The sequence below is a fragment of the Buteo buteo genome, chromosome 13 (genome assembly GCF_964188355.1).
Source record: "Buteo buteo chromosome 13, bButBut1.hap1.1, whole genome shotgun sequence".
NCBI lineage: Eukaryota > Metazoa > Chordata > Aves > Accipitriformes > Accipitridae > Buteo > Buteo buteo.
Genome location: NC_134183.1, coordinates 12,703,219 through 12,773,916, shown reverse-complemented (window position 1 = coordinate 12,773,916; position 70,698 = coordinate 12,703,219). Strand labels below are relative to the sequence as shown.

At 43.7% G+C, this 70,698-nt stretch overlaps 1 protein-coding gene across 1 annotated transcript; it reads right to left on the bottom strand.

Annotated features, from left to right (window-relative positions):
* Positions 1–13,599: 13,599 nt before the first annotated feature.
* On the bottom strand, positions 13,600–23,137 carry DHRS7C (dehydrogenase/reductase 7C). Its single transcript, XM_075044808.1, has 7 exons — positions 22,991–23,137; positions 22,370–22,525; positions 17,613–17,725; positions 15,994–16,204; positions 15,332–15,424; positions 14,429–14,584; positions 13,600–13,922 (listed from the first exon to the last, which is right to left on the bottom strand). Exons 2-7 carry the CDS (start codon positions 22,521–22,523, stop codon positions 13,714–13,716), a joined length of 936 nt encoding a protein of 311 aa, XP_074900909.1. The 5' UTR covers positions 22,524–22,525; positions 22,991–23,137; the 3' UTR covers positions 13,600–13,713.
* Positions 23,138–70,698: the final 47,561 nt, after the last annotated feature.

The window sequence follows — 70,698 nt, the reverse complement described above, 5'->3', positions numbered from 1 at the left end:
GAATTTATTAAGAAAATGAGCTGTTCAGAGGATTTTTGCTATAGAGAGGTGTCTTTGAAAATCCATCAAATCTGATCAGTAGCAAGAATTTGAACGTTCAGGTGTTGGAAACTGCTATTTCCACAACTGTGACTGGGAAAAAGAGTAGGAACAGCTGTATTGGGTTAAATCAAAAGTCAGTCAGGACCAATATTTTGGGTCAGTAGAGCAGAGCTTAGGCTGTTTGTCTCCTTCATACGCGCTGTGACAGCAGAGATCACAGCTCATTGTCACTCATTCTTGTTGCTCTTTCTACTTTTATTGTACCGTTATTGAACAAGAGCTTATAGCTGTATGCAGCCTTTACAATGCAGACTCACTAGGGACTTTTGCAGTGAAATAAGGGTTTCTTCTGTCTTTTGTTCTGTTACTTTTCACCTTCCTAATAACTCAAATCTCATCTGAAGGTCACTGTACATTGCTCTGCATCTTTCCAGGAGCCTGTTTCCCAAGCAGATGCAGTGTGTTTGAAGCTATTGTTATATGTGTATAAATGGAGATGTTTCTCTAGTGCTTTCAGAGCACTGAAGGATGGGCCTGGTCAGTACTCCCAAGCTGAAGATTAGCCAAATCATGACAAATGGTGTATCTTATCCTGTTTGTCCAGCAGATTATGTGGTCCACTTGCTCAAAGTGGAAAGGGTGACTCGCCTTCTGTCAGGAAGAACTGGTCTGAGAAGGTCCAATACCAAGTATCCAGACAACACCCTGGACAATGTCCAAGGGCTACTTGGATACCCTCAACAGGTATCACAGGAGCTGTGCAGGATCTTCAAATAGTGCCTTCTTCCCTCCTTTCAGACTTAGATACATTTTGCTTCTTTGACTCTCACTGCTTCCATTCATTCTTGGTTTTGTTCTTGCAATAATAATTTTGTTTCCCTGGTTTGGGGCTCTGATCACATTTCTGGGAGGTTTCCCCATTTCTTTCATGAATTAGATTAGGCCTGTTTTTACTCTAAAATCAGTAAGAAGAGTGGTCAGTGGAAAAGAGGGGAAGTGTTCCTTTGTTACTTCCCTCTTCCTATGGCAGTGGAAACAGAAAACTGGTACTGAGGAGTCTGTTCCGTCCTTTCCATCTCACTGGGAGGACAAGAAAAACACCCAAATCACTGTCACCATTGCTATTACTGACACAACTCCATTGATGCCGCTATCGCCACTATCATCATGTTCATTACTGATGTCATCACTGCTGCCACTACAGCTAGCCTTCTCCTGAGCACCTAGACTTTCACCATATGGCATGCGCTCAGGAATTGAGGATTTCATGGCTGCCCTCTAACAATTCAGTGCAGCCTGGGACACTGAATGCCCAATGAAATGCTTGTACCAACACAAGACTTTCCAAGCCATCAGTGCCTGCATGCAGGAAGATATTGGGGAGGGTGGTTTGTGTGGTGCCTTTTTCTAATCAATTGTATGCTCCATTTTTCTTTCAAGATTCACTTTCTTCTTTCCTTTTCTCAGCCTAAATGGCAGCTATGTCTCCCAGTTTGATAGTAATCTAAAAATAAAGCAAGCCATGCTTACAGGTGCCTCACCCTCTCCTCCCATCTGCCTCCCTTTGTTTCTTTCCTCTAATCTCCTTTCATATATAATGTTGTCTTTATTCTGGTAATCTATATCTGCACCTCCCTTCCTCTTGTATGAAACCTAATTTCAGCCTCTCTTAGCTGCTCTCCCATTGCCTGCATGCGAGAAGCTCATCTGATGGTAAGAGAGGAAGGATGCTGAAGCTATGTGTCTTTTACAAGAGGAAAAAGAACAGATGCCAAAAAAGGGGCATTAATTATTATAACTGACACTCCCTTTCTAACTACCTCAGCACCCACTTGTGGCCAACAATGTCACCAAGACCATGACAGGGGCATAGGCAGGCAGAGACACAGGCAAAGAGTCTGCTACCTTTTCATGGGGACTTATAATTGTCTCCTTAGCAGTCAAACAAAGAATTGGGCCCATGGCAGCAGCTTTTCATCGCAGTCACCAGACCTAGTAGGGCAGCTATTCCTGCAAGAACTACTGAGCATCTGTCATGGACCTTCTACTTGCCACATTTCCCCCTCTGTCCTCACATCCAGCTGCTGTGGCCAGGGTTTCTCTTCCACCTGGTCCAGGAAGCATTAGACCTTTATTCTTCCTTTTCAGTGCTGGAATTGCTTATGATGGGTAGAGTCACTCTATGATATCCCTGAACATCTCCTCAGTAAATCCCTCCATATTTCTCTTTTCTTCAGCAGTTTTCCTGGAGGTTGAAAGATGTTTCTATGATTGGTGAATGTCTCACTCCTTGTGTTTCTCAGATTGAGGCATTCTCACATCAAGAGACAACATTTTCTCTCTAAAGACCTGCCCTGTACTAAATTCCCATGAGACACCTCATATGGGAGACTTCATGGAGTAAAAGGAAAACCCGTAATCCAGCTGAGCTTCTACCAGCATTTCTTTTATGCAGATGAATGACTGGTTGCTTTAGTTTGCTTCCTTGTTGAGTTGACCTGTTTGATTTCTCCTTTTGCCATTTGCCTCTGGGCAGAATTCAGATCAAATCCTCTCCTTCCCGAAGCTGAATTTCCACTGCAGCCAAACTGCCCTTTATCGTCTGGCTCTCTCAATGGCAAGACTTTGTTCACTTCCTTCCTCAGTTCTCACTAGTCAGATGGGGGACTCCCCGTTTTTTCCAAATTGTTTATGGAAAAGCAAAATTTCTGGCAAAAACTTTGAAGAATCACACTGTTATCTTTCTTGTATTGTCAAAGGAAACCATTTATTTCTGTCCTTTGTTTTTTCTCTTTTAACACAGTATTGGTCTACAAGAGAATCTGCTCATAAGAGATTAATTTATTTCAGTCTTTGCTAAGAAGCCTTTATAGAAGCTTACTTGAAATCAGTTTCTTACTCTTATGTCATCAAGTCCTTCAAAGGGCTTCAACACATGGATTAGGAAAAGCACCTTCAACAAAAGCTGTGCTTCATAGTATCAGTTCTATCAATTTGTCTACTAATGCTACTGTACTTCAGTTATTCAGCCAAAAATGCCCATTATGTGGGTCAGGACTACTGCAGACCTGCCACTTCTATCTCATTCCAGAGGCTTAATCTTCAATTCTTCTCTACCATAGTTGGCTTCATCCACAGGTTACATACCACCATAAATAGGCCTGCTGTCCCATTCATGCTCCGTTCACATGGTGAGGTAAATCTATCTCTTTCTGGTGATTTTCCACTATTCTTGCTATTGCTTTGTTATAAGAGCTCTTCTGTGGCTCCCCACATCTGAGAGTTAGTCAGAGTGTAGTTTGACTGACTTCAGGAGCAAAGATAGCTTAAGCTGCTCCCCTTCTTCCCGCTTCTAGGAGCCCTTCACATCTATGTGTCATACTCCACCACACTCAAATTCTGTTAACACATCTGATTGTCTGATCACCCTGGAAACCAATCCTGGCTGAAAATAATGCTAAAAAAAAAAAAAAAAAAAAGAGGAGTTATTTAAAAACCTAAACGAGTTTGTTGAACTACAGCAAGAATGTGAGAACAAACAGCACTGAGGCAGAGGAGAGATAAGCAGGAGTTTCTTAAACTGATTTCTCCACCAAAGCACATGTTTCATTAGATAATTATGACCTCGCCATGTTAAGAAAAGCTCTGATGATAAGTTCCTCCACTGTGAACTCCAATTCATTCCACTGTGGCCATATTTTTACATGCTACTTTTACATCTCCAGCGTGTATTACTCACCCAGCAGTCTGGAATTTTCACACATTTTTAGCAAATTGTACCTCAATATAATTTTTTAGTTCTGTCTTCTTATGGTTTTACTTCTAATATTTCAGAGTTTATGTCCTTTTCTCTGTTTAGTCATGACCTGTATTTTCTCAGGAATGCATTTCAGTGCTCTAAGCCTGCTTTAGTCAGCTATTTAATTGTGCCTTCTCTTTTCTTTTTAAACCTTTTGGATAACTGGCACAATTTTTCTTAGTGTCACCTGTGAGATTTGTAGCCTCAATAACTGCACCTTTTAATTTTTTATGCATCCTCATTTTTTTATAGTTCCTCCTTCTGATATTAAGCTCTAAGTAGAGTAAACAGAGAAATTGAAGGTAGGGTTTCATTAAACCAGAACATTAAATATGAATATTATAACCTATATGTAGAGGTCAACTACATAAGTAAGGTATATAGATGGTCATTAACTAAGAATCTTTCTTCCTTTCCCACCATGCTCCTCTTTCCCTAATATACACTAATACAATCATATGTATGCAGTATTTTCAAAAATAAAATTGAAGGACCTGGATATGAAAATGTTCTGCTAATTTCTGATAAACCTTTTTGTTTATAGCCTCGCATGGGCTTCCTTCGCTTGCTGTATGGCTGCAGCTGTCACTACTATTAACAAATATACAAAAACTATTTTGGAATTCAAGCACAAAAGAAAAATGCTGGAAAGGCGTTTAAAGATTAAATACAAGTTTCCTGATCATACAGCTCCAGAGAAAGCTTGCAATGTGTATGTGAACTCTTTTCACAACAGTACAGAGGACCCTGCGCACCCAATAAAAGGCTTGCGTCACCTGGCCACTATTTCAGTTCTGTAAATTTGAATCGTATCTCAAGACATTCTGTAAACCATAATACTAGATTAGAATGAAACAGTATTAATAAAAATGTATATTTGTGTAGCATTAGTTATTTTTCTTAATTAAAAAGTGACATTTCCATGGATGTTTCAAGGAAGTCTTAGTATTGGAAAAGTAGATTCAGGTGTCTCGGTTCAGAAAAAGACAATGACACAGGTCCTCCACTGCTCTGATTTTTAAGCAGTCTCTAATACTAATATAAAGTATGTGAGTCTGTTAGAATTTCAGAGCATTATGGATTTCCACCCTAATTCTTTATAGAAAAGACTGTAAAAAATCCCATCCCAAAACCAAAACCCACACAGAGTAGGGCAGAAAATATGGCAGCCCACATGTAGTGTATGGCTTGAATAATTTGTTTGTTATTAAAAGTACAATCTCTCCAGGAAAATCTGTGTATTACAGCTTATGATTCAAGAATTTCACCATATGCATAGTGGTAGGATTTGCTGTGAAGGAAAGGCTAATAGAGGGAAGAGGCTTTCAATGTAAATACTACTCATTTAAAATGGCTAGCAAGGCAAACAGAAATCTGGAAGATACATGGTTGTAGACAACATACAACTCACCTATGAAATTCTCTATGTATCATTCTGACAACAGTATCAGAAAGAATCAAAATTTGATTTGTGATTATTATACATGAAGAATAATCTACAATCACATTAAAGATTGGACACTAGAAGTGATTACGATCCTCATAGATTAGGAATACACAGCTGCTCCACTCTGAGGATCAACGTGGAGCTTTCCCATGGAACTGAGCTATGTGTGCCTACTTTGTTGGACACCAGTTTTTCTTCATTTTTGTATGAATGCTTCTGTTAATGAGCCTGCTAGGAAACACACTTGTGAATGCTGGGTGGCAGAGGCCTTACACAGTATACTGAGCAGCTCTGGGCTTTAGAGAAATCACTGTATGCTTTTTTCAAGCAAAACAATCCTAACATAAATGTAGTCTGAATTTGTTATGCCAGCAGCGTCCATAGTAGGTCAGTTTATGGCCAGTGATAAGGTCAAGCTGATAATAGAGTAGCACAATTAAAAAACAATTAGCTCAGAAGGAAACTATGGGCCATTAGTGGCAAGAGAGGAAAATTGAGAGAAAATGAGGTGAGATAACAAAGCAACACATAAGCCAGTCTCCTCAGAAGGGAGGTGGTGGGAAGCCAACCAAGGGGTGGCAGGCACCTGTGCCCAGTCTCCATCTGCTGTGTAAACTGGCTCTTGGAGTGCTGTGACCTCGGAACAGGCAGTTTGTGGGCAGGATGCAGGCAAGCACCTCAGACACTGCTTGGACTGTTTGTTGCTGGCTGCTGCTGCCTGTAGTTTGTGCAGCTGTTCTGGGCTCTGCTTCTAGCTCTTCTGGGAGCAAATTCAAGGCTCTTCAGATCCAGGTTGCAAGTGGGAAAAGCTGACTCCCAATCAGGGAGTTTCAGGTTACTCTTGCAACTAGTGCTAGGGAGAGAGCTATATGACTGCTGGACTGCAAGCTTAGGGCCCAGACCATTGCTCTTCAAAGCAGCAGAAACTCTGCTGAAGGCAGTGTGTGAGCATTCAGCATTTGTGGTGACAAGTCAGTGAGCATTGCCCCCAACACCAACTGGAGCAACTGTCCCAGGCACAGCAGAGGTCTTGGCCAAGACTGGGCTCCTGAGGAAGGATGCAAGTCTCTGGGTCTGGGGCTGCAGGAAGTGCCTGGGGCCACTTGCTGAAGCTGGAGCAGGTGAAGGCAGTATCCTTACCTGTAGAAGGTATGCTGTGGCTGAGAAGCTCTACTGAAGTTAAGGAACTGTGGGAAGTGAGAAGGCTGCATAGCACAAGGAATGATGAAAAAGAAATTGACAAGCTCTTCACAGAAAAACTGCAAAGATGAGAGCATGAACCCCTATAATGAACAGAAGGAAGAGCAGCCAGAGACTGTGCTCACTGGAGACTCTCAGGACCAGGAACACTGGATGTTGTGGCTTCTGGCAAGAGGAGGACAACTCTTTCTCCATTGGCAGATCTGCAAATGCAGAATAATTTTGATCTCTGGCAGCAGGCAAGAGGCTACAAGCTTTGTCTGGGGACCATTCAGAGCCAACTGAGCCTGAAACATGCATCAGAACCAGGGGAGCATGGCAAGTGACAGTAGTGGGAGACTATGTCCTTCAGGGATTAGAGGCCACTATATGGTGACCTGACTTGCTATCCAGGGATGTTTGCTGTCTGTTGGGGCCTTAGATCTGAGGTGTTTCAGGGAGACTGCTGGAGCCTAGACAGCCGTCAGACTATGATTCCATGCTGATTATCCATGTGGACACAAATGATACTATCACGGAGACCCTGAGCATGTCAAGAGGGGTGAAGGTGTAGGACATGAGGCCCCAGGTGGTGTTCTCATTGATCCTGCAAGGACAAGGCTTGGGAGTAGGGCATGGATCCTGTGTGTCAACACCTGATTGTACACAGATGGTCCTGGTGATAGGGGTTTGGCTTTGACAACTGTAGGTATCTCTCAGAGGATGAGGAGCTGCTGGAAAGAAACAGGGTCCACTCAACAAAGCTGGACAAAAGCACCTTTGTGATCAGGCTGGCCAGCCTGTTGAGAAATACTTTAAACTAGGAATAATGGAGGAGGGAGATGTTGTCATTAGGTAGAAGCCAACAGTGATGGAAAGCAAAAGGTGCAAGGCCATAGGAAAAAATGACACCTCAGGAATGACAAAACAGGGTAAAGAAAAAACCACCTCAAGTGTATGTAGACAAATGCAAACAGCCTGAGAAACAAGTGGGAGGAACTAGATCTCCACATGCAGTCAATGAGCTGCAATATCATCGGAATAAAAGATGTGGTTGCACAATTGGGCTGCTATGATTGCTGAAGATTAACTGTGGAGAAGGGCTTGAGGATACTGTTGCACTGAGACCACAGCAAGCTGAAAATGTGCCTGGCAGAAAGAAAGCCAAGAGCATCTTTGTCTGTATTAACAGGAACATACCCAGTAGATCCAGGGAAGTGATTATTCCTTGCCACTTAGCATTCATTAGATAACATATAGAATACTGTGTCCAGTTTTAGGCTCCACAACACAGGAAACACAGGAACAAAGTGGATTAAGTTCAGCAGATGGCCACCAAGATGATGAGGGGGCTGGAGCACATGTGATATGAGAAGCTGAGGTTTTTTTCTGCCTGCAGAGGAGACTTCAGAGGGACCTGAAGCTCTCCAATATCTACAATGTCTAGCAGTCATCCAGTTTCTACAAGAAGGTTATTTATTACAGGGAGCCAGGCTTTTCACACTGGTGGATTGTAGGAGAGAGACACTGAGCATAGGTTCACATAAGAGAGGCTTGGACTTGAGAGGTTTTCAAGACTTGACTAGGTAAAGCCCTAAGCAACCTGGTCTTACCTCATAGCTGATAGGAGGGTGGACAAAAGACCTCCTGAGGTACCTTCCCACCTGAGTTTTCCTACAGTTCTTTCCCTGCTGCCTCCCAAAAATTGAATCTAATATTTGGAAATATTTGGAACCTCTTTTTTCTACTTTCTTCAGTACCGATTGCATCTTTCTTTATACTTCAAATACTAAATGAACCTTTATTTTCAAGGTTCAAGTTTTGCCCCTCTACCCAATAGCAGAGATTCCTTTCATTAGCCTATATTTTCCTACAATCAATTGTTGGCTCCTGTCCTATAACAGCATCTGACTGTGTACAATTTAAAATTAGCATCATAATTTCTTCATGCTTTTCACATCCTGTGGAAATAAAATAAATTATATGCAGTCCACTAGATTTATAATTGATTAATTTGTGGTCATTGTGCACCATCACTTACCTCACATGAACTTCAGAAAGAATAATTGCTATAGTATTCTCCTTATTAATTTAGCATTTAAACTATTTCCAGCTTCTAAACACTCATTAATAACTTAAAAAAAAAAAAAAACCAACAAGCAAACAAACAAATGTAAAGCAGCATCTTTGAATAGTGACTAGAGTAGACTGTGTCCTGCCAGCTGACACCTTATTGCATAGAGCACTGTAGGACTCACTAAAGGATGTCATTTAGGTATTTATACCCAAAGTCATCTCCTGGTACCTTTAGCAGGGTTTGTTTGATTATGTGTTTTACTCTGCATAACTTGTCTGCAGTTTCATCAATTTTCAGCATTTTCAGCATTTGGTATTCATCTAAATTTTCCCATCCACTGGAAAAACTGACAAAATCACATTCTCTGGCTGGGGGAATATCAAAATTATCTTGGCTGGAGACCAACTGCAAAACTCATCTATACCTGTAGAGTCACACAGAATAATTTAAGTTAGAAGGTACCTCTGGGGGTTTCTGGCCCAGCCTCCCTTCTCAAAGCCAGACCAATTAGATGATGTTGCTCAGAGCCTTAAGCAATTGAGTTTTGAATATATGCAAGAAGTAAGATTTCCTGACTTCAATTTCCTGACCTCATTGGCAACCTGTCCCAATGCTTGACTACTGTAATTGTGGAAAAAAATAGTTCCTAATATCTAATCAGAACTTCATGTGTTCTGATTTGTGTCCATTACCTTTTTTTTCTTCCACTGTGCAGATCTGAGAAGAGTCTGGCTGAATCTTCTCTACATCATCCCACTAGGTAGCTGTAGACAGCAATAAGATTTCCCCTTTCATCTTTAGAAAAGTCTGTATTTATTCATTACAGCATACCCAGTATTCTGAAACTGCCACCTTCAGTTCTGCAGATGAAAAAAGCAGTTCCTAGACAGTTTGATATCCACTCTAGTAGAAGTAGTCTCAATGCCTTGGCCAGAACACAAGATCTTGATTCCTTCCACTTGTTTCACATTATTTCTTTGTGGTAGAGTTGTTTCTAACGTCTTCACTGATAGAGGTATTGTTCCTGATTCCATCTGACTTTCTGCTTTTCTTACTTTATAATAACTGTGGTCTCTTAACAATAGATTTTTACCCAATCTCATGTTGTTCCTGGGTGTCACCAATGAATTTCCACCTCATCCAGGAACATACTTGGTTTATTCTTACCAGATCTTTAAAAGATCTAATTTAAGTTCCACGTTTTTTTTTTAGCCTGCAGTTTATAAACACAGACTGGTAGTCTCTACCCTATGCTCTTTCCTCAGGGTTCTCACAGTCATTTGCACTCATACAAAACACTGTATCTGGACAAGAGCTTTTAAATAACTGTGCAGTAGGACCCCCATCCTGATCAATACTTAAATCTCAGACAGTCTGGTTTTCTCACATGCTAACCATTCAAGGAGGTGTAAGTGTTTTGCTGGATGTTTTGTAAACAGATTCACCTGATGAAATGCAAGACTACTTATCCCTATTTGCAACCCATGATTTCACATTCTGGCCCGTATTTTGATTCCCAGTTTGTAGACATTGATAGTTCTGGGGTAAGTCCTTGAACAACATTATTTGAAAGTAGGCAAAAAAAAAAAAAAAGGGCAGCTTAGAAAATACCGTGGCACTTTTATTCCAGTTCATTTGACCCAATCAATCCTGATGAATGTGGCATCTCAGTAAACTTCAGCTGCCTGTGACACAGATACCCAGATCTACAGTTGCGCTGGTTACCTGGAGTCCAATGAAAGTTAATGAGAGAAATAGGCACTTCTAGGATGCAATTCATGTTATCCTAAGCTGTATGTTGGATAAATCACAGGTTAAAGGCACCTGTTTCTTTCCACTGCTTAAGAAGGGGATGTGGGAGGTTAGCTCTGAGTAGGCTCTAAGACAGATGTCTAAAATTAGACAAGAGTCTCCTCACTTCTAAGACTTTCCAGTCTTAGCACTCTTTTAAATTCTTCCTTACTTCAAGGGCACTTGTGTCCAGCAATGTCAACTTTCTTGGCCAACACCAAGAATAGTTGATTTCAGCACAAAACCCATAAATTTGAAACAGTGCAGCCAGCTGCAGCTCACATTAAAAGAAAATTATGTGCCCTTTAGGCATGTGAGAAGCTTAAAAAAAAAAATTAAAGGAGCTGTAGTTTAATATCTTTCTCCTATGACTTCTACAACTAAATCTGCAGGCCTAGTTTTGTCCTCATTTATAAAAGTTAGGAAACCACATAGATTAAAATATGGCTGAGTGAGGCTCATAGAGAATATCTCTTAATGAACTCATAATATTTCTTTTTATTGTCATAATATTTTTATATGCAACATATATTCACAGGTATTTAAACAGTAAGGCAGAGATGGACAAATGAAATAAATAGAAAACTTCAGATTAAATAATAGATTTCCCTGGAGGAAAAAACACTACTTCGGAAATACCAGTGGAGAATCCTTGTTCTCAAAATGAGAAAAGACCACAGAATTATAGAAAAGTGTGACCCATTTAAAAGGTCACCTAATCCTTCTTTTCCTTTAGGCAGGATAAACTAAAGCTACATTGCTTTTTTACAGATGTTTCATTAATCTCTTCTTTAAAGCTTCCAAAGACAGGCATTCTAAAATTTCTGTGGCAATTTATCCTTCATGCTTAACTATTCTTAGCAGAAAATTCTTTCCCTGTAAATCTCCTTTGCAGTAATTTTAGCACATTGTTCTACTACAGCAGAAATGGAGAACAGTTTAGTTCTATCCTCTTGGAGTACATTTTAGGTATTTGAAAATTGTTTAGATATGACTTTCTTCTACTTTCTAGATTAAAATACATCTGTTCTTTAAAAATTTCTTGATAGACCACAGGTGTTATTTTACTTTTGTTACTCTCATTTCTTCTCACTGTGATTTCTTGAACTGTTCCAAATTTTTAAAGTGAAATATTCAAAACCAATGAAGAATTCCTGCTGATATCTAGAAAGTGCAAAATGGAGCAGAAGGATTATTCAGCTTATTTGAACATGCAATCCATTTGTTTTTACAACAAAGCAAGATAATGTTGTTTCATGTTTAGCTGTGATGTCCTATGATTCTCTGATCCTTTTCTGATGATTTTGTGGAGCTGTGAAGGGCTTGGCTGTTGCTTAGGCACAGACACAAGTATAACTGAGACCACAGGTAAAGCACATTTGCTTGAGGGAGTAGAGTTCTGGTGAGGAGCAAGAAAATTTTTGGCAAAGTGGATGGTTGACTTCACAGTTAAGGTATAGTCATTCAAACAACAATAAAAGCCCAGTGCTACAACAGCAAATAGATGGAACTCCAGCAGGTACTGCAGGAACTGGCTACTTCTCACTAGTTGTGAACTAGACTTCCCTGAGTGAGGTAGATGCATGCATGTTTCTTGATTGCCAGAGCAAATGAATTAGAGATACAGGAACAGGTTAACGTCCCTGCAAGATGATAACAATGCACTAGTTCCTTTAATGTTTGGTGATTCTTACTGATAGAAAGACGTAGATAAGTGCAGCTGGTGTTGAAAGCTATATGAGCAACTGGACTTGTTGTAGCAGGAAGTGTAGTTTGGTTACATGCTTCTGAGTAGGTATTTCCTTTGTAGGTATTCTGCAAATAAGGCATTTTGGGAGTGTCTGCAAAAAAGCAGGTGGTCATGATCTCTGTGAGTACTGATGACAAAAGAAAGGCCAGAGGAGGATTTGGGAGACAGAATTCAAGCTCTTAGATGTAAAACTGAAGATCAGGACACCCTTGCATGAGCTTTATTTATATTCTGGTTCAGCTCACAGTATGAAACAAAAAAGGGGTAAGTTCACAGCATGAATGGAAAATGTGATAGGGAAGAGAAACTCAGAATATCTAGGAGTGAGAGGACTTCGGGAATTATATGGAATTTACACAATTGACATGAGTAATGGCCACGGTCATGTTGAATATAATGATTAATTACCACACATAGCAGAGTGGACAAGGGAACTCAGTGCTCAGTAGCAGTCAGAAAAATATCTCAAAACCAGGAATTTGCATAAGACATGCAGAAGAAGAAAAGAAGTGAAAAATGCAGGAAGCATCTGTCTGCTTGTCTGTGAGTCCAGATTGTTTATCTATCTTGAATGCTGCATGCAGCTGTGGCCTGTCCATCTTAAAAAAAAAAAAGTAAACCAAGAAAAGATATAAAGAAGAACAAGAATAATAATCTGGACTTCTCACATACAGAGAGTGAATAGATACCAGGGCTCTCCAACTCGGAAAACAGGTAACTGCATGGAAAGTATGATGGGCATGGATGACTGGGAGTGAATGAATTGAGTACCATTACTTTTTGTCTCTCACAGTAAAAGAAGTAGGAGATATCAGAGAATATTATCTGACAACAGGTTTAAAGTAAACATAATGAAGTCTTTTTTTAATATATGATTAGTTCCTTTCCTCAGGGATGGAATGTTTCAAACAGGAGTTTGAAAAATTTGTGTGAAAAATTGATAGTTTAACAAGACACAGAGACAGATTCTGTTTCAAACTGTGTAGCAGATTACCAGAACCTGGGAGAGTACAATACAGGGAGTGTCTCCATATTATTGTCCCACTCTCATAATCCATCTTTTAAGCATGTACTCCAGGGTCCTGTTGTGGATGAGATATTGAACTAGATAAGCTCTTATTTGCGCTAAACGTTTGCATATCCTGCAAGTACTTCCAAAAAGCACATCTGAGGAACACTCTGATTAAGGCTCCAACCCCATTTTCCACTGATTTTTACTGCTTTCTCTCCCACACCTCCTTACTTCCCCTTCCTTTTGTTCCTGTAAGTTCCCATCAGTCCTAGCACTGACAGACTATTCTGGTAAGTTGCTGCAGGTCCCCAAACTTTGATCTACCAATTTAGATTGGGCATCACTCTCTTAAAACAGTAATAGAGTTCCTAGTAGAGTTTTTCCCATACTGTTGCAATGCAAACAATGACGTCTTGTCATATTCACTAAATCCAGAAGAGTAGAAATCCCACAGATGAGCGTGTGACAATGGTAGTGAATCACTAAGTGAGACATTGGCTGGTTCATGTTTAATAAAGCCTCCTGCTTTATTCTACCCATAGTGAGAAGCAGAAATCATTGACATTTGAACCAAACTTTTTTTCAGGTCAAAAGCAGGGTAAAGAACTGAACAAAATCAATTTTCCTCTTCTGTCTTCAGCTTTTCCCTAATCCCTGAGGCAACAATGGCAAAAAACATCTCAGGGAAGAAGGTCCGAATGTAAACTGCTGCTCTGGGGATAGGGTTGGCAATAAGTACCTCCTGCTTCTTACTGCTTACTGTGCACAAGACTTCCTCTGCCACCTCCACTGGGTGCACACCATATGCCACCTTTCTGAAAAAGACTGTAAATCAAACAGAGAGGAGTGAGAGCGACAGACAGACAGACACATCTGAGGGAACGGTGGTGAAAAGATGCACAGCTAGTGCATCAGTAAAATTAGTTAAATTCATACACACTTTCAATCTCTTACCCCTTCCCTTTCTCTCATCACTATGTCCCTAAGATCTTTTTACAATTTTGAAGTAAAACCCTCACAGTCCCTAAGAGAAGGAGCAAACCTGAGTGGAGTGAAAGTCTCCCTTTGGACCTTTCATGCTCTGCTCTACCTCCATTTCCCATCCCCTAGTGTATTTATTTTATTACATACTGTTGTCTCTTTCCATGTTCCTTCTCTTTTCACTAGGCTCATCTGAACTCTCCAATCTTTCTTTTCTTTTGCTCCCCTAACCTGTTCATCCTTTTTGTCATTTCCATTCTTTTCCCTATGCTCCTGTCTTCTCCCTGGGAAACCCTCCATACTACTATATAGGCCTTATCTACCATCTCTCTTGATGCATCAAACCTTACATTTCCAAATAGATGCCTCCCAGTTGCCAGGTGCTGGTTGGCGATGGTATGAACAGATGAAGGTTGGATTCACAGTGCTGACAGAAATATCAAATTCTTCCATTTCAGCTCTAAGACAATCAAAAAAGCCTACAGCAGCATGCTTAGAAGCAGCATCTAAAAGAAAGAAAAAAAACCCCCACATATGCATGTTTGGATATATGAATGCATTGATATAGATGTATGGTATGATAGAGCTCCATAAAACATGAATGTTTGGAAAATTAAGCATGGAATGATTAGCCATCCTGTCACAATTACAAATATCTATTTACATCTATCCTATATTTTCTGTCCACTAACTTTGCGTTTTATTAATGCAAAGACTTTTCATCATAGTTCAGGATGGGTTAGTTTCATTAGGATCTTTGGATGAAAGACCATCTTGAAAATTTTCTGGAAAGCCAAGCAGAATACAATTACTACATCTCCTTTTAAACTCCCACACACAAATCCATTAAGTGCATGAATCTCACTTTACAAAGCAGTAGCTAGTATCTACCAGTATGTTACATTTGTACATTACTTCATTCTTTGTTATGGTTTCTATTAATATGCCCAGTACAGATGTTAGACCTACAAGCTTGCTGTTTCCTGAATGTCTCCTAAGATCATAAAAACCCCTTATTGTCACATTTTATATCCTCTTGTCCCCAATATCTTAGGCAGTAGTTATACTTCAAAGATACTATTTTAAATATTTCTTCTTGAGTTCCACTTCTTTGAAAATTTTTCAGCCAAATATGGTATTAAGAGTTTACTGAATTAGGACGCAAATTAGCACTTTTAATAATCTATTATCAGTGCCATAGAATACTCACAATTTATGCATTAGAATGCACATTTTTGCTATGTATAACTTACAAGCTGCACGAAATGGGATTCCTATTTTTCCTTGAATACTGTTAATTAGAACAATTTGGCCACTTCTTCTTGAGATCATGCTGGGAAGAATAGCTAAAAAAAAGAAATAAAAAGCCACATAAGCAAAATACCTCAATGTATTTAGTAAAAAGAAGTGACAGCTGAAGTGTAGATAGCACAACTTTAATGAAGGTTGTCTCAATACTGCAATCAAAAATATCACAAAATCCAGTAGCTGGAAATTGAGTGTCTTCTAGACTTCACTTGGATTCTATGTGCAGATTTGGGTGAAATATTATCACATTTAATTGTCAGCCTGTCTGTATCCTTGCAAGGGTTTTGAAAACAACTGTCTTTGTAACAGAGGTAGCAAGCACATAAATAAAGGAGTCACCATATACAAAATACAATAAGCAGACATTTTTAAAAAAAGTCTGTCTTTCAAACACCTGCTTATATATTTCTTGACCAGTCTATTTCCAAACCCAGGCACTCTGATTTTGATCATCTTCACCTCAATTTCAGTCCATTGATTTTCCCAGGATTGCATCTGATTCTAATGCAGAAGGCAAAAATAAGTGCAGATGAAACAGTGTAACACCAATGACTTGGATCTCAAGCTTTAAGTGGCAACAGGAAAACAGCAAAAGAAATTAAAATACCTTTGGTTAATGTTATAGGTCCAAAATAGTTGGCATCCATTATCTTTTTATCAAGTTCCAATGAAATGCTCTGCACTGCTCCTTTCACCTTCATGCTTGCATTGTTGATCAGTATATCCACACAGCCATAGCAATTCAGGATTTCCTTAGCTACATCTTGAATGCAGTTTACATCTGAGATATCCATAAGTATGAGCTTTGGTGCATATGTCTAATAAAGAAAAGACTTATTTCAAGGATACCTGTTGTATAAAAATGTGTTCCTATTTACTTGTCTTGTAAATTAATCTACCTTGATATCTGAAGAAAGTGCTTTTATCATTCTTACAAAAACTTTCATTTGTTTTTTTTAACCCACTCTAGAAAGAAGGTAGTTCAGCAACAGGTATTCATAGACTCTGAAATTCAGATGAATCAGAACACCATGGGAAGGGTAAGCCGGACTAGATCTACCCTATTGAGTTTTGTCTCTCTTGTAATTAGTGGAGACAGATAATAGACACAGGGTGACTCCTACCACTCCAAGTTATAGTCTTTGTGTAACCAGCCCTCTGGAGAACTTTGCTGACGACAGAGGCTAGGATATGGTGCTTTGATAGATAATTTATGTATACATGGGGGACAGTTGAAAGGTAAGAATGGTTTGTTCAGCTATAGGTTATTCAAACAGAGTTTTCATTTGTATGATTTCTGCAGAGATGTAGATTTTATCAGCTATGGGACAAAGGAATGAACTCTGACTATCTTCTCTTATTATATTACTATGGTGATGTAATGCAGATCCCTTAGTCATACTTAATATTTTTTTCCTAGCTGAATCTGCACAGACTAACATGAACATACTACTTTTATGTTTATTTATGCAGATGAATGAAGCTTACTGAAAAAAAGGGGTCAAATGCAAATGTTTGTTGGTCTGGTGAGCAATGGCTGTAGAACTTGTGTGATGCCTTCAGAACACCTGTGCCCCAAAATGAGTAAGATATCTGTTGGCCACAGACGGAAAGCTTTCCCATGAGCATCAAAGAAACTGGCAGCAGGGGCAGCCTTGCATGTCTACTTACATGGTGACCCAGCCAGTGTTAATGAGGAAAGGGTACTCTTATTCATATGGTCCCATGCCCTTCTAGATGGGACTTCTCCCAGAGCAGTGGAGAAACTCAAAATTATTTCAATATTTAGACCCATCTCTCGCTCCTCGAGCATTCTAATTATGTGAAAAATGGATGATACTTCCTGTGATTAAATGAAGCACTTTGGATCCCTTTCATCCAAATTAACAGGCAAATTCCTCTGCCTAGCATTTCTAGTTGGGTGGCTTGTTCAAAATGCAGGACCACTCAGCTGCTTTACAGTAATTGCCTTGAATTAGCTCAAGAGAGCAGGATTTCTGACTTATACTTTTGGCATCATGCTCTGAAGACATTCAGAGATGCTTCTCTCTCTCTCTCCCTCCCCTGGACTGTGCTAAGTGTGTTACCTGGGTGACCAAAATCACCATTAACAGTGAATCATGTTTCATGTACCTTGTTCTACTGGATTTAAAAGTGCTTTGTGTACCTGAACAAGGTGTTTACCTCAAGTTGTGAATTTTCAAAGCAGAGTGAGGAAATACTTACTATACTGGGGTCTGCCACACTAATTAAAGCATCGTACAAGGCTTCTAACTTTTCCCATGTCCTGCCACACAGCACAAGTCTTGCTCCTCCTGTATGAAACACCCGAGAACATTCTAGGAGAGAAATACATTCAAAATAAATAATAACAACAATTTGATTTTGTTTATTTTGGTTGAAATGGGATGCTGGTTTTGCTAATGATGTTGAATCTATGCTCTAAAATTCATTAATTTTGAAAGAATAAATATATATGAGAAAAAATAAAACATTAAATGGCAATAATATATATGTCAGTAACAAATTAAAATTTAATGTAATGGTATAATGCACAATTAATGGTACAGCACAATGGCACTCTTTAGTCATGGGATTTAAAAATTTAATTAAGAAAATAACAATATGCCAGTTAATGGATGATGGCTTTGAGTTAGAAAAATTGTTCTGATTACCTTCCTTAACTCTCTCCACCTACAGCCACACTTGCTATAAAGCAAAATATATTCAAAAAGACATACTTTAGGTTGTTACAATACAAACTGCATCTTCTGCAACTTCATGTCTACTGCAGTGTAAAGAAGAAACCAACCAACCCCAGTAAATAGTAAAACTAGCTCTGTATGCTACCTTCATGAAACTCTTGGCAACATGAAACTTACCTACAACTTTGAGAAAGAGCAATACAGAGAAATTTACCATCCACTGGCCCACCAACGGAGCATCAATGAGAGAGGCCTTTCTTCTACAGACTGTTCCCTCCATAGGCAATCCATCCCAAGACCTTTATCTCCTGAGTATTAGAACTTCCCAGTAGTCATCAGAGGCATCAGGGACCAGCCTGAACTACCTCTTGTTCAGCTACATTCCCTGAAGCCTTCCTGAGAAGGGCACTGAGAAGTTTCAGGGTATGCTGGGATGGCACTGCTTTTTTCTCCATATATTCAGGGTTATTCTGAGCTAGGGGTTCACCCCAGTTTAAGCTAGGTCTCTAGGGATGATTCTTCTCCCTTTTTTATGCAAGTGAACTATGATTGTGCTTTTCTGAAAGTGGGGACTCACGTAACAAGAGGAACTGGCAGTCAGTGTTACCCATCATACCACCTCCATTCTGGCTACAAGACTGTAGCCAACTCATTAGTTTAGGTGTTCATGGGAGTATGTGATCAACTCAATCCAGACTATGAAATACCAGGCTGGAGCTTCTTGACAGCATGTCTGGTCTATTTTCTTGTCTAGGTGGTGTTGAGGGAGAATATATTCCTCACTGTCCTGTCAGTTTGACCAAAGAAAGGTGTTTAAAAACATGGAGCATGGATATCTCATGGGCATCTTTTGGGAATTCATTGTCAGCTGTATGCCTCTGGCTGTTACAGGCTGCTACAGGGTGCACGTTCTAGATCTGCTGAACTGAAACTGTGGCTCTCAGTCCAGGAATCTGTCAAGGTTGTCCTCCTGACCAGGAAAAGTATACAATTTCCCATCTCTTCTTTCTTGTAATAGATAATGTCTTTCAGATAGGCCTGAGGATGCGACAGATGATGTGCCCACTGTGCCCCAAACCAGATGTCTGTGGGTTTGACAGTGGGTTATGTGTGCTGGTAGGATTGGAAATCAACAGTTATTTTTCCCCTCATGTGGTTTTTTTTTTTCCTGATTAGGTCTCCCAAAAAGCTTTCAGTCTTGGAGCCCTCATATTTGGTCCCTAGACCAAATCTGTATGACAGTTACATATTCAATATGGGTGGAATGGGAATGTGGTCTTAAAATTACTCTTAGACCTTTCCAGCATACTTGATTTGTCTTAGTTACTACGGCCTTTTTTGAATGGGAAAGAGTACAACCCTAGTGCTGTCTGTCCTCCAAAAAGCATTTTCTTTAGATTTCAATACCCACAGGGAAATCCAGTTATGCTAATATGCCCATCTTAGATTTCTTAAATGCCCATGCTAGACTCTTAATATCTGTATGGAAGCACTTCTGGATCCACTCTTCTATCTTTGTAAACCTGTGCAGCTGGAAACTTCTATTTATGTAATCTTTTTCATTATTTACAAGAGTAATTTTATGCGTGTCTTTCATTTTCTTTTTTCTAGCATAGAAAGATTTTTTATTTAAAGCCCCAAAGATTATTTGCCAGTACTAGGACAACTACACCACTATTTTTTGTATAAATATAACAGCTGGGGCAACTTTGTGAATAAAATGTGACTACTGTGTGAACAGCAATAAAAGGGGAAAAGGGAAATGAATTATGTTCTCCTCTAGAACTATCCTGGACTTTCCTGAGATATAGCACTGAGAAGAAACAGGAATCAGGTTAAATAACGATAAACCACTGCAAACAACTTCAATCGTCATAGTTTTTGTTTCTCTTTTTTAATGTTGATAAATGTTGTCTTTAGTCCGGAAATTATGGCATGTTGGAAAAGGAATTTGGCTGTTGCCTAAGAGCTCAAATATGCAGCAGCTGTCCAGACAGCTGGTATTTTAAAGCTCTGGATGAATGGCCATCACATATGCATGAGTGGACTGCACAGTGAATTCTGCATGATTTGGAATGATTCGAGCCTGCAAATAACTTCTCATTATCACCCTATGGGATACTGGCAGTAGATATGTTTAGGATAGTAAAATAAAATTGATTTGAGTTACCTCCTTTTTCTTCTCTGTGGGAAAGGGCAGGGGGGAGGGGGAGGTCATTGCCTTTGTAGCCTCAAGGGAGAGGCAGCAGCTAGTCACAAAATTTTTTTTAAAAAAATGAAGGTTAATAAGGAAATTGAACTTATGAAAATATTCCCCGGGTCGCATGCAGTGCTGGAGCAAGGTACCGAAGAGAAGAGAAAGAAGAGAGAAGAGGAGAAAGAAGAGAGAAGAGGAGAAAGAAGAGAGAAGAGGAGAAAGAAGAGAGAAGAGGAGAAAGAAGAGAGAAGAGGAGAAACAAGAGAGAAGAGGAGAAAGAAGAGAGAATAGAAAGAAGAAAGAAGAAAGAAGAGAGAAGAGAGAAGAGAAGAGAATGGGTTGGGTTGGAAGGGACCTTAAAGATCACCTAGTTCCAACTCCCTTGCCATAGGCAGGGACACCTTCCACTAGATAGGTTGCTTAAAGCTCCATCCAATGTGGCCTTGAACACTTCCAGGGATGGGGCATCCACAAATTCTCTCTGGGCAACCTATTCCAGTGTCTCACCACCCTCACAGTAAAGAATTTCTTCCTAATACCTATTCTAAACCTACTTTCTTTCAGTTTAAAACCATTAACCCTCATCCTATCACTACACTCCATGATAAAGAGTCCCTCCCTATCTTTTCTGTAGGCACCTTTAAGTACTGGAAGGCTTCTATTCCTTATCTACCGAGTGGTCCATCCATCAAATCCATGTCTTTCCAATTTAGAGACAAGGATGTCATGTGGGACAGTGTCAAATGTTTTGCACAAGTCCAGGTAGATGACGTCTGTTGCTCTTCCTTTTTCTTATGTTCAATAAATGTTCTGTACCCTTGCAGGTTTCCAATATTTGGCTTGAAGCCACAATGCACCAGATCTAGCACTGGTGATATTCCTGCTCCAAGCAGGACTTCTGTCTAGAAACCTCTACGTATCCTATGAGACACCCAATCTTAGCTGGAGAACTGCAAATCATAATTCTCCAAACAAAAATACTGAAATATAACCAATCAGAGAAAATTCATGCTAATATTATCTTCAACTGAAACTGAAGTGTGCCAGGGAAAGGGAAGACCAGGTGGGACGTGGAGGTCAGAATTATTTCATACCTTGTCCTAACAGGCTCTGATAAAGAGCACTCCTTGCCAACATAATGTGTATTTCCATTGCAGATCTCTGCTCTGTTTTGCTAAGGAATAATTCTGCAAGACCTTTCCCTTTCCCCATCTGTTTTCTGCTTTGGAGTGTAAGGTTTCTAACATACAGGAAGTCTTCACTGAAAATACCAAAACGTAGCCTGAAGCTATGGTTGCCTTATCAGGCATTTGCATATACTGCCCCTCAACTGATGCCTAGTGCAGAACTGTACATAAGCAATATATGACGCAGTACCTTTAATCTGGTAGCACTGTGTAGGCAGGAAATACAAGCCAAGAAGAAGTATATGCTAAGAGGCTGGCCACCCAGGCAATCAGCTTATATAAATAGATAAATTATCACATACGCTTTCCTTCTGTCCACTGAACCCACCATTACACACAGCCAGGCAGCCCACTTGGAGGTACTGGAGTGATAAATAATATCATAAATATATAATATATAAATATAAGTGGAGTAACATGGGTGATAAAGGGGGCAGAGATATGAACAGGGACAGAGGGGTGAGCACTGTTGTTTACAGGGAGCAGGAAATGTTGAAGTCTTTAAGGGCTGAAAAGGAACATGTAAAGAGTAAGGTGACACCTGTTTATACTGATTTGCTGCTACCCTCCAGTGACAGCTTAAGTAATAAGATCTCATAGTAGCAACATGCTAAAAATAGAACTCTTAATGTGCTTACAAAACCTCTCATTCTATTGAATTAAATAAATACAAAGCTCTGTAGTTCCTAAAAGTTTACCAGCAGTTCCTGTGGCTGAAACTAAAAATGTACATTTAAAAATCATAGGATTTGTTTAAAAATATATTTCTTAACTTCTGCTTCATCCGTGCAGTTACAAATATATACAAGTTAATGTATGCACATTTTATCACCTAAGAGGTGGCTCTCTGGCTGTTTCTATTCTCTGACACTGAGAAAAAATGAGACAACTCACCCTTGCCCAGTCCAGAGATGGCATCCGTGATCACCACCACCTTGTTTTGCACAGCTGATTTGGACAATAGCCACCTGACTGACTGGTAAATATAAATAATTCCACTGATCCCTAAGAGAAGTAATGGCAGAGCAAGTACAGCAAGAAAACCCATCTCTGTGGGAAACAAAAGACAATATGAGAGTAACAGTAATCATAATATGCAATCATTGTTTTTCAAATTATTCTTATCTAAAAAAGCAATATTTTCATATATAGGAAATCCAGTAATCAGCATGCCAAAGACTTGAAGCAGTGGCAAGCTTCTTTTCCAATCAATGGCTTAATATTATAATTTAATAAGCAGGATAATACTGTTTCTTTGTTTTCCTTATCATTGCATGGTCTAACCAAATCTGGATTCCTTTTATTCAAAATTACTCTATGTTGGCAAAAACATAATAGAGTTTTAGTAAAAATATTGCCTTGAGGCAAAACATAGGCTAAAATATAACACTGAACTTTTAATTACGTTACTATTGCAGGAAAACAGATAAAAAGCTTTTAATCCTAATTTCAGATAAAACACATAACAAAAGTGGTTTCTGTTCTATAAAGACAGAGGAAAACAGAATCACTTACTATGGCTATGAAGACTCCAGGCACAGATAAAGCATTCTTTTGTATTTTTGTAAATTTTTGTATTAAAGGTTTAATTAAAAGTCCTTTAACAATTTCATAGAGCATTGCATTTGTTGAGGCTGCTTGCCCTGAATGAGAATGGCTATGTATAGCCACGTGACAGAGACACTTTAAAAGTAAATATAGCATCTGCAGTGTGATTTGGATGCCTGACCTATCTAGTCCAACAGGCTGGGCAGCCATGTAAAAGATCTTAGTACAGTATCAATTCAGCTGTACAAAGAAACATCTATCTTTCGGTCTTGCCTTCAGTTGCAGTTGTTCATGGGACTGTCTCAACTTCTTGTCATTGGCCTTCAATTAACTTCACACATAAAAACATTTGTATAAACCCCATCATAACAATAGGTCTTCAAAAACAAGCAAAAGGTACCATAAAGAAGTTGTCACTTGAAATAATCACTGTTCAGCAATATGAATGGTGTATGTATGTGTCAGGAAAAGGTCTTTGAGCAAGCTGGCTTGGGAACCAGTGCATCACACAGAGCTGCTGTGGGCAGCTGAGTGGAGGAGCACAGACTGGGCTGGCGTACTGCGCTTCTAGGTGCCGCAGGCTGCTTTCCGTTCTTGGTATCTGCAAGGCAGATGTGCCTCTTTCCCAGCAATTTCATGACCATATCAACTTTAGGTAAGTGATCTTTTACATTTCCTGCAGAGAGATATGATCTGTTAAACTGACAATCACAGTTACGGGTTGCCCTTTGGGGTTCTAGAGAAAAGAATGGTTTACCGTAAATCATTCCTGTTTGCTCTTTCAAAAAATTGTATTGCAGCCTTAAAATTGTAAGTTTTGACAACTAGATTCAGTGCTCCTGTTCATGCTGTGTAAGTGGTCATCTAAATTCTATGTTCTAATTTTCATCTCCAATGAAATAATGACAAGTCTACAAATGATAGAGAATCATTGATACTGGAGTGTTGGAACAAGGAACAAGGACTTCATGGTTAGGTCTGCAGGTACCAGGACAGTGTTAGCTTTCAATGAGTGGGAAAGGATAGAAAGTTATTCAAGAGGGCATAGGATGGGACTAGTTTGTAAACCTAACTTGCTCTAGAAGCTAATGACATTGGGAATGAACATGCATATTCCTGCCTGTGAAAGTTGAAGTTCCCTGCCAAAGAACCCATGATTTAAGATTTCCAAACCACAGAACTGAATAACATGATAATGTTTGAAACATTGTGTGCACTTCTAGCTCAGAAGACTCCATACTGAAAGACAGATATGAATAAATACCTACTTTCGAATGCAAAATGGTCATGGTGTCCTGAAATTTACATCAGTTTCCACAGGAGAATGTAAAAACATAAATCAATTAAGCTAAGAAGTCATGCCAAGCCACCTGCAGAAGCAGAGGAAATCTGATTTTCCATCACCCCTAAAGCCCCATCTATCTTCGCTTACTTTCAAAGCATCAGCTTTAAATAAATAGATATGCATTTCCCTATCAGTAAGTAAGCTGGTTTGTTCCTTTTATGGAACAGGATGTGTTGTTTGTTTAATTTATTCAGGGTTCTGAAAACATTTTTCTGTGAAGGTGAAACATCAAAAAAAAAGCACACACTAAAGACAGACGATTTATAGGAGTTCCAAGTGATTTGTTTGCTTTGTTTCTAAATGAACCCGAGCAATGGTACAAGTAATGTAAGAGCAAGAACAGGAAAAAGTCAGTTGAAAGAACTAGACAACCAACAATGTGTAAGATTGTAATGATAAAATGCTAACATGTCTGTTAATATTAATGAACAATTGTAAAGGAAGACTGCCTGCGTCATCTGGAAAAATACAGACATACAGTGACTACAATAACCAAAGCACCCAAATCTTTCCAAACACATCTCTCAGTTGGGTGAAGTGCCATAAAAATGCATTCTGCACTGCCACCTACAGAGCACCATTAGAAACACCAGAGAAACAAGAATCATTACAAATAGTTTCAGAGGGTAGATACCATAAAAAGGGTAACTCATCTACAGGGAAACGAACAAAAGTGAGGCCCTCGCTCTCTCTCAGCTAGCTCTGAAAGTCTCTACGTTCCCAACCCCTTGGTCGAGAGCAGATCAGTATGTGTCCAAACCTGAAACTTTCTGGAGATCTAGGGCTTAATTCCCTGAAGTGATTGACCCAGAAGGCTGTCTGAGATCATTACCATGCACTTACATACACTTACATTTCACATTGTTCAGAAGTGCTGGACATAGCATTGGGTGGGAAGGTGCGTGTTCTTCCATGTTTTGTTTGGGTTTGTTTGTTTCTTGGAGGAAACAAGAGTTTAACACACTGTAGAGAAAGCAATTATTAGGGGCACTGGTGGTTAAAGCATTCATCCAAAAACAAGAATCCAAGATTTCAAATCCATGTCTGGTCCCAAAAGATGATCCTAGCTTTACAGCTATCATTTCTGGGGGTTGTGAAATCCCTAAGCATAGGCATATTCTCATCTACACCGTAGCTCTTTATTTTAATCACTGGCTGCCTAACATCTAGGAATACAATTCTGTCTTTGAGTAGAAAAAGAAAGGCATATGGATTTTCATATACTTTGAGAGGATATGTGTCTCCAGCACTCAGAGCCAGAGACATTTTTTATACCAGCAGTAGCCAGGTAAAGTGCTTTAGTTCTGTGCTTCTTATGCTTCCCATAAAGGACCACGTAGGCTGTAGTGAGTCCAGGGTTCCCCATTTATCTCAAACATGTGACATTGTAGGGCATTTGCTGTGACTGCATTATTTTCACAGTTCGATGAATTTTACCTTTTTTTTTCCCCTCAGCCATTGTTTCTGTTTCCTTCCATTCATATTTTACTGATTTTCCTTCTATTTTCTTTTGATAGCTTTGAAATCACTGAGCATACAGATAGTACCATTTCTACTTAAAGATACTTCTGACATTTGCTAGAATTCCTGTGTTTATACCTATGTCATAACCATCTGTGAATGGTTCCCACTATTCATAGACCTGTTGTTGACTTGCACAATTAGCCCATCATATATTCATAATACCTCTATGAATATTTTCAAGCCTTGGAAAGCACTGAAATTCTTGCTTGAAAAAGCAGTCAGTACCATGTTTGGTCATGGGAGCAGCAGACACATACAGGATTTCCATTCTCAATGTAAAAAAACTAATCTTAACAATTTTGGACTTAAAAACTGCCCTTTGGAAAGTTTTAAGTTTTGTGATCACAATGTAAGAACCAAAAACCTTTGAATCAGAAACAGTGTCAACAGAAGAACATATAGTTCAAGTCAAACACACTGCCTGCTCAAGGTCAAAACCACTCACCAGTCCATGTCATTATTTATTTGACGTTCTCTTCCCACACATCCACAGCAGTGGTGTGCCACAGTATGTAGGTATGGTTCCTCCTACATAATCAGAAAGGTAAGCATCCTGATAAAAAACTACAAGAAAAGTTGGTGTTCATCTCAGTAATAGAGACATATGTAGGCTCTACAGAGAGATCTGGACAGGCTGGATCGATGGGCTGAGGCCAATTGTATAAAGTTCAACAAGGCCAAGTGCTGGGTCCTGCACTTTGGTCACAGCAACCCCAAGCTGCAGCACTACAGGCTTGGGGAAGAGTGGCTGGAAAGCTGCCTGCAGAAAAAGACCTGGGGGTGCTGGTGGACAGCCAGCTGAATATGAGCCAGCAGTGTGCCCAGGTGGCCAAGAAGGCCAATGGCATCCTGGCCTGTATCAGAAATAGTGTGACCAGCAGGAGCAGGGACGTGATTGTTCCCCTGTATTCGGCACTGGTGAGGCCACACCTCAAGTACTGTGTTCAGTTTTGGGCCCCTCACTACAGGAAAGACATTGAGTTGCTGGAACATGTCCAGAGAAGGGCAACCAAGTTGGTGAGGGGCCTGGAGCACAAGTCTTATAAGGAGCAGCTGAGGGAGCTGGGACTGTTCAGTCTAGAGAAGAGAAGGCTGAGGGGAGACCTTATCACTCTCTACAACTACCTGAGAGGAGGTTGTAATGAGGTGGGTGTTGGTCCCTTCTGTCAGGTGGCTGGTGATAGGACAAGAGGAAATGGCCTCAAGTTGTGGCAAGGGAGATTTAGGTTGGATATTAGGAAAATTTTCTTTACTGAGAGGGTTGTCAGTCATTGGAATAGGCTGCTCAGGGAAGTAGTTAAGTCACCATCCCTGGAGGTATTCAAAAAGCGCGTAGACAAGGTACTCCAGAACATGGTTTAGTGGGCATGGACGATGGTTGGACTCGATGATCTTGAAGGTCTTTTCCAACCTAAATGATTCTATGATTCTATATTTCTATGATTCTATATGAGCATATAGTCAATCTGCCCTCCTTTCTCCTGAAGGAGACTCTCTTAGGTTGACCAACAAGTTTCCCTCCAATTTCCTGGTGGGCTTGGATCTGCAGTCAGCTTCATTACCATCCATAGGCATCTGCGCTCCTACTGTTGCTAGGTCTCATCTTTTCTCTTTACCTGGTTTCATACATTATTGTCGTGGTTTAACCCCAGCCAGCAACTAAGCACCACACAGCTGCTCACTCACTCCCCCCACCCCACCCAGTGGGATGGGGGAGAAAATCAGGAAAAGAAGTAAAACTCATGGGTTGAGATAAGAACGGTTTAATAGAACAGAAAAGAAGAAACTAATAATGATAATGATAACACTAATAAAATAACAACAGTAATAATAAAAGGATTGGATTATACAGATGATGCGCAGGACAATTGCTCACCACCCGCCGACTGACACCCAGCTAGTCCCCGAGCGGCGATTCCCTGCCCCCACTTCCCAGTTCCTATACTAAATGGGACGTCACATGGTATGGAATACCCTGTTGGCCAGTTTGGGTCAGGTGCCCTGGCTGTGTCCTGTGCCAACTTCTTGTGCCCCTCCAGCTTTCTCGCTGGCTGGGCATGAGAAGCTGAAAAATCCTTGACTTTAGACTAAACACTACTTAGCAACAACTGAAAACATCAGTGTTATCAACATTCTTCACATACTGAACTCAAAACATAGCACCGTACCAACTACTAGGAAGACAGTTAACCCTATCCCAGCTGAAACTAGGACAATTATTCCCCATTTTTTTCTACTTCTCAATCCACCTTTTTGTGGTCATTTCATCTCCCCTCTCTTCTCAAAATCCTTCCAGAGAAACAATCCACTGTGAATTACTTTTTGCTCATTGGTCCCCGTTCTGCAACACCCATATACAAATTATGTGGCTCTGATCTGGTTACCTAGGCAATCTCAGCCTGATAAGGTATTACTAATATGATTAGCAAGTGCCCTACCAAGAGTCTGCACCTCTAAACTACCCTACAATTATCCCATTTATAACAGTTGCATATCAGTTATCTTATACGGTCCTTGAAAATAATCATTGTACTTCAGCCTTCATTCCTCTGCCTAGTTTCAGCTGAGCAGGAGTTTCATATACTATCTGCAGACAGTCTGCACAGTAAAGCAAGAGAATATGTTCTGCACACCTGGACTAGAACAAAAGCCCGTTCCTCACAGAACATGTGATACCATATGTCCATACATTCTGTATGTTACGTCTAAATATTTTTTATGGTTTTAATATTTTGTACCAGCTGTGGAAACTGGTTTGCTGCTAGATGACTGTAAAAGTGAGATTCGGTAAATAACTATTAGAAATCTTATACTAACACTATGATTGAAACAATAGACAAAAGTGTAGCCAAGTAATTAACTAGTAGAGGTAGTTACTCATAATTTTTACAGTTCTTTGCTCTTATAAGTGTATGTTCCTGTACATTAGTTCCTGTAGTGGAGGATGAGTTGTGCTTTCTGCAAGGAACTGGCCACAATGCACGGCACTTCACCATGGAGTGGGTGAGCATAAGCTCAAGAGCCTGTTCCTCAGGACTGGAGGGGAGAACACACTGTCAAGACGATGACGTGGTCACAGAAGGCTAAGCAGCAGAATGAAGAACCTGGGAGCTCATGAGAGCACTGAGGATTCAAGTTTCAAAATGAAAGAGGAGCTTGGCTTGTTCAGGGCAGGCAGGATCATTTGTCTGGGCCCTAGAGACTCACACAGACACAAACAGGCTCTATGGTATCTCTGGCAGATGGCCAGGACCCTCTGGTGCCTCCTGTAGCCAACACCTTCTGTGACCTCACCCTTACAGATACAGAGCCACTCGCTGCATCATCTGGCTTGATACTCGAGAACAACCACACACTGACTTGCATACCCACACATGCTCCACTTGCTGGCACAATATTTCCACTCACCCTGGTCTGTCCAGGTGCTGGCACCCCAGACAAACACTCCCAATGACCTCTGGTCCCACTCCAGTGACTGGCACAACCAACACAGTAACCATGGCGACCTGTGGTTTGACTGCAGTTGCTGGCCCCTAGACTTCCATACACACACACACATACACACAGAATAGAGAGCCCATCGCCAGGGAAATTAGTTAGCAATACAACTTGAGAAGAAGCCAGGACAGGCTGCACTGATCAGAAGCAGGGCATAGCCAGGCAAGCATCCAAAAAAGCAACCATTTCCTAAGTGACAGCCACGTTATCCCACCTTCCCTCTAGATATCTCACATTTCTTCCTCCCAGGGGCACCCTGAACCGTCCTTTCACCCACCTCTGGTTCCTCCCCCAAAACATCCCATACTGAGCCTCGTGCTGTCCTGTGGTGCTCTTTTCCTGCACTCATCACAGTTTTCCAGTACTTAAAGGCCACTACAAAGACGACGGAGACTCTCTCTTAACAGCGAGACACATGGAGAGGACAGGGAGCAACCGGCAGAGGCTTCGCCTCGATATAAGAAAGACTTTTTTTACAGTGAGAACAATCATTCCCCGCAACGACCTCCCCAGAGACGTCGTAGAGTCCCCAAGACTGAAGGTTTTCAAGATGCGATTGGACAGGGGGCTAGGTAATCTCGTCTAGGCTCCCTTTCCCACAAAAGGTTGGACCAGATGATCTGTTGAGGTTCCTACCAGTCGGGGCGATTCTACGATTCCATGAAAACTTGGCCTTCCCTCATACTTTGTTTTGTGGCCTTCGAGGTGTCCCGATGGGCAATGGGGCTCCTTCCACAAGAGCTCTCGCCCCAAACCGGCCTTGTCCCCATTGCTATGGGATGTCCGGGGCAAAAGACGAGGCCCTCTCAAACCCAGGAACTACGGAGAAAACCGTCGCTTTACCAAGGGAGGAACTCTTTTGGATTCTCAGCTGGCTGGCACTGGAGAAGACGGGAGAATGAAACACCCTAACCTGACACCCTAACCCCTTACCCGACACCCTAACCCCTTACCCGACACCCTAACCAGACACCTTAACCCCCTACCCCAACACCCTAACCCTAACCCAACACCCTAACCAGACTTCTTAACCCCCTAACCCTAACCCGACACCCTAACGCTAACCTGAAACCCTAACCCTAACCTGACACACTAACCCCTACACCTAACCCTACCCCAACTCCCTAACCCTAATCCCTAACCCAACACCCTAACCCTAACCCGACACCCTAACCCAACTCCCTAACCCTAACCCCTGACCTGACACCCTAACGCGACACCCTAACCCTAACTCAACACCCTAACTCTAACCCCTAAACCTAACCCTAACCCAACACCCTACCCCTAACTCCTAAACCTAACCAGACACCCTAACTCTAACCCCTAACCTAACCCTAACACAACACCCTAACCCTAACCCCTAACCTGACACCCTAATGCGACACCCTAACCATAACCCGACACCCTAACTCGACACCCTAACCCTAACTCCTAAACCTAACCCTAACCCCTAACCTAACCCTAACACAACACCCTAACCCCACACCCTAACCCAACACCCTAGCCCTAAACCTAACCCCAACCCGATACCCTAACCCGACATCATAACCCGACACCCTAAACCTAACCCTAACCTGAGACCCTAACCCTAACCCGACATCCTAACCCTAATGGCTCTAACCCTAACCTAACCCAACACCCTAACACCTAACCTGATACACTAACATTAACCCTAACCCTAACTTCTAACCCTAAATCCTAAGCCTAACCCAACACCCTAACATTAACCCTAACCCCTAACCCAACACCCTAACCGCTTACCCTAACATGACACCCTAACCCCTAAGCCTAACCCTAACCCAACACCCTAACCTCACAACATAACCCGACACCATAATCCTAATCCTAAAACCTAAGACCTAACCGTAAACTGACAACCTAATCCTAACCCTTTGACCCCTGACCCTTGACCTTGACCTATGACCTTTGACCACTGACCACCATGAAGTCTGACCCTTGGCATTGTAACCTTTGACCAATGACCCAATGACATTTGACTTTGACCCCATGATATTTGACCTTGACCCTGTGACCTTTGACCCCGTAACCTGACACCCTAACCCACCACTCTAACCCTAAACACTAACAGCCCTAAACCTAACCCCAGCCCCTAACTCCTAATCCCTAACCCAAATCCAGCCACCAGAGGGCGCTGTCCCACCACTCATACCACTCTCTAGTGAGGCCCCGCCCACTTGGTGTAACCCTAATTAGGGTTCCTCTACAGTACGGTTTCCAGCGACCAGGGTTCCAGGGGACTAGGAGTAGTGGAGCCTGGGGTTCCGCAATGCTAGGGTTATGGGTGTTTGTGGTTGTGGCCAGGGATCCCCGGGGTAGGGTTAGGGCAGTCCGGGCTTAAGGGTCCCTGGGGTCTAGAATGCCTGTGAACGCAGGGACCCCTAACCCCCCCAACCATAGCCCTGCAGAGCCCTAACCACAACCCTACTGCTTGGGGGCCCTAAGTGGGGGTCCCCCACTGGGGTTAGGGTGGGGTTCTGTGTCTAAGAGGTCCCCTTACCATAGAGCACAAGGGGGTGTAATGGGGGGGTACACCCTCATTAGGGGTAGGGTGGCCTTCTAGGTCCAGGTGGTACCCTAACCCTACCTTGAGCTAACTAAAACTGTAGGGTTGGTGTTGAGGATTTCTTGGCTGGGCAAAGGCATATGAGCAATCCAGCAGGTATTTGGGAGCGAAGCATAAGTTTACAAAGTGCTGAAACGGACAAGGATGCTGTGTCCTTGTACACTGGGAAAAAGGAAGATAAGAAGAGCCTGACTAACAACACCTGGATGCTGAAGGATGAGATCAGTAACTGCTGGACACCTCATGAAGAAGTTTTCACAGCCAATAGAGGAAAAGACAGCGTCGCATGAAAAGGGGTATTATACCAATTAGACTAATGCTCAAGGCACATGGACATAGAAGCTTAGCCAATAATAACACTGTAGTTAGCATGTGTTATCACCTTTTTCTATATAAACTCTGTAAAAACCTGTAATAAAGGAGAACGACTATACTCATATTGAGATTTCGTCATTACTCCAGGACCAACCCCCACTCCAAAAGGTTGGGGCACATGGCAGCTGTTACACTAATTGATTACTATGGGAAAGTTCCAGCTTACTCTAATTAGTGCATTGGGGGTGGGTGTAGGGGCATGCAATTAAGAGGGTGGTGCTCAGGGATGGAGTAGGTAGTGGGGGCAGGGCTCCTAATTACCACCAGGGGTGGGTGCTTGGGTGTGGACTTACCCCATTAAGTGGTAGGTGGGTGGGGAAGGTGTAGATAATCTATAAAAAAAATATTAAAAATATGTAAGAAATTGGCTTCCTGCACAGGAGCAAGTGTTTTCTTCTTTTTTTTTTTTTTTTAAACTTTTTGCTCCCACGGAGTCTAAAAAAAGTTTGCTTTTAAACTTAAAATTATGTTTAAGGGCAGCAGTAGTGCCAATTTTCAAGTTAAGCACAGCAGTAGTGCCAATTTTCACATAAGATTAGATTGTGCAATACTGCTGCGCTTAAGCGCTATAGTACTGCAAAATCTAAGGTTAAGTGCAGCAGTACTGCAAACTTGCAGTAGGAAATGGCTTCTGCCCTGGCAGTAAATTTTTTAACTTCATTCTATAACTCTTTCGTCCCAGAGCCTGAGCCATCTGCTACTGCTCTTCTATTTTAAATCAAAGTTTCACCACCGGGTCTCACCGTAGCAACGTTCAAGTTTCACCACCGGGTCTCACCGTAGCAACGTTCAAGTTTCACCACCGGGTCTCACCGTAGCAACGTTCAAGTTTCACCACAGGGTCTCACCGTAGCAACATTCAAGATTCACCACAGGGTTTCACGGTAGCGACGCCAAAGTTTCACCACAGGGTTTCACGGTAGCGACGCCAAAGTTTCACCACAGGGTTTCACGGTAGCGACGCCAAAGTTTCACCACAGGGTTTCACGGTAGCGACGCCAAAGTTTCACCACAGGGTTTCACGGTAGCGACGCCAAAGTTTCACCACAGGGTTTCACAGTAGCGACGCCAAAGTTTCACCGTAGCAACATTCAAGTTTCACAATATAGTTTCACAGTAGCAAAACCAAAGTTTCACAGTAGCAACATTCAAGATTCACCATATCGTTTCACAGTAGCAACGCCAAAGTTTCACCGTAGCAACGCCAAAGTTTCACCGTAGCAACGCCAAAGTTTCACCACATAATTTCACTGTAGCAACATTCAAGTTTCACCACATGGTTTCACCGTAGCAACATTCAAGTTTCACCACATGGTTTCACCGTAGCAACGCCAAAGTTTCACCACAGGGTTTCACCGTAGCAACGCCAAAGTTTCACCGCAGGGTTTCACGGTAGCGACGCCAAAGTTTCACCACATGGTTTCACCGTAACAACGCCAAAGTTTCACCACATGGTTTCACCGTAGCAACGCCAAAGTTTCACCGTAGCAACATTCAAGTTTCACAATATAGTTTCACAGTAGCAAAACCAAAGTTGCACAGTAGCAACATTCAAGATTCACCATATCGTTTCACAGTAGCAACGCCAAAGTTTCACCGTAGCAACGCCAAACTTTCACCACATAATTTCACTGTAGCAACATTCAAGTTTCACCACATGGTTTCACCGTAGCAACATATAAGTTTCACCACATGGTTTCACCGTAGCAACGCCAAAGTTTCACCACATGGTTTCACCGTAACAACGCCAAAGTTTCACCACATGGTTTCACCGTAGCAACGCCGCAGTTTCACCACAGGGTTTCACGGTAGCAACATTCAAGTTTCACCACAGGGTTTCACGGTAGCGACGCCAAAGTTTCACCACAGGGTTTCACCGTAGCAACGCCAAAGTTTCACCGCAGGGTTTCACCGTAGCAACGCCAAAGTTTCACCGCAGGGTTTCACCGTAACAACGCCAAAGTTTCACCACATGGTTTCACCGTAGCAACTCCAAAGTTTCACCACAGGGTTTCACCGTAGCAACGCCAAACTTTCACCACAGGGTTTCACCGTAGCAACGCCAAAGTTTCACCGCAGGGTTTCACCGTAGCAACGCCAAAGTTTCACCACATGGTTTCACCGTAGCAACGCCAAAGTTTCACCGTAGCAACATTCAAGTTTCACCACAGTGTTTCACGGTAGCAACATTCAAGTTTCAGCACAGGGTTTCACCGTAGCAAAGCCAAAGTTTCACCACAGGGTTTCAAGGTAGCGACGCCAAAGTTTCACCATAGCAACATTCAAGTTTCACAATATAGTTTCACAGTAGCAAAACCAAAGTTTCACAGTAGCAACATTCAAGATTCACCATATCGTTTCACAGTAGCAACGCCAAAGCTTCACAGTAGCAATGCCAAACTTTCACCACATAATTTCACTGTAGCAACATTCAAGTTTCACCACATGGTTTCACCGTAGCAACATATAAGTTTCACCACATGGTTTCACCGTAGCAACGCCAAAGTTTCACCACAGGGTTTCACGGTAGCGACGCCAAAGTTTCACCACATGGTTTCACCGTAACAACGCCAAAGTTTCACCACATGGTTTCACCGTAGCAACGCCAAAGTTTCACCGTAGCAACATTCAAGTTTCACAATATAGTTTCACAGTAGCAAAACCAAAGTTGCACAGTAGCAACATTCAAGATTCACCATATCGTTTCACAGTAGCAACGCCAAAGTTTCACCGTAGCAACGCCAAACTTTCACCACATAATTTCACTGTAGCAACATTCAAGTTTCACCACATGATTTCACCGTAGCAACATTTAAGTTTCACCACATGGTGTCACCGTAGCAACATTTAAGTTTCTCCACATGGTTTCACCGTAGCAACGCCAAAGTTTCACCACAGGGTTTCACCGTAGCAACGCCAAAGTTTCACCACATGGTTTCACCGTAACAACGCCAAAGTTTCACCACATGGTTTCACCGTAGCAACGCCAAAGTTCCACCGTAGCAACATTCAAGTTTCACCACAGGGTTTCACGGTAGCAACATTCAAGTTTCACCACAGGGTTTCACGGTAGCGACGCCAAAGTTTCACCGTAGCAACATCAAAGTTTCACAATATAGTTTCACAGTAGCAAAACCAAAGTTTCACAGTAGCAACATTCAAGATTCACCATAGCGTTTCACAGTAGCAACGCCAAAGTTTCACCGTAGCAACGCCAAAGTTTCACCACATAATTTCACCGTAGCAACATTCAAGTTTCACCACATGGTTTCACCGTAGCAACGCCAAAGTTTCACCACATGGTTTCACCATAGCAACGCCAAAGTTTCACCACAGGGTTTCACCGTAGCAACATTTAAGTTTCACCACAGGGTTTCACCGTAGCAACGCCAAAGTTTCACCACATGGTTTCACCATAGCAACGCCAAAGTTTCACCACAGGGTTTCACCGTAGCGACGCCAAAGTTTCACCACAGGGTTTCACGGTAGCGACGCCAAAGTTTCACCGTAGCAACATTCAAGTTTCACCACAGGGTTTCACAGTAGCAACATTCAAGTTTCACCACAGGGTTTCACGGTAGCGACGCCAAAGTTTCACCACAGGGTTTCACGGTAGCGACGCCAAAGTTTCACCACAGGGTTTCACGGTAGCGACGCCAAAGTTTCACCACAGGGTTTCACGGTAGCGACGCCAAAGTTTCACCACAGGGTTTCACGGTAGCGACGCCAAAGTTTCACCACAGGGTTTCACGGTAGCGACGCCAAAGTTTCACCACAGGGTTTCACGGTAGCGACGCCAAAGTTTCACCACAGGGTTTCACGGTAGCGACGCCAAAGTTTCACCACAGGGTTTCACGGTAGCGACGCCAAAGTTTCACCACAGGGTTTCACCGTAGCGACGCCAAAGTTTCACCACAGGGTTTCACCGTAGCGACGCCAAAGTTTCACCACAGGGTTTCACGGTAGCGACGCCAAAGTTTCACCACAGGGTTTCACGGTAGCGACGCCAAAGTTTCACCACAGGGTTTCACGGTAGCGACGCCAAAGTTTCACCACAGGGTTTCACGGTAGCGACGCCAAAGTTTCACCACAGGGTTTCACGGTAGCGACGCCAAAGTTTCACCACAGGGTTTCACCGTAGCGACGCCAAAGTTTCACCACAGGGTTTCACGGTAGCGACGCCAAAGTTTCACCACAGGGTTTCACGGTAGCGACGCCAAAGTTTCACCACAGGGTTTCACGGTAGCGACGCCAAAGTTTCACCACAGGGTTTCACCGTAGCGACGCCAAAGTTTCACCACAGGGTTTCACGGTAGCGACGCCAAAGTTTCACCACAGGGTTTCACGGTAGCGACGCCAAAGTTTCACCACAGGGTTTCACGGTAGCGACGCCAAAGTTTCACCGTAGCAACATTCAAGTTTCACAATATAGTTTCACAGTAGCAAAACCAAAGTTTCACAGTAGCAACATTCAAGATTCACCATATCGTTTCACAGTAGCAACGCCAAAGTTTCACCGTAGCAACGCCAAAGTTTCACCACATGGTTTCACCGTAGCAACATTTAAGTTTCACCATATGGTTTCACCGTAGCAACATTTAACTTTCACCACATGGTTTCACCGTAGCAACGCCAAAGTTTCACCACAGGGTTTCACCGTAGCAACATTTAAGTTTCAACGCAGGGTTTCACCATAGCAACGACAAAGTTTCACCACATGGTTTCACCGTAGCAACATTCAAGTTTCACCACATGGTTTCACCGTAGCAATATATAAGTTTCACCACAGGGTTTCACCGTAGCAACATTTAAGTTTCACCACAGGGTTTCACGGTAGCGACGCCAAAGTTTCACCACAGCAACATTCAAGTTTCACAATATAGTTTCACAGTAGCAACACCAAAGTTTCAAAGTAGCAACATTCAAGTTTCACCACAGGGTTTCATCGTAGCAACATTGAAGTTTCACCACATGTTTTCATCGTAGCAACATTAAAGTTTCACCACATGTTTTCATCGTAGCAACATTGCAGTTTCACCACATGGTTTCACCGTAGCAACGCCAAAGTTTCACCGTAGCAACGCCAAAGTTTCACCATAGCAACGCCAAAGTTTCACCACATAATTTCACCGTAGCAACATTCAAGTTTCACCACAGGGTTTCACCGTAGCAACGCCAAAGTTTCACCACAGGGTTTCACCGTAGCAACATTTAAGTTTCACCACAGGGTTTCACGGTAGCGACGCCAAAGTTTCACCACAGCAACATTCAAGTTTCACAATATAGTTTCACAGTAGCAACAGCAAAGTTTCAAAGTAGCAACATTCAAGTTTCACCACAGGGTTTCATCGTAGCAACATTGAAGTTTCACCACATGTTTTCATCGTAGCAACATTAAAGTTTCACCACATGTTTTCATCGTAGCAACATTGCAGTTTCACCACATGGTTTCACCGTAGCAACGCCAAAGTTTCACCATAGCAACGCCAAAGTTTCACCACATAATTTCACCGTAGCAACATTCAAGTTTCACCACAGGGTTTCACCGTAGCAACGCCAAAGTTTCACCACAGGGTTTCACCGTAGCAACGCCAAAGTTTCACCACAGCGTTTCACCGTAGCAACGCCAAAGTTTCACCGCAGGGTTTCACGGTAGCGACGCCAAAGTTTCACCACATGGTTTCACCGTAGCAACGCCAAAGTTTCACCACATGGTTTCACCGTAGCAACGCCAAAGTTTCACCGTAGCAACATTCAAGTTTCACCACAGGGTTTCACGCTAGCAACATTCAAGTTTCACCACAGGGTTTCACGGTAGCGACGCCAAAGTTTCACCACAGGGTTTCACGGTAGCGACGCCAAAGTTTCACCACAGGGTTTCACGGTAGCGACGCCAAAGTTTCACCACAGGGTTTCACGGTAGCGATGCCAAAGTTTCACCGTAGCAACATTCAAGTTTCACAATATAGTTTCACAGTAGCAAAACCAAAGTTTCACAGTAGCAACATTCAAGTTTCACCACATCGTTTCACAGTAGCAACGCCAAAGTTTCACCGTTGCAACGCCAAAGTTTCACCGTAGCAACGCCAAAGTTTCACCACATAATTTCACCGTAGCAACAACAAAGTTTCACCACATGGTTTCACCGTAGCAACATTTAAGTTTCACCACAGGGTTTCACCGTAGCAACGCCAAAGTTTCACCACAGGGTTTCACCGTAGCAACGCCAAAGTTTCACCACAGGGTTTCACCGTAACAACGCCAAAGTTTCACCACAGGGTTTCACGGTAGCAACGCCAAAGTTTCACCACAGGGTTTCACGGTAGCGACGCCAAAGTTTCACCACAGGGTTTCACGGTAGCGACGCCAAAGTTTCACCGTAGCAACATCAAAGTTTCACAATATAGTTTCACAGTAGGAAAACCAAAGTTTCACAGTAGCAACATTCAAGATTCACCATATCGTTTCACAGTAGCAACGCCAAAGTTTCACCGTAGCAACGCCAAAGTTTCACCGTAGCAACGCCAAACTTTCACCACATAATTTCACTGTAGCAACATTCAAGTTTCACCACATGGTTTCACCGTAGCAACATTTAAGTTTCACCACATGGTTTCACCGTAGCAACATTTAAGTTTCACCACATGGTTTCACCGTAGCAACGCCAAAGTTTCACCACAGGGTTTCACCGTAGCAACGCCAAAGTTTCACCACATGGTTTCACCGTAACGACGCCAAAGTTTCACCACATGGTTTCACCGTAGCAACGCCAAAGTTCCACCGTAGCAACATTCAAGTTTCACCACAGGGTTTCACGGTAGCAACATTCAAGTTTCACCACAGGGTTTCACGGTAGCGACGCCAAAGTTTCACCGTAGCAACATTCAAGTTTCACAATACAGTTTCACAGTAGCAAAACCAAAGTTTCACAGTAGCAACATTCAAGATTCACCATACCGTTTCACAGTAGCAACGCCAAAGTTTCACCGTAGCAACGCCAAAGTTTCACCGTAGCAACGCCAAAGTTTCACCACATAATTTCACCGTAGCAACATTCAAGTTTCACCACATGGTTTCACCGTAGCAACATTCAAGTTTCTCCACATGGTTTCACAGTAGCAACGCCAAAGTTTCACCTCGGGGTTTCACGGTAGCGACGCCAAAGTTTCACCACAGGGTTTCACGGTAGCGACGCCAAAGTTTCACCACAGGGTTTCATGGTAGCGACGCCAAAGTTTCACCACAGGGTTTCACGGTAGCGACGCCAAAGTTTCACCACAGCAACATTCAAGTTTCACAATATAGTTTCACAGTAGCAACACCAAAGTTTCACCACAGGGTTTCACCGTAGCAACGCCAAAGTTTCACCACAGGGTTTCACGGTAGCGACGCCAAAGTTTCACCACAGGGTTTCACGGTAGCGACGCCAAAGTTTCACCGTAGCAACATTCAAGTTTTACAATATAGTTTCACAGTAGCAAAACCAAAGTTTCACAGTAGCAACATTTAAGATTCACCATATCGTTTCACAGTAGCAACGCCAAAGTTTCACCGTAGCAACGCCAAAGTTTCACCACATAATTTCACTGTAGCAACATTCAAGTTTCACCACATGGTTTCACCGTAGCAACATTCAAGTTTCACCACATGGATTCACCGTAGCAACATTTAAGTTTCACCACATGGTTTCACCGTAGCAACGCCAAAGTATCACGGTAAAGTTTCACCGTAGCAACGCCAAAGTTTCACCACATGGTTTCACCATAGCAACGCCAAAGTTTCACCACAGGGTTTCACCGTAGCAACATTTAAGTTTCACCACAGGGTTTCACCGTAGCAACGCCAAAGTTTCACCACATGGTTTCACCATAGCGACGCCAAAGTTTCACCACAGGGTTTCACGGTAGCGACGCCAAAGTTTCACCACAGGGTTTCACGGTAGCGACGCCAAAGTTTCACCACAGGGTTTCACGGTAGCGACGCCAAAGTTTCACCACAGGGTTTCACGGTAGCGACGCCAAAGTTTCACCACAGGGTTTCACGGTAGCGACGCCAAAGTTTCACCACAGGGTTTCACGGTAGCGACGCCAAAGTTTCACCACAGGGTTTCACGGTAGCGACGCCAAAGTTTCACCACAGGGTTTCACGGTAGCGACGCCAAAGTTTCACCACAGGGTTTCACGGTAGCGACGCCAAAGTTTCACCGTAGCAACATTCAAGTTTCACAATATAGTTTCACAGTAGCAAAACCAAAGTTTCACAGTAGCAACATTCAAGATTCACCATATCGTTTCACAGTAGCAACGCCAAAGTTTCACCGTAGCAACGCCAAAGTTTCACCACATAATTTCACCGTAGCAACATTTAAGTTTCACCATATGGTTTCACCGTAGCAACATTTAACTTTCACCACATGGTTTCACCGTAGCAATGCCAAAGTTTCACCACAGGGTTTCACCGTAGCAACATTTAAGTTTCAACGCAGGGTTTCACCATAGCAACGACAAAGTTTCACCACATGGTTTCACCGTAGCAACATTCAAGTTTCACCACATGGTTTCACCGTAGCAATATATAAGTTTCACCACAGGGTTTCACCATAGCAACATTTAAGTTTCACCACAGGGTTTCACGGTAGCGACGCCAAAGTTTCACCACAGCAACATTCAAGTTTCACAATATAGTTTCACAGTAGCAACACCAAAGTTTCAAAGTAGCAACATTCAAGTTTCACCACAGGGTTTCATCGTAGCAACATTGAAGTTTCACCACATGTTTTCATCGTAGCAACATTAAAGTTTCACCACATGTTTTCATCGTAGCAACATTGCAGTTTCACCACATGGTTTCACCGTAGCAACGCCAAAGTTTCACCGTAGCAACGCCAAAGTTTCACCATAGCAACGCCAAAGTTTCACCACATAATTTCACCGTAGCAACATTCAAGTTTCACCACAGGGTTTCACCGTAGCAACGCCAAAGTTTCACCACAGGGTTTCACCGTAGCAACATTTAAGTTTCACCACAGGGTTTCACGGTAGCGACGCCAAAGTTTCACCACAGCAACATTCAAGTTTCACAATATAGTTTCACAGTAGCAACAGCAAAGTTTCAAAGTAGCAACATTCAAGTTTCACCACAGGGTTTCATCGTAGCAACATTGAAGTTTCACCACATGTTTTCATCGTAGCAACATTAAAGTTTCACCACATGTTTTCATCGTAGCAACATTGCAGTTTCACCACATGGTTTCACCGTAGCAACGCCAAAGTTTCACCATAGCAACGCCAAAGTTTCACCACATAATTTCACCGTAGCAACATTCAAGTTTCACCACAGGGTTTCACCGTAGCAACGCCAAAGTTTCACCACAGGGTTTCACCGTAGCAACGCCAAAGTTTCACCACAGCGTTTCACCGTAGCAACGCCAAAGTTTCACCGCAGGGTTTCACGGTAGCGACGCCAAAGTTTCACCACATGGTTTCACCGTAGCAACGCCAAAGTTTCACCACATGGTTTCACCGTAGCAACGCCAAAGTTTCACCGTAGCAACATTCAAGTTTCACCACAGGGTTTCACGCTAGCAACATTCAAGTTTCACCACAGGGTTTCACGGTAGCGACGCCAAAGTTTCACCACAGGGTTTCACGGTAGCGACGCCAAAGTTTCACCACAGGGTTTCACGGTAGCGACGCCAAAGTTTCACCACAGGGTTTCACGGTAGCGATGCCAAAGTTTCACCGTAGCAACATTCAAGTTTCACAATATAGTTTCACAGTAGCAAAACCAAAGTTTCACAGTAGCAACATTCAAGTTTCACCACATCGTTTCACAGTAGCAACGCCAAAGTTTCACCGTTGCAACGCCAAAGTTTCACCGTAGCAACGCCAAAGTTTCACCACATAATTTCACCGTAGCAACAACAAAGTTTCACCACATGGTTTCACCGTAGCAACATTTAAGTTTCACCACAGGGTTTCACCGTAGCAACGCCAAAGTTTCACCACAGGGTTTCACCGTAGCAACGCCAAAGTTTCACCACAGGGTTTCACCGTAACAACGCAAAAGTTTCACCACAGGGTTTCACGGTAGCAACGCCAAAGTTTCACCACAGGGTTTCACGGTAGCGACGCCAAAGTTTCACCACAGGGTTTCACGGTAGCGACGCCAAAGTTTCACCGTAGCAACATCAAAGTTTCACAATATAGTTTCACAGTAGGAAAACCAAAGTTTCACAGTAGCAACATTCAAGATTCACCATATCGTTTCACAGTAGCAACGCCAAAGTTTCACCGTAGCAACGCCAAAGTTTCACCGTAGCAACGCCAAAGTTTCACCACATAATTTCACTGTAGCAACATTCAAGTTTCACCACATGGTTTCACCGTAGCAACATTTAAGTTTCACCACATGGTTTCACCGTAGCAACATTTAAGTTTCACCACATGGTTTCACCGTAGCAACGCCAAAGTTTCACCACAGGGTTTCACCGTAGCAACGCCAAAGTTTCACCACATGGTTTCACCGTAACGACGCCAAAGTTTCACCACATGGTTTCACCGTAGCAACGCCAAAGTTCCACCGTAGCAACATTCAAGTTTCACCACAGGGTTTCACGGTAGCAACATTCAAGTTTCACCACAGGGTTTCACGGTAGCGACGCCAAAGTTTCACCGTAGCAACATTCAAGTTTCACAATACAGTTTCACAGTAGCAAAACCAAAGTTTCACAGTAGCAACATTCAAGTTTCACCATACCGTTTCACAGTAGCAACGCCAAAGTTTCACCGTAGCAACGCCAAAGTTTCACCGTAGCAATGCCAAAGTTTCACCACATAATTTCACCGTAGCAACATTCAAGTTTCACCACATGGTTTCACCGTAGCAACATTCAAGTTTCTCCACATGGTTTCACCGTAGCAACGCCAAAGTTTCACCTCGGGGTTTCACGGTAGCGACGCCAAAGTTTCACCACAGGGTTTCACGGTAGCGACGCCAAAGTTTCACCACAGGGTTTCATGGTAGCGACGCCAAAGTTTCACCACAGGGTTTCACGGTAGCGACGCCAAAGTTTCACCACAGCAACATTCAAGTTTCACAATATAGTTTCACAGTAGCAACACCAAAGTTTCACCACAGGGTTTCACCGTAGCAACGCCAAAGTTTCACCACAGGGTTTCACGGTAGCGACGCCAAAGTTTCACCACAGGGTTTCACGGTAGCGACGCCAAAGTTTCACCGTAGCAACATTCAAGTTTTACAATATAGTTTCACAGTAGCAAAACCAAAGTTTCACAGTAGCAACATTTAAGATTCACCATATCGTTTCACAGTAGCAACGCCAAAGTTTCACCGTAGCAACGCCAAAGTTTCACCACATAATTTCACTGTAGCAACATTCAAGTTTCACCACATGGTTTCACCATAGCAACATTCAAGTTTCACCACATGGATTCACCGTAGCAACATTTAAGTTTCACCACATGGTTTCACCGTAGCAACGCCAAAGTATCACGGTAAAGTTTCACCGTAGCAACGCCAAAGTTTCACCACATGGTTTCACCATAGCAACGCCAAAGTTTCACCACAGGGTTTCACCGTAGCAACATTTAAGTTTCACCACAGGGTTTCACCGTAGCAACGCCAAAGTTTCACCACATGGTTTCACCATAGCAACGCCAAAGTTTCACCACAGGGTTTCACCGTAGCGACGCCAAAGTTTCACCACAGGGTTTCACGGTAGCGACGCCAAAGTTTCACCGTAGCAACATTCAAGTTTCACCACAGGGTTTCACAGTAGCAACATTCAAGTTTCACCACAGGGTTTCACCGTAGCAACATTTAAGTTTCACCACATGGTTTCACCGTAGCAACGCGAAAGTTTCACCACATAATTTCACCGTAGCGACGCCAAAGTTTCACCACAGGGTTTCACGGTAGCGACGCCAAAGTTTCACCACAGGGTTTCACGGTAGCGACGCCAAAGTTTCACCACAGGGTTTCACGGTAGCGACGCCAAAGTTTCACCACAGGGTTTCACGGTAGCGACGCCAAAGTTTCACCACAGGGTTTCACGGTAGCGACGCCAAAGTTTCACCACAGGGTTTCACGGTAGCGACGCCAAAGTTTCACCACAGGGTTTCACCGTAGCGACGCCAAAGTTTCACCACAGGGTTTCACGGTAGCGACGCCAAAGTTTCACCACAGGGTTTCACGGTAGCGACGCCAAAGTTTCACCACAGGGTTTCACGGTAGCGACGCCAAAGTTTCACCACAGGGTTTCACGGTAGCGACGCCAAAGTTTCACCACAGGGTTTCACGGTAGCGACGCCAAAGTTTCACCACAGGGTTTCACCGTAGCGACGCCAAAGTTTCACCACAGGGTTTCACCGTAGCGACGCCAAAGTTTCACCACAGGGTTTCACGGTAGCGACGCCAAAGTTTCACCACAGGGTTTCACGGTAGCGACGCCAAAGTTTCACCACAGGGTTTCACGGTAGCGACGCCAAAGTTTCACCACAGGGTTTCACCGTAGCGACGCCAAAGTTTCACCACAGGGTTTCACGGTAGCGACGCCAAAGTTTCACCACAGGGTTTCACGGTAGCGACGCCAAAGTTTCACCACAGGGTTTCACGGTAGCGACGCCAAAGTTTCACCGTAGCAACATTCAAGTTTCACAATATAGTTTCACAGTAGCAAAACCAAAGTTTCACAGTAGCAACATTCAAGATTCACCATATCGTTTCACAGTAGCAACGCCAAAGTTTCACCGTAGCAACGCCAAAGTTTCACCACATGGTTTCACCGTAGCAACATTTAAGTTTCACCATATGGTTTCACCGTAGCAACATTTAACTTTCACCACATGGTTTCACCGTAGCAACGCCAAAGTTTCACCACAGGGTTTCACCGTAGCAACATTTAAGTTTCAACGCAGGGTTTCACCATAGCAACGACAAAGTTTCACCACATGGTTTCACCGTAGCAACATTCAAGTTTCACCACATGGTTTCACCGTAGCAATATATAAGTTTCACCACAGGGTTTCACCGTAGCAACATTTAAGTTTCACCACAGGGTTTCACGGTAGCGACGCCAAAGTTTCACCACAGCAACATTCAAGTTTCACAATATAGTTTCACAGTAGCAACACCAAAGTTTCAAAGTAGCAACATTCAAGTTTCACCACAGGGTTTCATCGTAGCAACATTGAAGTTTCACCACATGTTTTCATCGTAGCAACATTAAAGTTTCACCACATGTTTTCATCGTAGCAACATTGCAGTTTCACCACATGGTTTCACCGTAGCAACGCCAAAGTTTCACCGTAGCAACGCCAAAGTTTCACCATAGCAACGCCAAAGTTTCACCACATAATTTCACCGTAGCAACATTCAAGTTTCACCACAGGGTTTCACCGTAGCAACGCCAAAGTTTCACCACAGGGTTTCACCGTAGCAACATTTAAGTTTCACCACAGGGTTTCACGGTAGCGACGCCAAAGTTTCACCACAGCAACATTCAAGTTTCACAATATAGTTTCACAGTAGCAACAGCAAAGTTTCAAAGTAGCAACATTCAAGTTTCACCACAGGGTTTCATCGTAGCAACATTGAAGTTTCACCACATGTTTTCATCGTAGCAACATTAAAGTTTCACCACATGTTTTCATCGTAGCAACATTGCAGTTTCACCACATGGTTTCACCGTAGCAACGCCAAAGTTTCACCATAGCAACGCCAAAGTTTCACCACATAATTTCACCGTAGCAACATTCAAGTTTCACCACAGGGTTTCACCGTAGCAACGCCAAAGTTTCACCACAGGGTTTCACCGTAGCAACGCCAAAGTTTCACCACAGCGTTTCACCGTAGCAACGCCAAAGTTTCACCGCAGGGTTTCACGGTAGCGACGCCAAAGTTTCACCACATGGTTTCACCGTAGCAACGCCAAAGTTTCACCACAGGGTTTCACGGTAGCGATGCCAAAGTTTCACCGTAGCAACATTCAAGTTTCACAATATAGTTTCACAGTAGCAAAACCAAAGTTTCACAGTAGCAACATTCAAGTTTCACCACATCGTTTCACAGTAGCAACGCCAAAGTTTCACCGTTGCAACGCCAAAGTTTCACCGTAGCAACGCCAAACTTTCACCACATAATTTCACCGTAGCAACAACAAAGTTTCACCACATGGTTTCACCGTAGCAACATTTAAGTTTCACCACAGGGTTTCACCGTAGCAACGCCAAAGTTTCACCACAGGGTTTCACCGTAGCAACGCCAAAGTTTCACCACAGGGTTTCACCGTAACAACGCCAAAGTTTCACCACAGGGTTTCACGGTAGCAACGCCAAAGTTTCACCACAGGGTTTCACGGTAGCGACGCCAAAGTTTCACCACAGGGTTTCACGGTAGCGACGCCAAAGTTTCACCGTAGCAACATCAAAGTTTCACAATATAGTTTCACAGTAGGAAAACCAAAGTTTCACAGTAGCAACATTCAAGATTCACCATATCGTTTCACAGTAGCAACGCCAAAGTTTCACCGTAGCAACGCCAAAGTTTCACCGTAGCAACGCCAAACTTTCACCACATAATTTCACTGTAGCAACATTCAAGTTTCACCACATGGTTTCACCGTAGCAACATTTAAGTTTCACCACATGGTTTCACCGTAGCAACATTTAAGTTTCACCACATGGTTTCACCGTAGCAACGCCAAAGTTTCACCACAGGGTTTCACCGTAGCAACGCCAAAGTTTCACCACATGGTTTCACCGTAACGACGCCAAAGTTTCACCACATGGTTTCACCGTAGCAACGCCAAAGTTCCACCGTAGCAACATTCAAGTTTCACCACAGGGTTTCACGGTAGCAACATTCAAGTTTCACCACAGGGTTTCACGGTAGCGACGCCAAAGTTTCACCGTAGCAACATTCAAGTTTCACAATACAGTTTCACAGTAGCAAAACCAAAGTTTCACAGTAGCAACATTCAAGATTCACCATACCGTTTCACAGTAGCAACGCCAAAGTTTCACCGTAGCAACGCCAAAGTTTCACCGTAGCAACGCCAAAGTTTCACCACATAATTTCACCGTAGCAACATTCAAGTTTCACCACATGGTTTCACCGTAGCAACATTCAAGTTTCTCCACATGGTTTCACCGTAGCAACGCCAAAGTTTCACCTCGGGGTTTCACGGTAGCGACGCCAAAGTTTCACCACAGGGTTTCACGGTAGCGACGCCAAAGTTTCACCACAGGGTTTCATGGTAGCGACGCCAAAGTTTCACCACAGGGTTTCACGGTAGCGACGCCAAAGTTTCACCACAGCAACATTCAAGTTTCACAATATAGTTTCACAGTAGCAACACCAAAGTTTCACCACAGGGTTTCACCGTAGCAACGCCAAAGTTTCACCACAGGGTTTCACGGTAGCGACGCCAAAGTTTCACCACAGGGTTTCACGGTAGCGACGCCAAAGTTTCACCGTAGCAACATTCAAGTTTTACAATATAGTTTCACAGTAGCAAAACCAAAGTTTCACAGTAGCAACATTTAAGATTCACCATATCGTTTCACAGTAGCAACGCCAAAGTTTCACCGTAGCAACGCCAAAGTTTCACCACATAATTTCACTGTAGCAACATTCAAGTTTCACCACATGGTTTCACCGTAGCAACATTCAAGTTTCACCACATGGATTCACCGTAGCAACATTTAAGTTTCACCACATGGTTTCACCGTAGCAACGCCAAAGTATCACGGTAAAGTTTCACCGTAGCAACGCCAAAGTTTCACCACATGGTTTCACCATAGCAACGCCAAAGTTTCACCACAGGGTTTCACCGTAGCAACATTTAAGTTTCACCACAGGGTTTCACCGTAGCAACGCCAAAGTTTCACCACATGGTTTCACCATAGCAACGCCAAAGTTTCACCACAGGGTTTCACCGTAGCGACGCCAAAGTTTCACCACAGGGTTTCACGGTAGCGACGCCAAAGTTTCACCGTAGCAACATTCAAGTTTCACCACAGGGTTTCACAGTAGCAACATTCAAGTTTCACCACAGGGTTTCACGGTAGCGACGCCAAAGTTTCACCACAGGGTTTCACGGTAGCGACGCCAAAGTTTCACCACAGGGTTTCACGGTAGCGACGCCAAAGTTTCACCACAGGGTTTCACGGTAGCGACGCCAAAGTTTCACCACAGGGTTTCACGGTAGCGACGCCAAAGTTTCACCACAGGGTTTCACGGTAGCGACGCCAAAGTTTCACCACAGGGTTTCACGGTAGCGACGCCAAAGTTTCACCACAGGGTTTCACGGTAGCGACGCCAAAGTTTCACCACAGGGTTTCACGGTAGCGACGCCAAAGTTTCACCACAGGGTTTCACGGTAGCGACGCCAAAGTTTCACCACAGGGTTTCACGGTAGCGACGCCAAAGTTTCACCACAGGGTTTCACGGTAGCGACGCCAAAGTTTCACCACAGGGTTTCACGGTAGCGACGCCAAAGTTTCACCACAGGGTTTCACGGTAGCGACGCCAAAGTTTCACCGTAGCAACATTCAAGTTTCACAATATAGTTTCACAGTAGCAAAACCAAAGTTTCACAGTAGCAACATTCAAGATTCACCATATCGTTTCACAGTAGCAACGCCAAAGTTTCACCGTAGCAACGCCAAAGTTTCACCACATGGTTTCACCGTAGCAACATTTAAGTTTCACCATATGGTTTCACCGTAGCAACATTTAACTTTCACCACATGGTTTCACCGTAGCAACGCCAAAGTTTCACCACAGGGTTTCACCGTAGCAACATTTAAGTTTCAACGCAGGGTTTCACCATAGCAACGACAAAGTTTCACCACATGGTTTCACCGTAGCAACATTCAAGTTTCACCACATGGTTTCACCGTAGCAATATATAAGTTTCACCACAGGGTTTCACCGTAGCAACATTTAAGTTTCACCACAGGGTTTCACGGTAGCGACGCCAAAGTTTCACCACAGCAACATTCAAGTTTCACAATATAGTTTCACAGTAGCAACACCAAAGTTTCAAAGTAGCAACATTCAAGTTTCACCACAGGGTTTCATCGTAGCAACATTGAAGTTTCACCACATGTTTTCATCGTAGCAACATTAAAGTTTCACCACATGTTTTCATCGTAGCAACATTGCAGTTTCACCACATGGTTTCACCGTAGCAACGCCAAAGTTTCACCGTAGCAACGCCAAAGTTTCACCATAGCAACGCCAAAGTTTCACCACATAATTTCACCGTAGCAACATTCAAGTTTCACCACAGGGTTTCACCGTAGCAACGCCAAAGTTTCACCACAGGGTTTCACCGTAGCAACATTTAAGTTTCACCACAGGGTTTCACGGTAGCGACGCCAAAGTTTCACCACAGCAACATTCAAGTTTCACAATATAGTTTCACAGTAGCAACAGCAAAGTTTCAAAGTAGCAACATTCAAGTTTCACCACAGGGTTTCATCGTAGCAACATTGAAGTTTCACCACATGTTTTCATCGTAGCAACATTAAAGTTTCACCACATGTTTTCATCGTAGCAACATTGCAGTTTCACCACATGGTTTCACCGTAGCAACGCCAAAGTTTCACCATAGCAACGCCAAAGTTTCACCACATAATTTCACCGTAGCAACATTCAAGTTTCACCACAGGGTTTCACCGTAGCAACGCCAAAGTTTCACCACAGGGTTTCACCGTAGCAACGCCAAAGTTTCACCACAGCGTTTCACCGTAGCAACGCCAAAGTTTCACCGCAGGGTTTCACGGTAGCGACGCCAAAGTTTCACCACATGGTTTCACCGTAGCAACGCCAAAGTTTCACCACATGGTTTCACCGTAGCAACGCCAAAGTTTCACCGTAGCAACATTCAAGTTTCACCACAGGGTTTCACGCTAGCAACATTCAAGTTTCACCACAGGGTTTCACGGTAGCGACGCCAAAGTTTCACCACAGGGTTTCACGGTAGCGACGCCAAAGTTTCACCACAGGGTTTCACGGTAGCGACGCCAAAGTTTCACCACAGGGTTTCACGGTAGCAACATTCAAGTTTCACCACAGGGTTTCACGGTAGCGACGCCAAAGTTTCACCACAGGGTTTCACGGTAGCAACATTCAAGTTTCACCACAGGGTTTCACGGTAGCGACGCCAAAGTTTCACCACAGGGTTTCACGGTAGCGACGCCAAAGTTTCACCACAGGGTTTCACCGTAGCGACGCCAAAGTTTCACCACAGGGTTTCACGGTAGCGATGCCAAAGTTTCACCACAGGGTTTCACCGTAGCGACGCCAAAGTTTCACGACAGGGTTTCACGGTAGCGACGCCAAAGTTTCACCACAGGGTTTCACGGTAGCGACGCCAAAGTTTCACCGTAGCAACATTCAAGTTTCACCACACGGTTTCACGGTAGCAACATTCAAGTTTCACCACAGGGTTTCACGGTAGCGACGCCAAAGTTTCACCGTAGCAACATTCAAGTTTCACAATATAGTTTCACAGTACCAACACCAAAGTTTCAAAGTAGCAACATTCAAGTTTCACCATATCGTTTCACAGTAGCAACATTCAAGTTTCACCAGATGGTTTCACAGTATCAACGCCAAAGTTTCACAGTAGTAACATTCAAGTTTCACCAGATGGTTTCACCGTAGCAACGCCAAAGATTCACTGTAGCAACGCCAAAGTTTCACCACATAATTTCACTGTAGCAACGCCAAAGTTTCACCACAGGGTTTCACCGTAGCAACGCCAAAGTTTCACCACAGGGTTTCACGGTAGCAACGCCAAAGTTTCACCACAGGGTTTCACGGTAGCAACGCCAAAGTTTCACCGTAGCAACATTTAAGTTTCACAATATAGTTTCACAGTAGCAACATTCAAGATTCACCATATCGTTTCACAGTAGCAACGCCAAAGTTTCACCGTAGCAACGCCAAAGTTTCACCACATAATTTCACTGTAGCAACATTTAAGTTTCACCACATGGTTTCACCGTAGCAACGCCAAAGTTTCACCACAGGGTTTCACCGTAGCAACGCCAAAGTTTCACGGTAAAGTTTCACCGTAGCAACGCCAAAGTTTCACCACATGGTTTCACCATAGCAACTCCAAAGTTTACCACAGGGTTTCACCGTAGCGACGCCAAAGTTTCACCACATGGTTTCACGGTAGCAACGCCAAAGTTTCACCACAGGGTTTCACGGTAGCGACGCCAAAGTTTCACCGTAGCAACATTCAAGTTTCACCACAGGGTTTCACGGTAGCAACATTCAAGTTTCACCACAGGGTTTCACGGTAGCGACGCCAAAGTTTCACCACAGGGTTTCACGGTAGCGACGCCAAAGTTTCACCACAGGGTTTCACGGTAGCGACGCCAAACTTTCACCACAGGGTTTCACGGTAGCGACGCCAAAGTTTCACCACAGGGTTTCACCGTAGCGACGCCAAAGTTTCACCACAGGGTTTCACGGTAGCGACGCCAAAGTTTCACCACAGGGTTTCACGGTAGCGACGCCAAAGTTTCACCGTAGCAACATTCAAGTTTCACAATATAGTTTCACAGTAGCAAAACCAAAGTTTCACAGTAGCAACATTCAAGTTTCACCACATCGTTTCACAGTAGCAACGCCAAAGTTTCACCGTAGCAACGCCAAAGTTTCACCGTAGCAACGCCACACTTTCACCACATAATTTCACCGTAGCAACAACAAAGTTTCACCACATGGTTTCACCGTAGCAACATTTAAGTTTCACCACATGGTTTCACCGTAGCAACGCGAAAGTTTCACCACATAATTTCACCGTAGCAACGCCAAAGTTTCACCACAGGGTTTCACCGTAGCAACGCCAAAGTTTCACCACAGGGTTTCACCGTAACAACGCCAAAGTTTCACCACAGGGTTTCACGGTAGCAACGCCAAAGTTTCACCACAGGGTTTCACGGTAGCGACGCCAAAGTTTCACCGTAGCAACGCCAAACTTTCACCACATAATTTCACTGTAGCAACATTCAAGTTTCACCACATGGTTTCACCGTAGCAACAACAAAGTTTCACCACATGGTTTCACCGTAGCAACGCCAAAGTTTCACCACAGGGTTCCACGGTAGCGACGCCAAAGTTTCACCGTAGCAACATTCAAGTTTCACCACAGGGTTTCACGGTAGCAACATTCAAGTTTCACCACAGGGTTTCACGGTAGCAACATTCAAGTTTCACCACAGGGTTTCACGGTAGCGACGCCAAAGTTTCACCACAGGGTTTCACGGTAGCGACGCCAAAGTTTCACCACAGGGTTTCACGGTAGCGACGCCAAAGTTTCACCACAGGGTTTCACGGTAGCGACGCCAAAGTTTCACCACAGGGTTTCACGGTAGCGACGCCAAAGTTTCACCACAGGGTTTCACGGTAGCGACGCCAAAGTTTCACCACAGGGTTTCACGGTAGCGATGCCAAAGTTTCACCGTAGCAACATTCAAGTTTCACAATATAGTTTCACAGTAGCAAAACCAAAGTTTCACAGTAGCAACATTCAAGTTTCACCACATCGTTTCACAGTAGCAACGCCAAAGTTTCACCGTTGCAACGCCAAAGTTTCACCGTAGCAACGCCAAACTTTCACCACATAATTTCACCGTAGCAACAACAAAGTTTCACCACATGGTTTCACCGTAGCAACATTTAAGTTTCACCACAGGGTTTCACCGTAGCAACGCCAAAGTTTCACCACAGGGTTTCACCGTAGCAACGCCAAAGTTTCACCACAGGGTTTCACCGTAACAACGCCAAAGTTTCACCACAGGGTTTCACGGTAGCAACGCCAAAGTTTCACCACAGGGTTTCACGGTAGCGACGCCAAAGTTTCACCACAGGGTTTCACGGTAGCGACGCCAAAGTTTCACCGTAGCAACATCAAAGTTTCACAATATAGTTTCACAGTAGCAAAACCAAAGTTTCACAGTAGCAACATTCAAGATTCACCATATCGTTTCACAGTAGTAACGCCAAAGTTTCACCGTAGCAACGCCAAAGTTTCACCGTAGCAACGCCAAACTTTCACCACATAATTTCACTGTAGCAACATTCAAGTTTCACCACATGGTTTCACCGTAGCAACATTTAAGTTTCACCACATGGTTTCACCGTAGCAACATTTAAGTTTCACCACATGGTTTCACCGTAGCAACGCCAAAGTTTCACCACAGGGTTTCACCGTAGCAACGCCAAAGTTTCACCACATGGTTTCACCGTAACGACGCCAAAGTTTCACCACATGGTTTCACCGTAGCAACGCCAAAGTTCCACCGTAGCAACATTCAAGTTTCACCACAGGGTTTCACGGTAGCAACATTCAAGTTTCACCACAGGGTTTCACGGTAGCGACGCCAAAGTTTCACCGTAGCAACATTCAAGTTTCACAATACAGTTTCACAGTAGCAAAACCAAAGTTTCACAGTAGCAACATTCAAGTTTCACCATACCGTTTCACAGTAGCAACGCCAAAGTTTCACCGTAGCAACGCCAAAGTTTCACCGTAGCAATGCCAAAGTTTCACCACATAATTTCACCGTAGCAACATTCAAGTTTCACCACATGGTTTCACCGTAGCAACATTCAAGTTTCTCCACATGGTTTCACCGTAGCAACGCCAAAGTTTCACCTCGGGGTTTCACGGTAGCGACGCCAAAGTTTCACCACAGGGTTTCACGGTAGCGACGCCAAAGTTTCACCACAGGGTGTCATGGTAGCGACGCCAAAGTTTCACCACAGGGTTTCACGGTAGCGACGCCAAAGTTTCACCACAGCAACATTCAAGTTTCACAATATAGTTTCACAGTAGCAACACCAAAGTTTCACCACAGGGTTTCACCGTAGCAACGCCAAAGTTTCACCACAGGGTTTCACGGTAGCGACGCCAAAGTTTCACCACAGGGTTTCACGGTAGCGACGCCAAAGTTTCACCGTAGCAACATTCAAGTTTTACAATATAGTTTCACAGTAGCAAAACCAAAGTTTCACAGTAGCAACATTTAAGATTCACCATATCGTTTCACAGTAGCAACGCCAAAGTTTCACCGTAGCAACGCCAAAGTTTCACCACATAATTTCACTGTAGCAACATTCAAGTTTCACCACATGGTTTCACCGTAGCAACATTCAAGTTTCACCACATGGATTCACCGTAGCAACATTTAAGTTTCACCACATGGTTTCACCGTAGCAACGCCAAAGTTTCACCACAGGGTTTCACCGTAGCAACGCCAAAGTTTCACCACAGGGTTTAACCGTAGCAACGCCAAAGTTTCACCACAGGCTTTCACGGTAGCGACGCCAAAGTTTCACCACAGGGTTTCACGGTAGCGACGCCAAAGTTTCACCGTAGCAACATTCAAGTTTCACAATATAGTTTCACAGTAGCAAAACCAAAGTTTCACAGTAGCAACATTCAAGATTCACCATATCGTTTCACAGTAGCAACGCCAAAGTTTCACCGTAGCAACGCCAAAGTTTCACCGTAGCAACGCCAAACTTTCACCACATAATTTCACTGTAGCAACATTCAAGTTTCACCACATGGTTTCACCGTAGCAACATTTAAGTTTCACCACATGGTTTCACCGTAGCAACATTTAAGTTTCACCACATGGTTTCACCGTAGCAACGCCAAAGTTTCACCACAGGGTTTCACCGTAGCAACGCCAAAGTTTCACCACATGGTTTCACCGTAACGACGCCAAAGTTTCACCACATGGTTTCACCGTAGCAATGCCAAAGTTCCACCGTAGCAACATTCAAGTTTCACCACAGGGTTTCACGGTAGCAACATTCAAGTTTCACCACAGGGTTTCACGGTAGCGACGCCAAAGTTTCACCGTAGCAACATTCAAGTTTCACAATACAGTTTCACAGTAGCAAAACCAAAGTTTCACAGTAGCAACATTCAAGTTTCACCATATCGTTTCACAGTAGCAACGCCAAAGTTTCACCGTAGCAACGCCAAAGTTTCACCGTAGCAATGCCAAAGTTTCACCACATAATTTCACCGTAGCAACATTCAAGTTTCACCACATGGTTTCACCGTAGCAACATTCAAGTTTCTCCACATGGTTTCACCGTAGCAACGCCAAAGTTTCACCTCGGGGTTTCACGGTAGCGACGCCAAAGTTTCACCACAGGGTTTCACGGTAGCGACGCCAAAGTTTCACCACAGGGTTTCATGGTAGCGACGCCAAAGTTTCACCACAGGGTTTCACGGTAGCGACGCCAAAGTTTCACCACAGCAACATTCAAGTTTCACAATATAGTTTCACAGTAGCAACACCAAAGTTTCAAAGTAGCAACATTCAAGTTTCACCATATGATTTCACAGTAGCAACATTCAAGTTTCACCAGATGGTTTCACAGTATCAACGCCAAAGATTCACTGTAGCAACATTCAAGTTTCACCACATGGTTTCACCGTAGCAACGCCAAAGTTTCACCATAGCAACGCCAAAGTTTCACCGTAGCAACGCCAAAGTTTCACCACATAATTTCACCGTAGCAACGCCAAAGTTTCACCACAGGGTTTCACGGTAGCAACGCCAAAGTTTAACCACAGGGTTTCACGGTAGCAACGCCAAAGTTTCACCACAGGGTTTCACGGTAGCAACGCCAAAGTTTCACCACAGGGTTTCACGGTAGCAACGCCAAAGTTTCACCATAGCAACATTCAAGTTTCACAATATAGTTTCACAGTAGCAAAACCAAAGTTTCACAGTAGCAACATTCAAGATTCACCATATCGTTTCACAGTAGCAACGCCAAAGTTTCACCGTAGCAACGCCAAAGTTTCACCACATAATTTCACTGTAGCAACATTCAAGTTTCACCACATGGTTTCACCGTAGCAACATTTAAGTTTCACCACATGGTTTCACCGTAGCAACGCCAAAGTTTCACCACATGGTTTCACCGTAGCAACGCCAAAGTTCCACTGTAGCAACATTTAAGTTTCATCCACAGGGTTTCACGGTAGCAACATTCAAGTTTCACCACAGGGTTTCACGGTAGCGACGCCAAAGTTTCACCGTAGCAACATTCAAGTTTCACAATATAGTTTCACAGAAGCAAAAGCAAAGTTTCACAGTAGCAACATTCAAGATTCACCATATCGTTTCACAGTAGCAACGCCAAAGTTTCACCGTAGCAACGCCAAAGTTTCACCGTAGCAACGCCAAACTTTCACCACATAATTTCACTGTAGCAACATTCAAGTTTCACCACATGGTTTCACCGTAGCAACGCCAAAGTTTCACCACATGGTTTCACCGTAGCAACGCCAAAGTTTCACCACAGGGTTTCACCGTAGCGACGCCAAAGTTTCACCACAGGGTTCCACGGTAGCGACGCCAAAGTTTCACCACAGGGTTTCACGGTAGCGACGCCAAAGTTTCACCGTAGCAACATTCAAGTTTCACCACAGGGTTTCACGGTAGCAACATTCAAGTTTCACCACAGGGTTTCACGGTAGCGACGCCAAAGTTTCACCACAGGGTTTCACGGTAGCAACGCCAAAGTTTCACCACAGGGTTTCACGGTAGCGACGCCAAAGTTTCACCACAGGGTTTCACGGTAGCGACGCCAAAGTTTCACCACAGGGTTTCACGGTAGCGTCGCCAAAGTTTCACCACAGGGTTTCACGGTAGCGACGCCAAAGTTTCACCACAGGGTTTCACGGTAGCGATGCCAAAGTTTCACCGTAGCAACATTCAAGTTTCACAATATAGTTTCACAGTAGCAAAACCAAAGTTTCACAGTAGCAACATTCAAGTTTCACCACATCGTTTCACAGTAGCAACGCCAAAGTTTCACCGTTGCAACGCCAAAGTTTCACCGTAGCAACGCCAAACTTTCACCACATAATTTCACCATAGCAACAACAAAGTTTCACCACATGGTTTCACCGTAGCAACATTTAAGTTTCACCACAGGGTTTCACCGTAGCAACGCCAAAGTTTCACCACAGGGTTTCACCGTAGCAACGCCAAAGTTTCACCACAGGGTTTCACCGTAACAACGCCAAAGTTTCACCACAGGGTTTCACGGTAGCGACGCCAAAGTTTCACCACAGGGTTTCACGGTAGCGACGCCAAAGTTTCACCACAGGGTTTCACGGTAGCGACGCCAAAGTTTCACCGTAGCAACATCAAAGTTTCACAATATAGTTTCACAGTAGGAAAACCAAAGTTTCACAGTAGCAACATTCAAGATTCACCATATCGTTTCACAGTAGCAACGCCAAAGTTTCACCGTAGCAACGCCAAAGTTTCACCACATAATTTCACTGTAGCAACATTCAAGTTTCACCACATGGTTTCACCGTAGCAACATTTAAGTTTCACCACATGGTTTCACCGTAGCAACGCCAAAGTTTCACCACATGGTTTCACCGTAGCAACGCCAAAGTTCCACTGTAGCAACATTTAAGTTTCATCCACAGGGTTTCACGGTAGCAACATTCAAGTTTCACCACAGGGTTTCACGGTAGCGACGCCAAAGTTTCACCGTAGCAACATTCAAGTTTCACAATATAGTTTCACAGAAGCAAAAGCAAAGTTTCACAGTAGCAACATTCAAGATTCACCATATCGTTTCACAGTAGCAACGCCAAAGTTTCACCGTAGCAACGCCAAAGTTTCACCGTAGCAACGCCAAACTTTCACCACATAATTTCACCGTAGCAACAACAAAGTTTCACCACAGGGTTTCACCGTAGCAACATTTAAGTTTCACCACAGGGTTTCACGGTAGCGACGCCAAAGTTTCACCACAGGGTTTCACGGTAGCGACGCCAAAGTTTCACCACAGGGTTTCACGGTAGCGACGCCAAAGTTTCACCACAGGGTTTCACGGTAGCGACGCCAAAGTTTCACCACAGGGTTTCACGGTAGCGACGCCAAAGTTTCACCACAGGGTTTCACGGTAGCGACGCCAAAGTTTCACCACAGGGTTTCACGGTAGCGACGCCAAAGTTTCACCACAGGGTTTCACGGTAGCGATGCCAAAGTTTCACCGTAGCAACATTCAAGTTTCACAATATAGTTTCACAGTAGCAAAACCAAAGTTTCACAGTAGCAACATTCAAGTTTCACCACATCGTTTCACAGTAGCAACGCCAAAGTTTCACCGTTGCAACGCCAAAGTTTCACCGTAGCAACGCCAAACTTTCACCACATAATTTCACCGTAGCAACAACAAAGTTTCACCACATGGTTTCACCGTAGCAACATTTAAGTTTCACCACAGGGTTTCACCGTAGCAACGCCAAAGTTTCACCACAGGGTTTCACTGTAGCAACGCCAAAGTTTCACCACAGGGTTTCACCGTAACAACGCCAAAGTTTCACCACAGGGTTTCACGGTAGCAACGCCAAAGTTTCACCACAGGGTTTCACGGTAGCGACGCCAAAGTTTCACCACAGGGTTTCACGGTAGCGACGCCAAAGTTTCACCGTAGCAACATTCAAGTTTCACAATATAGTTTCACAGTAGCAAAACCAAAGTTTCACAGTAGCAACATTCAAGATTCACCATATCGTTTCACAGTAGCAACGCCAAAGTTTCACCGTAGCAACGCCAAAGTTTCACCGTAGCAACGCCAAAGTTTCACCACATAATTTCACTGTAGCAACATTCAAGTTTCACCACATGGTTTCACCGTAGCAACATTTAAGTTTCACCACATGGTTTCACCGTAGCAACATTTAAGTTTCACCACATGGTTTCACCGTAGCAACGCCAAAGTTTCACCACAGGGTTTCACCGTAGCAACGCCAAAGTTTCACCACATGGTTTCACCGTAACGATGCCAAAGTTTCACCACATGGTTTCACCGTAGCAACGCCAAAGTTCCACCGTAGCAACATTCAAGTTTCACCACAGGGTTTCACGGTAGCAACATTCAAGTTTCACCACAGGGTTTCACGGTAGCGACGCCAAAGTTTCACCGTAGCAACATTCAAGTTTCACAATACAGTTTCACAGTAGCAAAACCAAAGTTTCACAGTAGCAACATTCAAGTTTCACCATATCGTTTCACAGTAGCAACGCCAAAGTTTCACCGTAGCAACGCCAAAGTTTCACCGTAGCAATGCCAAAGTTTCACCACATAATTTCACCGTAGCAACATTCAAGTTTCACCACATGGTTTCACCGTAGCAACATTCAAGTTTCTCCACATGGTTTCACCGTAGCAACGCCAAAGTTTCACCTCGGGGTTTCACGGTAGCGACGCCAAAGTTTCACCACAGGGTTTCACGGTAGCAACGCCAAAGTTTAACCACAGGGTTTCACGGTAGCAACGCCAAAGTTTCACCACAGGGTTTCACGGTAGCAACGCCAAAGTTTCACCATAGCAACATTCAAGTTTAACAATATAGTTTCACAGTAGCAAAACCAAAGTTTCACAGTAGCAACATTCAAGATTCACCATATCGTTTCACAGTAGCAACGCCAAAGTTTCACCGTAGCAACGCCAAAGTTTCACCACATAATTTCACTGTAGCAACATTCAAGTTTCACCACATGGTTTCACCGTAGCAACATTTAAGTTTCACCACATGGTTTCACCGTAGCAACATTTAAGTTTCACCACATGGTTTCACCGTAGCAACGCCAAAGTTTCACCACATGGTTTCACCGTAGCAACGCCAAAGTTCCACTGTAGCAACATTTAAGTTTCATCCACAGGGTTTCACGGTAGCAACATTCAAGTTTCACCACAGGGTTTCACGGTAGCGACGCCAAAGTTTCACCGTAGCAACATTCAAGTTTCACAATATAGTTTCACAGTAGCAAAACCAAAGTTTCACAGTAGCAACATTCAAGATTCACCATATCGTTTCACAGTAGCAACGCCAAAGTTTCACCGTAGCAACGCCAAAGTTTCACCGTAGCAACGCCAAACTTTCACCACATAATTTCACTGTAGCAACATTCAAGTTTCACCACATGGTTTCACCGTAGCAACGCCAAAGTTTCACCACATGGTTTCACCGTAGCGACGCCAAAGTTTCACCACAGGGTTTCACCGTAGCGACGCCAAAGTTTCACCACAGGGTTTCACGGTAGCGACGCCAAAGTTTCACCACAGGGTTTCACGGTAGCGACGCCAAAGTTTCACCGTAGCAACATTCAAGTTTCACCACAGGGTTTCACGGTAGCAACATTCAAGTTTCACCACAGGGTTTCACGGTAGCGACGCCAAAGTTTCACACCAGGGTTTCACGGTAGCGACGCCAAAGTTTCACCACAGGGTTTCACGGTAGCAACGCCAAAGTTTCACCACAGGGTTTCACGGTAGCGACGCCAAAGTTTCACCACAGGGTTTCACGGTAGCGACGCCAAAGTTTCACCACAGGGTTTCACGGTAGCGACGCCAAAGTTTCACCACAGGGTTTCACGGTAGCGATGCCAAAGTTTCACCGTAGCAACATTCAAGTTTCACAATATAGTTTCACAGTAGCAAAACCAAAGTTTCACAGTAGCAACATTCAAGTCTCACCACATCGTTTCACAGTAGCAACGCCAAAGTTTCACCGTTGCAACGCCAAAGTTTCACCGTAGCAACGCCAAACTTTCACCACATAATTTCACCGTAGCAACAACAAAGTTTCACCACATGGTTTCACCGTAGCAACATTTAAGTTTCACCACAGGGTTTCACCGTAGCAACGCCAAAGTTTCACCACAGGGTTTCACCGTAACAACGCCAAAGTTTCACCACAGGGTTTCACAGTAGCGACGCCAAAGTTTCACCACAGGGTTTCACGGTAGCGACGCCAAAGTTTCACCACAGGGTTTCACGGTAGCGACGCCAAAGTTTCACCGTAGCAACATTCAAGTTTCACAATATAGTTTCACAGTAGCAAAACCAAAGTTTCACAGTAGCAACATTCAAGTTTCACCATATCGTTTCACAGTAGCAACGCCAAAGTTTCACCGTAGCAACGCCAAAGTTTCACCACATAATTTCACCGTAGCAACATTCAAGTTTCACCACATGGTTTCACCGTAGCAACATTCAAGTTTCTCCACAGGGTTTCACGGTAGCGAGGCCAAAGTTTCTCCACAGGGTTTCACGGTAGCGACGCCAAAGTTTCAACGCAGGGTTTCACGGTAGCGACGCCAAAGTTTCACCACAGGGTTTCACGGTAGCGACGCCAAAGTTTCACCGTAGCAACATTCAAGTTTCACCACAGGGTTTCACGGTAGCGACGCCAAAGTTTCACCACAGGGTTTCACGGTAGCGACGCCAAAGTTTCACCACAGGGTTTCACGGTAGCGACGCCAAAGTTTCACCACAGGGTTTCACGGTAGCGACGCCAAAGTTTCACCACAGGGTTTCACGGTAGCGACGCCAAAGTTTCACCACAGGGTTTCACGGTAGCGACGCCAAAGTTTCACCACAGCAACATTCAAGTTTCACAATATAGTTTCACAGTAGCAAAACCAAAGTTTCACAGTAGCAACATTCAAGTTTCACCACATCGTTTCACAGTAGCAACGCCAAAGTTTCACCGTAGCAACGCCAAAGTTTCACCGTAGCAACGCCAAAGTTTCACCACATAATTTCACCGTAGCAACAACAAAGTTTCACCACAGGGTTTCACCATAGCAACATTTAAGTTTCACCACAGGGTTTCACCGTAACAACGCCAAAGTTTCACCACAGGGTTTCACGGTAGCAACGCCAAAGTTTCACCACAGGGTTTCACGGTAGCGATGCCAAAGTTTCACCACAGGGTTTCACGGTAGCGACGCCAAAGTTTCACCGTAGCAACATTCAAGTTTCACAATATAGTTTCACAGTAGCAAAACCAAAGTTTCACAGTAGCAACATTCAAGATTCACCATATCGTTTCACAGTAGCAACGCCAAAGTTTCACCGTAGCAACGCCAAAGTTTCACCGTAGCAACGCCAAAGTTTCACCACATAATTTCACTGTAACAACATTCAAGTTTCACCACATGGTTTCACCGTAGCAACATTTAAGTTTCACCACATGGTTTCACCGTAGCAACATTTAAGTTTCTCCACATGGTTTCACCGTAGCAACGCCAAAGTTTCACCACAGGGTTTCACGGTAGCGACGCCAAAGTTTCACCACAGGGTTTCACGGTAGCGACGCCAAAGTTTCACCACAGGGTTTCACGGTAGCGACGCCAAAGTTTCACCATAGCAACATTCAAGTTTCACCACAGGGTTTCACGGTAGCAACATTCAAGTTTCACCACAGGGTTTCACGGTAGCGACGCCAAAGTTTCACCACAGGGTTTCACGGTAGCGACGCCAAAGTTTCACCACAGGGTTTCACGGTAGCGACGCCAAAGTTTCACCACAGGGTTTCACGGTAGCGACGCCAAAGTTTCACCACAGGGTTTCACGGTAGCGACGCCAAAGTTTCACCACAGCAACATTCAAGTTTCACAATATAGTTTCACAGTAGCAACACCAAAGTTTCAAAGTAGCAACATTCAAGTTTCACCATATCGTTTCATAGAAGCAACATTCAAGTTTCACCATATGATTTCACAGTAGCAACATTCAAGTTTCACCAGATGGTTTCACAGTATCAACGCCAAAGATTCACTGTAGCAACATTCAAGTTTCACCACATGGTTTCACCGTAGCAACGCCAAAGTTTCACCATAGCAACGCCAAAGTTTCACCGTAGCAACGCCAAAGTTTCACCACATAATTTCACCGTAGCAACGCCAAAGTTTCACCACAGGGTTTCACGGTAGCAACGCCAAAGTTTCACCACAGGGTTTCACGGTAGCAACGCCAAAGTTTCACCACAGGGTTTCACGGTAGCAACGCCAAAGTTTCACCATAGCAACATTCAAGTTTCACAATATAGTTTCACAGTAGCAAAACCAAAGTTTCACAGTAGCAACATTCAAGATTCACCATATCGTTTCACAGTAGCAACGCCAAAGTTTCACCGTAGCAACGCCAAAGTTTCACCATATAATTTCACTGTAGCAACATTCAAGTTTCACCACATGGTTTCACCGTAGCAACATTTAAGTTTCACCACAGGGTTTCACCGTAGCAACGCCAAAGTTTCACCACATGGTTTCACCGTAGCAACGCCAAAGTTTCACCACAGGGTTTCACCGTAGCGACGCCAAAGTTTCACCACATGGTTTCACCGTAGCGACGCCAAAGTTTCACCACAGGGTTTCACGGTAGCGACGCCAAAGTTTCACCGTAGCAACATTCAAGTTTCACCACAGGGTTTCACGATAACAACATTCAAGTTTCACCACAGGGTTTCACCGTAGCAACATTTAAGTTTCACCACAGGGTTTCACGGTAGCGACGCCAAAGTTTCACCACAGGGTTTCACGGTAGCGACGCCAAAGTTTCACCACAGGGTTTCACGGTAGCGACGCCAAAGTTTCACCGTAGCAACATTCAAGTTTCACAATATAGTTTCACAGTAGCAAAACCAAAGTTTCACAGTAGCAACATTCAAGATTCACCATATCGTTTCACAGTAGCAACGCCAAAGTTTCACCGTAGCAACGCCAAACTTTCACCGTAGCAACGCCAAACTTTCACCACATAATTTCACTGTAGCAACATTAAAGTTTCACCACATGGTTTCACTGTAGCAACATTTAAGTTTCACCACATGGTTTCACCGTAGCAACATTTAAGTTTCACCACATGGTTTCACCGTAGCAACGCCAAAGTTTCACCACAGGGTTTCACCGTAACGACGCCAATGTTTCACCACATGGTTTCACCGTAGCAACGCCAAAGTTCCACCGTAGCAACATTCAAGTTTCACCACAGGGTTTCACGGTAGCAACATTCAAGTTTCACCACAGGGTTTCACGGTAGCGATGCCAAAGTTTCACCGTAGCAACATTCATGTTTCACAATACAGTTTCACAGTAGCAAAACCAAAGTTTCACAGTAGCAACATTCAAGTTTCACCATATCGTTTCACAGTAGCAACGCCAAAGTTTCACCGTAGCAACGCCAAAGTTTCACCATAGCAATGCCAAAGTTTCACCACATAATTTCACTGTAGCAACATTCAAGTTTCACCACATGGTTTCACCGTAGCAACATTCAAGTTTCTCCACATGGTTTCACCGTAGCAACGCCAAAGTTTCACCACAGGGTTTCACGGTAGCGACGCCAAAGTTTCACCACAGGGTTTCACGGTAGCGACGCCAAAGTTTCACCACAGGGTTTCACGGTAGCGACGCCAAAGTTTCACCACAGGGTTTCACGGTAGCGACGCCAAAGTTTCACCACAGGGTTTCACGGTAGCGACGCCAAAGTTTCACCACAGGGTTTCACGGTAGCGACGCCAAAGTTTCACCACAGCAACATTCAAGTTTCACAATATAGTTTCACAGTAGCAACACCAAAGTTTCAAAGTAGCAACATTCAAGTTTCACCATATCGTTTCACAGTAGCAACATTCAAGTTTCACCATATGATTTCACAGTAGCAACATTCAAGTTTCACCAGATGGTTTCACAGTATCAACGCCAAAGATTCACTGTAGCAACATTCAAGTTTCACCACATGGTTTCACCGTAGCAACGCCAAACTTTCACCATAGCAACGCCAAAGTTTCACCGTAGCAACGCCAAAGTTTCACCACATAATTTCACCGTAGCAACGCCAAAGTTTCACCACAGGGTTTCACGGTAGCAACGCCAAAGTTTCACCACAGGGTTTCACGGTAGCAACGCCAAAGTTTCACCACAGGGTTTCACGGTAGCAACGCCAAAGTTTCACCATAGCAACATTCAAGTTTCACAATATAGTTTCACAGTAGCAAAACCAAAGTTTCACAGTAGCAACATTCAAGATTCACCATATCGTTTCACAGTAGCAACGCCAAAGTTTCACCGTAGCAACGCCAAAGTTTCACCACATAATTTCACTGTAGCAACATTCAAGTTTCACCACATGGTTTCACCGTAGCAACATTTAAGTTTCACCACAGGGTTTCACCGTAGCAACGCCAAAGTTTCACCACAGGGTTTCACCGTAGCAACGCCAAAGTTTCACCACAGGGTTTCACCGTAGCGACGCCAAAGTTTCACCACATGGTTTCACCGTAGCGACGCCAAAGTTTCACCACAGGGTTTCACGGTAGCGACGCCAAAGTTTCACCGTAGCAACATTCAAGTTTCACCACAGGGTTTCACGATAGCAACATTCAAGTTTCACCACAGGGTTTCACCGTAGCAACATTTAAGTTTCACCACAGGGTTTCACCGTAGCAACGCGAAAGTTTCACCACAGGGTTTCACCGTAACAACGCCAAAGTTTCACCACAGGGTTTCACGGTAGCAACGCCAAAGTTTCACCACAGGGTTTCATGGTAGCGACGCCAAAGTTACACCACAGGGTTTCACGGTAGCGACGCCAAAGTTTCACCGTAGCAACATTCAAGTTTCACAATATAGTTTCACAGTAGCAAAACCAAAGTTTCACAGTAGCAACATTCAAGATTCACCATATCGTTTCACAGTAGCAACGCCAAAGTTTCACCGTAGCAACGCCAAACTTTCACCGTAGCAACGCCAAACTTTCACCACATAATTTCACTGTAGCAACATTAAAGTTTCACCACATGGTTTCACTGTAGCAACATTTAAGTTTCACCACATGGTTTCACCGTAGCAACATTTAAGTTTCACCACATGGTTTCACCGTAGCAACGCCAAAGTTTCACCACAGGGTTTCACCGTAACGACGCCAATGTTTCACCACATGGTTTCACCGTAGCAACGCCAAAGTTCCACCGTAGCAACATTCAAGTTTCACCACAGGGTTTCACGGTAGCAACATTCAAGTTTCACCACAGGGTTTCACGGTAGCGATGCCAAAGTTTCACCGTAGCAACATTCAAGTTTCACAATACAGTTTCACAGTAGCAAAACCAAAGTTTCACAGTAGCAACATTCAAGTTTCACCATATCGTTTCACAGTAGCAACGCCAAAGTTTCACCGTAGCAACGCCAAAGTTTCACCATAGCAATGCCAAAGTTTCACCATAGCAATGCCAAAGTTTCACCACATGGTTTCACCGTAGCAACATTCAAGTTTCACCACATGGTTTCACCGTAGCAACATTCAAGTTTCTCCACATGGTTTCACCGTAGCAACGCCAAAGTTTCACCATATGATTTCACGGTAGCGACGCCAAAGTTTCACCACAGGGTTTCACGGTAGCGACGCCAAAGTTTCACCACAGGGTTTCATGGTAGCGACGCCAAAGTTTCACCACAGGGTTTCACGGTAGCGACGCCAAAGTTTCACCGTAGCAACATTCATGTTTCACAATACAGTTTCACAGTAGCAAAACCAAAGTTTCACAGTAGCAACATTCAAGTTTCACCATATCGTTTCACAGTAGCAACGCCAAAGTTTCACCGTAGCAACGCCAAAGTTTCACCATAGCAATGCCAAAGTTTCACCACATAATTTCACCGTAGCAACATTCAAGTTTCACCACATGGTTTCACCGTAGCAACATTCAAGTTTCTCCACATGGTTTCACCGTAGCAACGCCAAAGTTTCACCATATGATTTCACGGTAGCGACGCCAAAGTTTCACCACAGGGTTTCACGGTAGCGACGCCAAAGTTTCACCACAGGGTTTCATGGTAGCGACGCCAAAGTTTCACCACAGGGTTTCACGGTAGCGACGCCAAAGTTTCACCGTAGCAACATTCAAGTTTCACAATATAGTTTCACAGAAGCAAAAGCAAAGTTTCACAGTAGCAACATTCAAGATTCACCATATCGTTTCACCGTAGCAACGCCAAAGTTTCACCACATAATTTCACTGTAGCAACATTCAAGTTTCACCACATAATTTCACCGTAGCAACATTCAAGTTTCTCCACATGGTTTCACCGTAGCAACACCAAAGTTTCACCACAGGGTTTCACCGTAGCGACGCCAAAGTTTCACCACAGGGTTTCACCGTAGCGACGCCAAAGTTTCACCTCATGGTTTCACCGTAGCGACGCCAAAGTTTCACCACAGGGTTTCACGGTAGCGACGCCAAAGTTTCACCATAGCAACATTCAAGTTTCACCACAGGGTTTCACGATAGCAACATTCAAGTTTCACCACAGGGTTTCACGGTAGCGACGCCAAAGTTTCACCACAGGGTTTCACCGTAGCGACGCCAAAGTTTCACCACAGGGTTTCACGGTAGCGACGCCAAAGTTTCACCACAGGGTTTCACGGTAGCGACGCCAAAGTTTCACCGTAGCAACATTCAAGTTTCACAATATAGTTTCACAGTAGCAAAACCAAAGTTTCACAGTAGCAACATTCAAGTTTCACCACATGGTTTCACCGTAGCAACATTCAAGTTTCACCACATGGTTTCACCGTAGCAACATTCAAGTTTCACCACATGGTTTCACCGTAGCAACATTCAAGTTTCACCACATGGTTTCACCGTAGCAACATTTAAGTTTCACCACATGGTTTCACCGTAGCAACATTTAAGTTTCACCACAGGGTTTCACCGTAGCAACGCCAAAGTTTCACCACAGGGTTTCACCGTAGCAACGCCAAAGTTTCACCACAGGGTTTCACCGTAGCAACGCCAAAGTTTCACCACATGGTTTCACCGTAACGACGCCAAAGTTTCACCACAGGGTTTCACGGTAGCGACGCCAAAGTTTCACCACAGGGTTTCACGGTAGCGACGCCAAAGTTTCACCACAGGGTTTCACAGTAGCAACGCCAAAGTTTCACCGTAGCAACGCCAAAGTTTCACCACATGGTTTCACCGTAGCAACATTCAAGTTTCACCACATGGTTTCACCGTAGCAACATTTAAGTTTCACCACATGGTTTCACCGTAGCAACATTTAAGTTTCACCACAGGGTTTCACCGTAGCAACATTTAAGTTTCACCACAGGGTTTCACGGTAGCGACGGCAAAGTTTCACCACAGGGTTTCACGGTAGCGACGCCAAAGTTTCACCACAGGGTTTCACGGCAGCGACGCCAAAGTTTCACCACAGGGTTTCACGGCAGCGACGCCAAAGTTTCACCACAGGGTTTCATGGTAGCGACGCCAAAGTTTCACCACAGGGTTTCACGGTAGCGACGCCAAAGTTTCACCACAGCAACATTCAAGTTTCACAATATAGTTTCACAGTAGCAACACCAAAGTTTCAAAGTAGCAACATTCAAGTTTCACCATATCGTTTCACAGTAGCAACATTCAAGTTTCACCACATGGTTTCACAGTATCAACGCCAAAGATTCACTGTAGCAACATTCAAGTTTCACCACATGGTTTCACCGTAGCAACGCCAAAGTTTCACCATAGCAACGCCAAAATTTCACCGTAGCAACGCCAAACTTTCACCACATAATTTCACGGTAGCAACGCCAAAGTTTCACCACAGGGTTTCACGGTAGCAACGCCAAAGTTTCACCACAGGGTTTCACGGTAGCAACGCCAAAGTTTCACCACAGGGTTTCACGGTAGCAACGCCAAAGTTTCACCACAGGGTTTCACGGTAGCAACGCCAAAGTTTCACCATAGCAACATTCAAGTTTCACAATATAGTTTCACAGTAGCAAAACCAAAGTTTCACAGTAGCAACATTCAAGATTCACCATATAGTTTCACAGTAGCAACGCCAAAGTTTCACCGTAGCAACGCCAAAGTTTCACCACATGGTTTCACTGTAGCAACATTCAAGTTTCACCACATGGTTTCACCGTAGCAACATTTAAGTTTCACCACATGGTTTCACCGTAGCAACATTTAAGTTTCACCACATGGTTTCACCGTAGCAACGCCAAAGTTTCAACACATGGTTTCACCGTAGCAACGCCAAAGTTCCACTGTAGCAACATTTAAGTTTCATCCACAGGGTTTCACGGTAGCAACATTCAAGTTTCACCACAGGGTTTCACGGTAGCGACGCCAAAGTTTCACCGTAGCAACATTCAAGTTTCACAATATAGTTTCACAGAAGCAAAAGCAAAGTTTCACAGTAGCAACATTCAAGATTCACCATATCGTTTCACCGTAGCAACGCCAAAGTTTCACCACATAATTTCACTGTAGCAACATTCAAGTTTCACCACATAATTTCACCGTAGCAACATTCAAGTTTCTCCACATGGTTTCACCGTAGCAACATTCAAGTTTCTCCACAGGGTTTCACGGTAGCGACGCCAAAGTTTCTCCACAGGGTTTCACGGTAGCGACGCCAAAGTTTCACCACAGGGTTTCACGGTAGCGACGCCAAAGTTTCACCGTAGCAACATTCAAGTTTCACCACAGGGTTTCACGGTAGCGACGCCAAAGTTTCACCACAGGGTTTCACGGTAGCGACACCAAAGTTTCACCACAGGGTTTCACGGTAGCGACGCCAAAGTTTCACCACAGGGTTTCACGGTAGCGACGCCAAAGTTTCACCACAGGGTTTCACGGTAGCGACGCCAAAGTTTCACCACAGGGTTTCACGGTAGCGACGCCAAAGTTTCACCACAGGGTTTCACGGTAGCGACGCCAAAGTTTCACCACAGGGTTTCACGGTAGCGACGCCAAAGTTTCACCACAGGGTTTCACGGTAGCGACGCCAAAGTTTCACCACAGGGTTTCACGGTAGCGACGCCAAAGTTTCACCACAGGGTTTCACGGTAGCGACGCCAAAGTTTCACCACAGGGTTTCACGGTAGCGACGCCAAAGTTTCACCACAGGGTTTCACGGTAGCGACGCCAAAGTTTCACCGTAGCAACATTCAAGTTTCACAATATAGTTTCACAGTAGCAAAACCAAAGTTTCACAGTAGCAACATTCAAGTTTCACCACATCGTTTCACAGTAGCAACGCCAAAGTTTCACCGTAGCAACGCCAAAGTTTCACCGTAGCAACGCCAAAGTTTCACCACATAATTTCACCGTAGCAACAACAAAGTTTCACCACATGGTTTCACCATAGCAACATTTAAGTTTCACCACAGGGTTTCACCGTAGCAACGCCAAAGTTTCACCACAGGGTTTCACCGTAACAACGCCAAAGTTTCACCACAGGGTTTCACGGTAGCAACGCCAAAGTTTCACCACAGGGTTTCACGGTAGCGATGCCAAAGTTTCACCACAGGGTTTCACGGTAGCGACGCCAAAGTTTCACCGTAGCAACATTCAAGTTTCACAATATAGTTTCACAGTAGCAAAACCAAAGTTTCACAGTAGCAACATTCAAGATTCACCATATCGTTTCACAGTAGCAA

Excerpts from the sequence above, each read along its gene's own strand:
- DHRS7C (XM_075044808.1), bottom strand. The coding sequence starts at position 22,523 with ATGGGTTTTCTTGCTGTACTTGCTCTGCCATTACTTCTCTTAGGGATC. Across the intron at positions 17,726-22,369 it reads CATCTCTGGACTGGGCAAGG|AATGTTCTCGGGTGTTTCAT; the intron begins GTGAGTTGTCTC and ends TTTCTCTCCTAG. Across the intron at positions 15,425-15,993 it reads ACCTATAACATTAACCAAAG|CTATTCTTCCCAGCATGATC; the intron begins GTATTTTAATTT and ends TCTTTTTTTTAG.